The 64388-nt window shown below is 35.4% G+C and overlaps 2 protein-coding genes across 3 annotated transcripts; one reads left to right on the top strand and one right to left on the bottom strand.

The window, feature by feature from the left end:
* Positions 1 to 26785: 26785 nt before the first annotated feature.
* On the top strand, positions 26786 to 33800 carry LOC141667750 (triacylglycerol lipase 1-like). 2 transcript variants are annotated; one of them, XM_074474358.1, is made up of 9 exons: positions 26788 to 27052; positions 27532 to 27642; positions 28552 to 28692; positions 29711 to 29821; positions 29900 to 30043; positions 30123 to 30163; positions 30246 to 30322; positions 31899 to 31994; positions 33216 to 33800. In XM_074474358.1, exons 1-9 carry the CDS (start codon positions 26876 to 26878, stop codon positions 33542 to 33544), a joined length of 1227 nt encoding a protein of 408 aa, XP_074330459.1. In that variant the 5' UTR covers positions 26788 to 26875; the 3' UTR covers positions 33545 to 33800. The 2 variants fall into 2 exon arrangements, with proteins under 2 accessions (XP_074330460.1, XP_074330459.1); XM_074474359.1 differs by lacking the exon at positions 28552 to 28692 and having other exon boundaries at positions 26786 to 27052.
* Positions 33801 to 37999: 4199 nt separating this feature from the next.
* On the bottom strand, positions 38000 to 52491 carry LOC141666036 (uncharacterized). Its single transcript, XM_074472022.1, has 5 exons — positions 52275 to 52491; positions 51514 to 52029; positions 50678 to 51153; positions 38173 to 38253; positions 38000 to 38062 (listed from the first exon to the last, which is right to left on the bottom strand). Exons 1-5 carry the CDS (start codon positions 52489 to 52491, stop codon positions 38000 to 38002), a joined length of 1353 nt encoding a protein of 450 aa, XP_074328123.1.
* Positions 52492 to 64388: the final 11897 nt, after the last annotated feature.

The following is a 64388-nucleotide window of genomic DNA, read 5'->3' as shown; positions in this document are numbered from 1 at the left end:
CAGTGAAGCATATTAACTCCTCAGAATTGTGTATTTTATGATTAGAAAGCAACCGCTTGGTTTGTGGTTGCTGAATCATACCTCATTTTGAGACTCTGGAATTGGAGGATTCAGTGAAGTGTACTTGTAATTACCCTCATTATGAATTTCCTTTATGTTTCAAGTCCATTAATATGTGAACTACATGGAAGGAGTTATAGTTGCCCTCATGTTTACAATCATATTTTAGGTTGCCATCTTCTTGAGAGTAATAATTTGATAGTTTAGTTTGAACTGTCCGTTCCCCAAATCAATAACATCATAAATAGAAGAGGAGTTTTTCCGCGTCTCAAATATTCTTCACATCTGGATAATATCCGTATCTACTATTATGACTGACAATAAGTCTGAAAATGTATAACAAAGTTCAGGTTGCAAAACGGCTCCCTGAGCAAAGCTACTTAACAAAGATAAGCTACTTAACAAATAATGGATCAACCTTGTCAATCCCATAATCTTGAAAAGGATTGGTATATTTTGGAATCACGATGGAAACTAGATGATTGTGATATCAAAAGGTTCGACCCTGGAATGAGGTTTAGAAGATGACCAAATAACCAAAAAAAAATATATGTGTGCAACCATTAATGCATTTAAAGAAATCACATAAAAAAATATGAATATATCAAATTACAGGTGGAAGTTTTTTTCTTTGCAACCACAAATCCATTGGTGCAGATAAACAGAATCATAACTCAATAGTAAGAGAAATTTAAATGGAGTTAAAAATGTGAATAAGAATAACCATGTGACCTTATCATTTTGGCCGGAGCAAATCCAAGAGTGTCATGCAGTAAATCTTTCATGTATTTCCGTTTTACAAGCAGCTGAAGCTCTGAGTTGTTATAGATTTCCGTAAGGTAAGCAAGCTTCGCCAGAGCTAGTCATCCATAGAGCAGTAATTTTTTTATCAAAGAGAGTCCAAGTCTCAACTATTGTCCTCAGTATCCATTCTTTGATTAGCTGCAGAACACAAATGCAATAGCAGTACTATTAAGACAAAACAAAACTATTGGAAACCAGTGACCTTAGGGGTTGGTTCGCCATATGCTGGAATCGGTATCGGTATGAGTTTTAGCCATTTCAACCACATATCGACGTTTGGTCCAGTAAAATAGAATTTCATACTCATTAATTCTTTAAACCCCAACTGTATGAGTTTTTCATATAATGAGGTGAGTATGAATTAATGGTATGAGTATCAACTTTTATTTCACTATTTTAATTTTTATTTAAGCAATTAAATATAAATTTTTAGTACTAAAAGAAATCTATGAATCTGAAATATATTAAAATAATAATAAAATAATATATTTAATTAAATTAAAATTATTGACTTAACATATTTTAAATTAAAAATATTTATTAGAGCACTCATGACTCAACCAAACACATGATATCAGACATGATACCTGATCCACGTACTACTCTAACTCGATTCCTCATTACAACTTTATACTACATCTTGAACCAAACAATGCCTTAATGCTTTTTTGACACCTGAAACCTGATCTAAATTATTTATTAACTCTTTACGTAAAATTTTAGATGGAAGGAAGATTTAAAAAAGAAGACCATCTCCAAAATAATAAAACATACTTTTCGATCATTCCCCTGCTTTGCAGGTCCAACATAACAAAATAGGGTGTGTTTTTTTTGCTAGTGCGTATAGTATTTATTTATTAAAGACTGATAAATATTAAAAACTGAACTCTGGATAACTCAGTTTGCAAAATAAAAAACTGATTATATTATTCAACAACCTTGGCATAAATATCCAATACAATCAACTGAAATACCGAAGAAATAGCCCACGTTAAACAAACATGTCAACGTGTACAAGGAAAAACTGACTCTAAACTGAACTTTAAACTGGTCCTAAATAATAGGACTTATTAAACGAAACCAAACGTAACTGAAATACCAAGTATGACTTGGTCAAACTCCTAAACCTGAGGGAAAACATATTTCATACCCTCCCTTAAACTAAGCTTACTATTGTAAGTTAGTTTATCCATTGCAGAACATATGCCCATCATTGCTCGGAGCTTCTGAAATGAATCCTTCTTCAAGGGTTTGGTGAGTATATCAGCCAATTGATCTCGTGTACCACAGTGCTCCAGCCTCACAACTCCATCATTGACTAAATTGCGCAAGAAGTGATACCGTACATCCACATGTTTGTTTTTTTATAGAAAATTTGATTCACTGACAACTTAATAGCAGAAGTGTTGTCACACATAATAGTAGTTACATTGTCTTCCAATACATATTCTAGCTCCTGTAGAATTCTTTTCATCCAAATTACTTGATATGCACACATGGCAGCAACTATATATTCTGCCTCTGTTGTCGACAAGGAAACCACTGATTGCTTCTTTGATGACCACGCTACTGCTTCTCCACCCATCATAAATGTATAACCTAAGGCGCTCTTCCTTCCATCGACGTCCCCTGTATAATCACTATCCGTGAACACTTTCAATCCAACTATGCCTTCTCGTTTGTACCAAATACCATAATCTAGAGTCCCCTTCAAGTATCTCAACACTCTTTTGGCTGCCAAAAAATGTAGCTTTGTAGGCCTGGACATATAACGACTTAAAAAACTTACAATAAATTTCAAGTCTGGTCGTGTGTTGGTGAGATATGTAAGACTTCCAATAAACTGCTTATAAAGAGTTTCATCTCACTTTTCTCCATCTTCATCCAAATCTATCTTGCTACTTGGAACAACATGATTGCTTACTTCATTGCAGTCTTCCATACCAAAATGCCTCAGCAATTTGACTGCATACTTGTGTTGTGATATATGGATTCCTTCAGATGTTTGCATCACCTCTATTCCAAGAAAGAACCTTATTTTTCCAAGATCAGTCATATCAAATTCTCTTTGCATAGAACTCTTGAACTCTTGCATCATTAAATTGTCATTGCTAGTATATATTAAATCATCGAAATAAATGCCAACAATGAGAATCTTACCTTCTTCATTCTTCTTCAAGAAAAGAGTTTCCTCAGTTTGACTCTTTTGAAAGCCTTCTTTAAGGAAATATTTCTCGATACGGCTGAACCATGTCCTTGATGCTTGTCTTAGGCCGTACAATGCTTTGCGAAGCTTGTAAACTTTATGTTCACTTCCCTTAATCACATATCCCTTTGGTTGTTGCACATATACATCCTCTTGCAACGTACCATGTAGAAATGCAGATTGAACATCAAGTTGGTGAATTTCCCGACCATTCTGAGCAGCCATGGCAACTATCATCCTTATTGTAACCATTCGTGCAACTGGTGTATATACCTCTGTGTAGTCCACCCCATATTTCTGAGAATACCCTTTTTCTACTAAACGCGCCTTGAGCTTGTCTACTTCCCCGTGTTCATTGAATTTGGTCTTGTAGACCCATTTCACACCAATGCACTTAGCCCCTTTAGGTAGACTGGTCAACTCCCGTGTATGATTCTTGTTCATTACATCTATCTCTGCATCCATAGCTTCTCTCCATAGTTTACTTGTCACTGCTTCCTCGAACGTTGATGGATCAGTTGTTTCAAGACTTTCAATTTTTGCCATGTTTACCTCAATTTCTTCTTCGGAGAGATCATCACCATTGACATAATCATTGAGATAAGCCGAAACTTTTCTGATCCTTCCTTCCCTTGAACCTGCACCTCCAATAACATTTTCGCCTTCTTTATTTCCATCATCTTCAATTCTGTTCTCACTTGTGTTACCATTCGTCTTACCGCCATCATTACTCAAAGCATTTTCATCATTCTCATCATCACTCCATACTAGATCAGTCCCTATTTGTTCTTTGTAACTCTTCTCCCATTCCCATTCTCTATTTTCCTCAAACTCAACATCTTTACTAACAGAAACTCTATTTTTTTCGGATCAAATAATCTATACCCCTTTGACTCTTCACTCCACCCCAATATAATACAAACATAGCTTCTTTTATCGAGTTTACCTCTTTTGGCTTCTGGTATGTGTACATGAGCAAGGCATCCCCAAGTTCGGAAGTGTTCAACTGAAAGCTTTTCTCCGCTCCATACTTCTTGAGGTGTAAAATCTTTTATCGCCAATGTAGGGCTTCTGTTAAGTACATAAAATGTCCAAATCACTGCTTCTGCCCAAAAAACTTTAGGCACCTTCTTTGCTATAAGTATAGACCGGACCATATTCATGACTGTCCTATTTTTGCGCTCAGCTACACCGTTCTGCTGCGGTGTATAGGCTGTTGTAAGTTGCCTCTGAATTCCATGCCCTTTACAAAAATTATTGAAGTCGTCGGAGGTGAACTCACCACCTCTATAAGTTTTTAAGCATTTAATCTGCCCACTTGATTTCTTTTCAACAAAAATCTTGAAAGTCTTGAAATAACTTAGTGCCTCAGATTTCTCAGCAAGTAAATATGGCCATGCTTTACGACTAAAATCATCAATAAAATAAAAAATATATCTCTTACCGCTGCTTGAGGCTGGGCTGATTGGTCCACATATGTCTGAATGAATTAGCTCAAGAACCTCCTTTGCTCTCCACATACTCTATTTTGGAATTGCCTTTCTTTGTTGCTTACCTTCAAAACAATCGACGCATGTCTTGGTTGTGTCTTCAATACGTGGCAGACCTATCACCATTCTGTTATCATGAAGTATTTTCAAACCTCTGCAGCTTAAGTGTCCATATCGTTCATGCCATAACTGAGACTGGTTCACAGAACTTAAGTGCAAGCAATTCTCAGTGTGTGTAATTGGAGAGGATCTTGCTGAAAGTATAAACATTCTATTCATACTCATTTCACTTTCAACTAATAGTCCTTTCTCTGGATGATATATTTTGCACGTACCTCCTTATATAAGTATAGCCAAACCCTTTTCTTGTAGTTGTCCCAAACTCAAAAGATTGTTTTAAGCTCAGGAACGTAGTAAACCTCAGTAATTGTGGACATCATGTCGTTTAAAGGAAGCTTAATGCTCCCTTTTCCTGCTACTTCCATCCGTGTTAGGTCCCAATTTGTTTGTAGAAGGGGGGGTTGAATGCAAACAATACCGTTTCGTCTAATAAAATGCGGAATAAAATTGTGAAACAAAATTCAAGTTAAATAAAACTTTTATTAAACTTGAAAGGTGTTACAACTACGGTATCGATTACAAGGGATTAATCTCAAATCAATTATTACAAATTTAGAATAAATTCGACATGAACTTTTTCTATTTTTGTAATTAAAAGATCAAATGCTAAAAGCGATTTGAGATTAAGTTCTAGGGATTTTAATCCGCTAGATTGATATACAGGAACAAGATAAGTAATTCTAGTGGGTTGGATTTAACATTAACAAACTAGAATATTTGATCTTGAATAAGCAGATGGATGATGAAATATTTTTCTTTTGTTCTCTGCTTTTATCTTGTTCTGTATGTTGCTGCTCTGTCTTTTTGGATGATATCATCTTCTGCTTCTTTTTCTCTTTTGAAGTAAACAGCCGAATGCAAATGAACTGCAATGACAATCCTTTGAACCAGCATGACTTTCGGTATGACAATTGATTGTCATACCGATTGTCACATAAGTACAATTCAGATTGTCTTGCAAAGATTAATAACAGATTTTTAAACTAATAAAAATTCTAACAAGACAATCAAATGAATTAGCATGACTTTCGGTATGACTATTGATTGTCATACCGATTGTCATACTAATACAATCAGTTTGCCTTGTTCCAATTTAAATAGATTTTAAACCAATTAAAATTCTGTAATTCCTTAATATTAATTCTAAATTAATTAATCAATTTAATTCAATTAATTAATAAATTAATCCTTGCAGATATAATTTATTTTCTTAATTAAATTATATGACTTAATTAATTAATGGAGAATTAATACTAACCCTGAGCAGCAACCATTCTTCTGACAATCTTCTGAAAGTCACTGAGACTTATGAATCAATTCCGTCACTTCAATGCTGACACTCGATGTACTGTCTGGTTCATGAGTGACTAACTTTTGTGACGTTTCTTCATGTCTTGACTTTGTTGTTCTGATTGAATCCTTGTAATAAATGATACCTTGACGAGATCTCTGTCACTTGATTAAATCCACGATCTTGATTTATATCACTGAGGCATGATCAAATTCTTGAACTTCTTCCAGTGAATCTTCAAGTCTGCAGATGAACAATGTTTCTTTATTCTTTGACAGATGTTACTTTGTGAGATCTCTCTGATGCTTGATCCACTATTTACTTATTACATTCTTATTTGAGTTGAGTTAAATACTCGAATAAACGAGTAGGCTATGACATATGCCTTTCAATCTCCCCCTATTTGCTTGTTAGACAATAACAACAAATACCTAGAGGATAACTCAACTAACAAATAAGAAAAAGATATGAACAGTAATGTAAAGTAAATAGCAGAAAAGTTCTGGATTATATTTAACATTTTCCAGATTCCAAATGAAATTTACAAGTGAATACAAGATAGATGTTCCTCTAGCCTGAACATATAACTACATTAGACTATCTTGATTCATAACGCTCTAATCATATTACATTGAGTTTTGAGCTAATTGAGTTTAGTTGTCTTCTCTTCTGACTTCACCTTCTTCCAAATCTTGAAGCAATTCCTTGTCAAAAACACGATCCTTTTCTGAAGTGAAGCTTGCAGGTCTGACTGGTTGAACTCCAACTGTCTTCAACTTATTCTTGAGTTGATTGTACCTTTTAACATTCTTCTCACAATAAGCTTGAATCAAGTCAGCAGCTTGAGTCTTCAACATGGATGAATATCCAGCTGTTCTCAAATGATGTTCCATCCAGACCAGATGCTTAGCTGAGTAGTCTTTAAGAGATTGTACATCTAGCTGACAGATTTGAAGACAATCAGACTTAAAGAATCTCACTTGATGAGGATTGTTGACCACTTGAGGACTAGCCCTGCTGGCAAACTCTTTAAGTCTTTCCCGAAGAACTTCATTCAACTCTGAGCTTCTTTTCACTTTGTTTAAAAGAACCCAAATCTCTGACAACGAACGATTCTCGAATAGATGAAGTGACACCTTGAATGATCCTTCACTCTGACTATATACAAAAATGCTCATCTCATTTAGGGATCTATCAAAAGCAGCTGTGATCCTTGAGACTTCAGTCTTGATAGCATTCATGTACATGTCATTGTTAGGATTTGATATTTCCAGCTTGTCAAGAAGATGTAAGAACTGCCTATCATTGTTAGTGCATAGCTGAGGCATATCGAGTACTCTCCTAGCTTCATCCCACTTTACACCCATCTTCAGTCTGACATCTCTTCTCCTTTCTTGAGCTTTAATGTCATGAAGACGTTGCTTCTGAAGAGTTTCTGTCCTTTGTATGTCTTTTCTCCTATCAATGATCTGTGAGACCTTCTTGAGTTCAGCTTCTTTTCTTTGCATTTCTGACTGTTCTTTCTGAAATTCTTTCTCAAACCTAGGATCCACTGTATCTTCTTCTTCCCAATCTTCAAAATCACTTTCTTCTTCAGCTTCAAATAACCCATCTTTATCTTCCTGAACTGGTTCAGTGGGGATGTCAAAAATATCGAAGTCATCCTGTTCTCCACTGTAGTAGGCATCATCAGCCTTTCCTTTATCTCCAGCAGAAGTATCTTTTTCTTTCCCTTTGGAACTACTCCCTCCTTTCTTCTCCCCCTTAGTTGAGGGATCCTCTACAGACTTTCCTTTGAAACCTCCACCACTTCCAGAGCCTGATCCTCCACCAGACGGTCCTTCAAAATAAGCTCTTTGTTCTTCATTAGGGCAATGAGAATTCTTGATCATGTAATATAAGTGCTTCATGCCTTCATTTAGATGTTCCATGCCCGTCTCTATCTTTACAAATCTTGAGTTGTCCAGTGAATGATTCATCTCAACGAGGTCTTCAAGAGAAGTCATTCTTGTATGTAGGGAGCAGAAGTTGGATATGTCATCAGTTGATAAGTTTGGAGTGTCCTGAATAGAATTGAGCTTTGGTATTACAGCAATCTTTAAATCTGAGATGTCATTCCTTATGATCGCAAGCTGATTGTCGACAGAGGTGGAAGAAGAAGACCGTTCAACCACTTGTGCTTTAAATGCTTGAGCTTCAGCTTGACTTTTAACAAGTTCTTCTTTCAGTGCAGCAATCTGAGCTAACAGGTTGACAGTATCAGTGTCTGTGTGTGCTCTCACCTGAAGTTCACTCGTGTTTGGTTCACTCATCTCACGTGCATGTGTTTCTCTCAATATGATTGCTCGTGAGGAGTCTTCCAATTGCTGTTCTTGTGTACCTGCATTAAAAATCACCCTAGCCTCTTCAAGAGAGGTCAGTGGTGGTGCAATGGGAATTCGCGAGTCCCGATCCTCAGTCAATGCTATCAAATCTTTTGGAATAGATGTCTGAATTGCTTCAGGGATAGATTGACCGAGTTGCCCTCCACTTTCTCCAGATAAATCTGCGAGTGGAGAATCCCATAAGGGAGCCAGAGTTGTTGGATCTGGGAGGGGAGAAAATGACTCTATTAAAGATGGCGGAGAGTCAGATTTTCCCTCTGAAGCATGTGAATGCTCTTCTGCCGTAACTATGGCAGGCACTGTAACCGACTCGACGTGCACTCCTCGCTGGGTGTCCTGAGTTTTATCTGGGGAAGTGTATGGTTCCATTGTGAGTAATGGAATTGTGCTTGACTCAGTACAAGATGCCATGGCCCGATGGCGAATTTCAATAGATGCATCCTGTTGAGAGAATGCCTCTAGTAACTGTTCATTGGCCATTTCAAAGTCCATGTCCTGTTGGGAGGACAAGGATGGGCTTTCAGATGCCTCAGAATAGGTTTTTCTTTTCTTAGGAGGAGGCAGAGCTGAGGGTTCACTCATATTTAACATTGTACTACTTCCTAGTAATCTTCTGGGTAACATTTTAGACAGTGGGGGAGAGGGTGAGATAGAATGAGACTCTGTGTTTGGCTCTATGACCTGGGATTGAAGCTGTGGTTCTACAACTTCATGGTCAGCCCTATCAACCACTGAGGGTCTGTTAACAGAAGTAGGAAGAGAGTGAGAGTGAGAGTGAGGAGTTACTACCTGTAATGGAAGAGCCTGGGTGGCTTGAACCACTGGAGGTTGAGGTTGCTGTTCATGGCCGGGAAGATTAAAAATAGGCAAGGGAATATAATTGGCCATGAAAGCAGATACAAGTACTGGTACTTGCATAAATTTGAAGGTTGTGTCTTGGCGAGTGTAAATCTTTTTGCTAACTGGTGGGGGTTCAGTTACAGCAGAGTTAGCAAAAAGTGATTTGTGTTCAGGGGTGAGTAGATGATCTGCTATGAGCATAAGAAAACGAGCATAGTAACATGATACCCTACGATTTGTAGAATGATCACGTAAAGCAGAAGTTAGACGTCTCAGGAGAATGGGAAAAAGTAGTTTGCCAAAATTGATCCTTTGATTGAAAACAACCGCAAGACCAATATACTGCAGGGTGGAAGTAATGTTATGAAAATTAGATTTTGTGCAGTTGGCAAACACTTTGGAAAGTGTATCGAAGAATATATCCCATTCAGACACCAAATTCGATTTAGAAAGTTTGGTTAAATTGATCACCCCCTGATAGTGAATGGCATTGAAAAAATTTGTGATATCATTTTCAGAGGGTAAATTACAGAAATTGTCTAGTGGAAAATTTAAAGCACGATTGACGACTGTTTCATCAACTACATACTGTGTGTTTGCGATGGTGAATGAAAAAGATTTTGAATCAACAGCCACAGTAGAAGTTGTGCAAATTAGTCTAAGTAGATCGACGTTTAAAATCACATTTGATTTAATAGCAGAGCTAACAATCGAATGATCATTTAAAAATCTAATCCAAGGCTTAAATTTTTCAACATCACATCTTTCCGGATTGAAATAACCAACTTGATTATGCGCGACAATTTGGAAATTGAGAGCCATTTTTTTTTTTAAAAGAATAATAATAAGACACAAGCTTATCAGAATTTTAAGAATAATATTAAGAAAATTCGAATTAATTAAATTAATTTAATAATTCGAATTAAATTAATTATAATCAAAAAAATTTAGACCGAAATGTATCTCGTTAAAATTCTTAACTCACAAGCACAATTTTGATAAACCAAAAGACACAAATCTGAAATTAAAATTAAAAAGGAATTTGAAGGGGCAAACTTATTTATAATAATTTTTATTTTTAAGAAAATTTCAGCAGCACTTCTTTATGTATATACTTGTATGTATATATCACAAAGTGATGATTAAGTGTGCTGAGTAAAAACTCGAGCAAAGAAATGAATCAGATTTTTGGTTTGGTTTTGATCTTGTTCGAGGAGAGAGAAGAGAGTAAAAGACTGTTAGAATTTTTCGAAAATGAACTGCTGTATTGAAAATGGTTGAAAACAAAGCAGTACAAGCCTTATATAACAGCTGGTATGACAATCCGGGATTGTCATACCGATTGTCATACCAGGCAAAAAGAAGGAAAATAAAACAAATAAAAAGAGTATTAAAAATATAACTGGTATGACAATCTGATAGTCATACCGATTGTCATACCAGTACAAAATAATTCTGATATTAATTTTATTACTGGCATGACAATCAATAGTCCTACCGATTGTCTTGCCAGTTATAAAATTAATCTGATATTTTAAAATAAGCAATCATTATACACTAAAATGATTTTCAGCAAGACAATTTCAATTGTCTTGCCGATAGTCTTTCTAGTATTAATATAAAATAACTATTAACATATTTATATTTACAAGAATACTGAAATGATTTTCAGCAAGACAATTTTAATTGTCTTGCCGATAGTCTTTGCAGTATTAAAACAGAATGAATATGTACAGACAACTATTAATGTACTGAAACTTTATTTCAAAATAGTAAAACTAAAATAAAAACTTATAATTTTTACAGAAACAAAGATAATATATCAGAATTAATTATTTTTATTCCAAAAATAGATTTATGTAGAATTTTAGCAAATAAAATTCATAGAAAAATATCTTTAGAGGAAATAAAATATTCTGAGATATTTTAAATTAACAAGTAGAGTAAATAACATAGATAAGATAATATATATTACATAGAAATAAGCAAGAAATATGATAAAATGATAAAATAAATTTGCAAATGAATTTTTCATTTATGAAAAATTCATTTGTAAATTCATTCAAGAACAGATTCCAGATATTAATTAAATTAATCACTAAAACTATTTAACATGCCCAATTTACCAACTAATCTGGTAAATGTGGATTCGTCAAGTGGTTTAGTGAAAATATCTGCTATTTGTTCTTCTGTTGGAACAAAAAATAGTTCAACAGTACCATTCATGACGTGCTCTCTAATAAAATGATACCTGATGTCAATGTGCTTTGTCCTCGAGTGCTGCACAGGGTTGTTGGTGATGGCTATTGCACTTGTATTGTCACATAAAATAGGAATCTTGTTCAATACAGAGCCATAGTCTCGTAGTTGGTTCCTAATCCACAAGATCTGAGCACAGCAGCTTCCAGCAGCAATATATTCAGCCTCGGCCGTTGAGTTGGAAACTGTTTGCTGTTTCTTGCTGTACCATGAGACTAGCCTGCTTCCTAAGAATTGACAACTTCCTGAGGTGCTTTTCCTATCAACAACACTTCCTGCATAATCTGAATCTGTATATCCGACAAGGTTAAAACCAGATTCTTTAGGGTACCAAATACCTAGATTTGGTGTTCCCTTAAGATATCTTAAGATTCGTTTAACAGCAACGAGATGAATATCTCTAGGATCAGCTTGGAACCTTGCACATAAACATGTAGCATACATAATATCTGGTCTACTTGCAGTAAGATAGAGTAACGAGCCAATCATACCTCTGTAGCTTGTGACATCTACCTTAATGGAGTTTTCACATGGTCCAAGCTTGACAGCTGTAGTTGATGGAGTCCTTGCTGATGCAGAATCCTCTAGATTGTACTTTTTGAGGAGTTCCTTGAGATACTTGGATTGACAAATAAATGTTCCATCTAACCTTTGATTTACTTGTAATCCAAGAAAGAACTTCAGCTCTCCCATCATGCTCATTTCAAACTTGCTGTGCATTAACTTAGCAAATCTCTTACAGAGATTATCATTAGTAGACCCAAATATTATATCATCCACATAGACTTGGACTAATATAGTATCATTCTTATGTTTTTTAGAAAAGAGAGTTTTGTCTATGACACCTCTAATAAAGCTATTTTCAATAAGAAATTCAGAGAGAGTGTCATACCATTTTCTTGGTGACTGTTTTAGCCCATAGATAGCCTTGAAAAGAAAGAAGACAAAATCCATATGATCTGGATCTTCAAAACCAGGAGGTTGCTCTACATATACCTCTTCATCCAACTTTCCATTCAGAAAGGCGCTCTTGACATCCATTTGATAAACTTTAAAGTTTGAAAATGCTGCGAATGCCAGAAATATCCTGATGGCCTCAAGTCTAGCCACTGGAGCATAGGTTTCATCATAATTAATACCTTCAGCTTGAGAATACCCTTTAGCTACCAGTCTTGCCTTGTTCCTTGTAACCACACCATCTTCATCCAGTTTATTCCTGAATACCCACCTTGTACCAACAGCTTTCTTGTGTACAGGCCTAGGTACCAGTTTCCAGACTTGTTGACTTTCAAACTGATTGAGTTCATCTTGCATAGCAATCACCCAATCTGGATCAGTTAGTGCTTCTTCAATTTTCTTAGGTTCCATCTCAGAAAGAAATCCTGAGAACAGACACTCATTTTGAGTAGCACGTCTAGTTCTGACTCCAACATCTGGATCACCAATAATCAACTCAAAAGGGTGAGCTTTATTCCAGACTGTCTGTCTTGGAAGATTTGATCTTGATGATTCGCCTTGAAATTCATTGTGATGTTGTGTCCTACTAGATGATCCTTCAGCATCTCCCCCTGAGTTGTTGCCATGTTGACTTGAAGATTCTCCGTCAGTAGCAGTGGTATCTCCATTGTTTCCAGAGTTTCCATCACTATTACCTTGAGTATTATCAGGATTAACAGGTTCTTCAACAGCAACAACCTCAGGTTCTTGACCATGTTCTGACTCTGAATCTGACATATCATCAAACTTCAGTTTCTCAGAAGGATCTTCAGTTTGGATACTAGGGAGTTTAGTGTCATCAAAAGTAACATTGACACTTTCAGTTACTTTGTGTTGATCAATGATATACACTCTATATGATCTTCTTCCATATCCAACAAAAATACCCTCATATGCCTTTGCCTCGAACTTACCACGACGATCATCTCCATCCTTGAGCACGAAGCATCTGGCACCAAATACATGAAAGTATTTGATAGAAGGTTTCTGTTCATTCAAAATCTCATAAGGAGTTTTCATGAAGTCTTTGTTGATTAGAGTTCGATTCTGAGTATAACATGCAGTATTGACAGCTTCAGCCCAAAAGTACATTGGAAGACCTGATTCATTTAACATCGTTCTTGCAGCTTCAATCAATGTACGATTCTTCCTTTCTACCACTCCATTTTGCTGAGGGGTTCTAGGAGCTGAAAATTGTCTGGTAATCCCTTTGTCTGTACAGAATCCATTTAGAAGTGCATTCTTAAATTCTGTTCCATTATCTGACCTTATTGCTCTAACAGGGACGTTAGAATCTAACTCAATCATCTTGATATGATCAATCACAACTTGTGGTGTTTCATCCTTAGAGTGAAGAAATAAAACCCACGTATACTTGGAATAGTCATCAACTATCACAAGACAGTAACACTTCTTTGACATAGAAAGGATATTAACTGGACCAAATAAATCCATGTGCAATAATTGCAGAACACCAGTTATGGAAGATGTGTCAGTGCCTTTGTGACTTGCTTTCTTTGACTTTCCTTTCTGGCAAGCCTCACATAGTCCTTCTGGAGAGAATTCCAGCTGAGGCAGACCTCTTACCAGTTCTCTTTTGATAAGAGAATTCATTGTCTTGAAATTGAGATGGGAAAGTCTCTTGTGCCATAGCCAACTCTCATTTGACGATGCTTTTGCATAGAAACAATTGACTTCAAGATTGCTTCCAGAGTTCATGTCAGCTACGAACAGATTTCCTTTCCGTATTCCCATTAAAGAGGGTTTTTCACTTTTCTTGTGCAGAATCTGACACTTCAGCTTGTCGAATAAAACATTGTAGCCGTTGTCACAGAACTGACTAATGCTAAGCAGATTGTGTTCAAGTCCTTGCACAAGATATACATTTTCAATGATAACATTTCCAGCTTGCAAACAGCCATATCCCTCCGTTAAACCTTTGCTGTTATCTCCAAAGGTAACCACTGGGCCAGCTTTGTCAACCACATTTGATAGCAGGGCTCTATCTCCGGTCATATGTCTTGACGATCCACTGTCAAGAATCCACACTACCGGTTGTACCTGTTTAATGCCCTCTTTTCTTGACGATGAGGTGCTTGCATCACTAGCCATGAGAGCAAGATTCCCAACTTCTTCATCTTCACTGTCAGTATCATCCCAACTTCTTCCCTTTGCCAGGTACGCCCTTTCAGATTTACTCTTCTGATTAGAATCATAAGAGTTCTTCCTTGCCTGTTTTGGCTTTCTGCATTCTGTGGCAAAGTGTCCCAACTCATTACAGTTGAAGCATCGGATGGTGCTTCGATCAACCATCCCTGTTTTATACCCACCACTGCTGGTGTTAGAGGATGAAGATCCACCTTTCTGGAATCTGTTGTAGTTGGACTTGTACTTGAACTTGGGATTCCTTTTGAATCTGACATTTGAGAATCTCTTGACAATCAGGGCCATTGACTCATCCTCCAATTGCTCCAGTTCTTCCAAGGAATAATAATCATCTCCTGATTGATTGGTAGTAGGAGAATCAAATTCTGCTACTATAACATTGTCTTCAACCTTGGAAGACTGTACCATTCTGTCTGACTGTTGAGATTGTTGTTGATATAGTGGTTGTTGTTGTTGTTCATCAGCTACCAGAGCAGTAGACGTGCTGACCACCCTTCCTTTCCCGTAAACCTCCTTCTGCTGAATCTGCTCCAACTCATAAGTCTTTAACACACCATAGAGCCTTTCCAAAGAAATCTCACTCAGATCTCTTGCTTCTCTTATGGCAGTGATTCTATGTTCGAGATGAGTTGGCAGTGTCAAAAGGAACTTTTTGTTGACCTCCCTGATGGAATAGTATTTACCATTAATATTCAGGTTATTGATCAATGCATTGTACCTCTCAAACACTTCAGTGATTCCTTCTCCTGGATTGGATTTAAAGTATTCATACTCAGAGGTTAGGATTTCTAGTTTGTTCTCCCTAACTTCCTCTGTGCCTTCATTAATAATCTCGATAGTTTCCCAGATATGTTTGGAATCTTTACAATTCATCACATGTCTATTCATTAGGGGATTAAGGGAATCTACTAAGATTAATTGAAGGCTAGCATCCAGGGAAGCTTCTTCTATTTCAGCAGGAGAGAAGTCCTCAGGATCCTTCACATAAGTTCTCGCTTGGGTGATCACCACATCATTCTCTATTACCTCTGGTTCAATAACCATAGGAATTTTTGGACCCTTCTTCAACACTTGCAAATATTTGGGATTAGCAACCTGTAAAAACAGTAGCATCTTCTTCTTCCACATCACATAATTTTCTTTATCGAAAAGTGGAATTTTAACGGTTCCAACTTTTTGTGTAGTCATAATGAATTTTTGAGTGAATAAAAATTCAAGAAGTGAAAGAAACACAAAAGTCTAGGATCTTGATTTGTACGTTAATCAGAAGGCTCTGATACCAATTGTTAGGTCCCAATTTGTTTGTAGAAGGGGGGGTTGAATGCAAACAATACCGTTTCGTCTAATAAAATGCGGAATAAAATTGTGAAACAAAATTCAAGTTAAATAAAACTTTTATTAAACTTGAAAGGTGTTACAACTACGGTATCGATTACAAGGGATTAATCTCAAATCAATTATTACAAATTTAGAATAAATTCGACATGAACTTTTTCTATTTTTGTAATTAAAAGATCAAATGCTAAAAGCGATTTGAGATTAAGTTCTAGGGATTTTAATCCGCTAGATTGATATACAGGAACAAGATAAGTAATTCTAGTGGGTTGGATTTAACATTAACAAACTAGAATATTTGATCTTGAATAAGCAGATGGATGATGAAATATTTTTCTTTTGTTCTCTGCTTTTATCTTGTTCTGTATGTTGCTGCTCTGTCTTTTTGGATGATATCATCTTCTGCTTCTTTTTCTCTTTTGAAGTAAACAGCCGAATGCAAATGAACTGCAATGACAATCCTTTGAACCAGCATGACTTTCGGTATGACAATTGATTGTCATACCGATTGTCACATAAGTACAATTCAGATTGTCTTGCAAAGATTAATAACAGATTTTTAAACTAATAAAAATTCTAACAAGACAATCAAATGAATTAGCATGACTTTCGGTATGACTATTGATTGTCATACCGATTGTCATACTAATACAATCAGTTTGCCTTGTTCCAATTTAAATAGATTTTAAACCAATTAAAATTCTGTAATTCCTTAATATTAATTCTAAATTAATTAATCAATTTAATTCAATTAATTAATAAATTAATCCTTGCAGATATAATTTATTTTCTTAATTAAATTATATGACTTAATTAATTAATGGAGAATTAATACTAACCCTGAGCAGCAACCATTCTTCTGACAATCTTCTGAAAGTCACTGAGACTTATGAATCAATTCCGTCACTTCAATGCTGACACTCGATGTACTGTCTGGTTCATGAGTGACTAACTTTTGTGACGTTTCTTCATGTCTTGACTTTGTTGTTCTGATTGAATCCTTGTAATAAATGATACCTTGACGAGATCTCTGTCACTTGATTAAATCCACGATCTTGATTTATATCACTGAGGCATGATCAAATTCTTGAACTTCTTCCAGTGAATCTTCAAGTCTGCAGATGAACAATGTTTCTTTATTCTTTGACAGATGTTACTTTGTGAGATCTCTCTGATGCTTGATCCACTATTTACTTATTACATTCTTATTTGAGTTGAGTTAAATACTCGAATAAACGAGTAGGCTATGACATATGCCTTTCAATCCGTGTATTGTTTCCAAGCTTTACTGAATGTCTAAAATTTTCTTTTAGGCTTGAGAACAGTTCTTTGTCTCCGCTCATGTGATTTGAACAACCAGAGTCCAAAAACCAAACATCATATTTCCTTTCCCGCACGTCCTCGACCTGAGCCATCAATAAAAGTTCCTCTTCTTCCTTACTTTCCACATAATTGGCTTGCTTATTCCACTTTGGACATTCATACTGATAGTGTCCAATATTATGATACTTAAAACACTCAACAGTTGCTTTGTTGAATGCTTGTCTGCTTCTACCACCTCCGCGGCCTCTTGCTGCAAATCCCTTGCCTCTGACTGTTCTTTCCTCGTAGCTGACCTTTAAAACTTATTCTTCACCACCAACTTTCTTAAATTTCTGTCATGAACCAAAAGTGAGCTTTGTAAAGCATCAACCGAAAGTGAATCAATGTCCTTTGATTCTTCAATTGAACACACGACATAATTAAACTTTTCGGTTAGAGTACGTAAAATCTTCTCGACAATCTTCACATCCGGCATATCTTCACCATAATTTCTCATATCATTGGCCACCACCATCACTCTGCCGAAATAATCAGAAACTGTTTCACTTGGCTTCATTGCTAATAACTCGAAATCTCTGCGAAAGGTTTGCAATTGAGCATGCCTTACTCGAGCATTTCCTTGATATTTCACCAATCCCACAACTGGTTAGCTGTATCCTTCTGGGTAATCGTTCTCAGGATGGACCTGTCAATAGAATTAAAAAGGTAATTCTTAGACTTTAAATCCTTCAACTTCATATCCTCAACAGACTTCCGCTTCGCTGCTGTTAACTCTTCTTTCTCCTTTTCCGTGGGCTTCGTGTAACCATCCTGAACAACACTCCAATACTCCTTTGACCTAGGGAGATTTTCCATGAGCATACTCCAGTGATCATAATCTCCATCAAACTTCGGAATACATGGTTGTGACGAACGTTTCCCCCAGCCATATTCACTCACACTCTCGACTATTTCACTCACTCACAGAACCACCGATTAGCAAGATGGCTCTGATACCATTTGATAAATATTAAGAACTGAACTCTGGATAATTTAGTTTGCAAAATAAAAGCTGATTATATTATTCAACAGTCTTGGCATAAATATCCAATACAATTAATTGAAATACCGAAAAATTAGCCCACATTAAACAAACATGTTGTTATAGCCAAAATTTGGTATTGGAACATCTCGGGTCAAATACGGGTCAATTGAAATTAAATTGGGGAAAAAAGATGAAGAATTAGGTTTTATGCTGCAACGCACGAGGGGAGGACGCACCCAAGTCTATAGGATGCGTTCACTTTGGTGGAAGTGTTTACCAAAGTGGTCCTTTGACAAGGAAGATAGAAAGTGCGCCCCTGAACGTAGGACGCGCCCACATTTTGTGGAATGTATATGATAATTTTGTGATAAGGAGGTTTGAAAGCGCTTATCTGATGTAGGACGCGTCCGGGAACAGAAGACGCGTCCACCATGATGGGGGTATCTAGCAATTGTGGTCTTTTAGCAATGAAGGTTGGAGTACGCGTCCAGAGGCTTAGGACGCCTCATGTCTCTATGGAATGTTGTGAGAAGTAGTTATTGGAAAAAATAATGCAGGTTTCATGAAGGTCAGGACGCGTCCAATGTCTTAGGACGCGTCCTCTGTGTGGTAAATGCATTCTCAAGGATGAGCTCAGGACAAAGCATGCATGGAAAGAAGCAATGTAGAGTTATTTTTACTAACGTATTTGTTGCAGGTACTCTTTGAAGAATTCCCTCCTTGAGACGGTCAAGGAGGGGGATGTCCGTGAAAAGCTAGAAGGCCTCCAGGGGTATGCCTGATGATTGAAGGCATCCTCCTGTATTCAACGGGTGTCCTCGTTGGGGATGCGGGGTTAATTTCGGTGTGTGCTTTGGGAACTCTGTTCTTGTATTCAACGGGTGTCCTTGTTGGAGAACTTTGGAGTCATCCTGCACTTTGCAACCAAGAGCTTGAGATCACATGTCCTGCTATCTAGTGGGTTATCCTCATTCGGGGGACAGGGACGCGTCTGACATTTGGGGTGAACCGTGGCTATACCTGCGTTCGTAATTCGAGGGAGATAGATGTAGCGGAATGTTATCCTTGCGCAGGGAGATGGATTATCCGTGAATTCCTGCGATTACAAACGAGCCTTGGGCCTTCGCGGTTGGGCCTCATAGTTGGACATTCCTAAAGCTAGCGGAAGACGGATTCTGGACCGGGCCTGGGAATAAGAAGTCTAAACCCATTAGATTTCTTGTTCCCCAAGAACTACGTGGGCTTGATTCCCTATAAATAGGGATACGTAGGCAAATTGTAAGGGGTCGGAAGCGAGAGGATTAAGGAGCCACCACCAACCCTAAGCAATCTCAGCCCCCAATTCATCACAACCACCATACTCCGCTCACTTTTCAGGCAAAGAACCACCATCGTAGATCTTGATTCCGGCGACGAACCTCAAACTTTGTTGATACCAAATTCCTCCGTCAACACATGTCAACGTGTACAAGGAAAAACCGACTCTAAATTGAACTCTAAACTGGTCCTAAATAATAGGACTTATTAAACGAAACCAAACATAACTGAAATACCAAGTATGACTGAGTCAAACTCGTAAATCTGAGGGAAAACATATTTAAAAGACTAGCTAAATGAAATTTTAAATAAAAAGAATTTAAGGAATGTAACACAATATACCACCCCTACATTTTTCATATTCATGACAAAAAAAAGGTTTCCTTATATTAATTGTTATAGAGTTAATAATGTTTAAATTTCTAGAACAATAAAGATTTACAAGAAATGATTTCGGTTTAATTAACCACGCTATTATTAATTATTATACGGTAGCTGTTAAGGAAAGTTAATCGATAATTTGTCTCTTTGCTAAGAAGTTAATTTAATTTTTGTACACATCTCCCAGTAGCTGACGTGAATATAAATAGAATTTGTTGACTTTCCCACGAGCATAAACTTGCAAATCAGATAAGACACACCAACTGCCTCGCCGGTCTTTTTTCCCGTTGATCGGCCGGCAGAAATGTCTCCGGTGACTTTTCTGGCGGTGGTTCTCTGTACCGTTATTCTCTTTCCAAAACTTACATACGCCGGCGAATTGGCCGGAATTTCAAAAACTTGCCAGAGCCGATCGACGGGGACCACTAGTTTATGTTCTCATCTCATCGAACCTTCCGGTTACCCTTGCTCCGAACATTCCGTAATTACTATCCCTCATTTTATTATGCTCTATAAATTATCGATTAATTGTTCTCACGTTAAAATTATCTCGCACGTGTAATTAGTATGCGTGTACATGTTTGCTACTAGTAAAAATAAAAGGTAGCATATGACAAGTATTGTGTAAAACAATTGTTCTCACTAGCGTGTTTTGGCGAGCCTTTATGTAAATAGTAAGTGTACACGATTGCGATTAGTAAGAATAAAAGGTAGCACAATTGACTTCAAGATTGCTTCCAGAGTTCATGTCAGCTACGAACAGATTTCCTTTCCGTATTCCCATTAAAGAGGGTTTTTCACTTTTCTTGTGCAGAATCTGACACTTCAGCTTGTCGAATAAAACATTGTAGCCGTTGTCACAGAACTGACTAATGCTAAGCAGATTGTGTTCAAGTCCTTGCACAAGATATACATTTTCAATGATAACATTTCCAGCTTGCAAACAGCCATATCCCTCCGTTAAACCTTTGCTGTTATCTCCAAAGGTAACCACTGGGCCAGCTTTGTCAACCACATTTGATAGCAGGGCTCTATCTCCGGTCATATGTCTTGACGATCCACTGTCAAGAATCCACACTACCGGTTGTACCTGTTTAATGCCCTCTTTTCTTGACGATGAGGTGCTTGCATCACTAGCCATGAGAGCAAGATTCCCAACTTCTTCATCTTCACTGTCAGTATCATCCCAACTTCTTCCCTTTGCCAGGTACGCCCTTTCAGATTTACTCTTCTGATTAGAATCATAAGAGTTCTTCCTTGCCTGTTTTGGCTTTCTGCATTCTGTGGCAAAGTGTCCCAACTCATTACAGTTGAAGCATCGGATGGTGCTTCGATCAACCATCCCTGTTTTATACCCACCACTGCTGGTGTTAGAGGATGAAGATCCACCTTTCTGGAATCTGTTGTAGTTGGACTTGTACTTGAACTTGGGATTCCTTTTGAATCTGACATTTGAGAATCTCTTGACAATCAGGGCCATTGACTCATCCTCCAATTGCTCCAGTTCTTCCAAGGAATAATAATCATCTCCTGATTGATTGGTAGTAGGAGAATCAAATTCTGCTACTATAACATTGTCTTCAACCTTGGAAGACTGTACCATTCTGTCTGACTGTTGAGATTGTTGTTGATATAGTGGTTGTTGTTGTTGTTCATCAGCTACCAGAGCAGTAGACGTGCTGACCACCCTTCCTTTCCCGTAAACCTCCTTCTGCTGAATCTGCTCCAACTCATAAGTCTTTAACACACCATAGAGCCTTTCCAAAGAAATCTCACTCAGATCTCTTGCTTCTCTTATGGCAGTGATTCTATGTTCGAGATGAGTTGGCAGTGTCAAAAGGAACTTTTTGTTGACCTCCCTGATGGAATAGTATTTACCATTAATATTCAGGTTATTGATCAATGCATTGTACCTCTCAAACACTTCAGTGATTCCTTCTCCTGGATTGGATTTAAAGTATTCATACTCAGAGGTTAGGATTTCTAGTTTGTTCTCCCTAACTTCCTCTGTGCCTTCATTAATAATCTCGATAGTTTCCCAGATATGTTTGGAATCTTTACAATTCATCACATGTCTATTCATTAGGGGATTAAGGGAATCTACTAAGATTAATTGAAGGCTAGCATCCAGGGAAGCTTCTTCTATTTCAGCAGGAGAGAAGTCCTCAGGATCCTTCACATAAGTTCTCGCTTGGGTGATCACCACATCATTCTCTATTACCTCTGGTTCAATAACCATAGGAATTTTTGGACCCTTCTTCAACACTTGCAAATATTTGGGATTAGCAACCTGTAAAAACAGTAGCATCTTCTTCTTCCACATCACATAATTTTCTTTATCGAAAAGTGGAATTTTAACGGTTCCAACTTTTTGTGTAGTCATAATGAATTTTTGAGTGAATAAAAATTCAAGAAGTGAAAGAAACACAAAAGTCTAGGATCTTGATTTGTACGTTAATCAGAAGGCTCTGATACCAATTGTTAGGTCCCAATTTGTTTGTAGAAGGGGGGGTTGAATGCAAACAATACCGTTTCGTCTAATAAAATGCGGAATAAAATTGTGAAACAAAATTCAAGTTAAATAAAACTTTTATTAAACTTGAAAGGTGTTACAACTACGGTATCGATTACAAGGGATTAATCTCAAATCAATTATTACAAATTTAGAATAAATTCGACATGAACTTTTTCTATTTTTGTAATTAAAAGATCAAATGCTAAAAGCGATTTGAGATTAAGTTCTAGGGATTTTAATCCGCTAGATTGATATACAGGAACAAGATAAGTAATTCTAGTGGGTTGGATTTAACATTAACAAACTAGAATATTTGATCTTGAATAAGCAGATGGATGATGAAATATTTTTCTTTTGTTCTCTGCTTTTATCTTGTTCTGTATGTTGCTGCTCTGTCTTTTTGGATGATATCATCTTCTGCTTCTTTTTCTCTTTTGAAGTAAACAGCCGAATGCAAATGAACTGCAATGACAATCCTTTGAACCAGCATGACTTTCGGTATGACAATTGATTGTCATACCGATTGTCACATAAGTACAATTCAGATTGTCTTGCAAAGATTAATAACAGATTTTTAAACTAATAAAAATTCTAACAAGACAATCAAATGAATTAGCATGACTTTCGGTATGACTATTGATTGTCATACCGATTGTCATACTAATACAATCAGTTTGCCTTGTTCCAATTTAAATAGATTTTAAACCAATTAAAATTCTGTAATTCCTTAATATTAATTCTAAATTAATTAATCAATTTAATTCAATTAATTAATAAATTAATCCTTGCAGATATAATTTATTTTCTTAATTAAATTATATGACTTAATTAATTAATGGAGAATTAATACTAACCCTGAGCAGCAACCATTCTTCTGACAATCTTCTGAAAGTCACTGAGACTTATGAATCAATTCCGTCACTTCAATGCTGACACTCGATGTACTGTCTGGTTCATGAGTGACTAACTTTTGTGACGTTTCTTCATGTCTTGACTTTGTTGTTCTGATTGAATCCTTGTAATAAATGATACCTTGACGAGATCTCTGTCACTTGATTAAATCCACGATCTTGATTTATATCACTGAGGCATGATCAAATTCTTGAACTTCTTCCAGTGAATCTTCAAGTCTGCAGATGAACAATGTTTCTTTATTCTTTGACAGATGTTACTTTGTGAGATCTCTCTGATGCTTGATCCACTATTTACTTATTACATTCTTATTTGAGTTGAGTTAAATACTCGAATAAACGAGTAGGCTATGACATATGCCTTTCAATCCGTGTATTGTTTCCAAGCTTTACTGAATGTCTAAAATTTTCTTTTAGGCTTGAGAACAGTTCTTTGTCTCCGCTCATGTGATTTGAACAACCAGAGTCCAAAAACCAAACATCATATTTCCTTTCCCGCACGTCCTCGACCTGAGCCATCAATAAAAGTTCCTCTTCTTCCTTACTTTCCACATAATTGGCTTGCTTATTCCACTTTGGACATTCATACTGATAGTGTCCAATATTATGATACTTAAAACACTCAACAGTTGCTTTGTTGAATGCTTGTCTGCTTCTACCACCTCCGCGGCCTCTTGCTGCAAATCCCTTGCCTCTGACTGTTCTTTCCTCGTAGCTGACCTTTAAAACTTATTCTTCACCACCAACTTTCTTAAATTTCTGTCATGAACCAAAAGTGAGCTTTGTAAAGCATCAACCGAAAGTGAATCAATGTCCTTTGATTCTTCAATTGAACACACGACATAATTAAACTTTTCGGTTAGAGTACGTAAAATCTTCTCGACAATCTTCACATCCGGCATATCTTCACCATAATTTCTCATATCATTGGCCACCACCATCACTCTGCCGAAATAATCAGAAACTGTTTCACTTGGCTTCATTGCTAATAACTCGAAATCTCTGCGAAAGGTTTGCAATTGAGCATGCCTTACTCGAGCATTTCCTTGATATTTCACCAATCCCACAACTGGTTAGCTGTATCCTTCTGGGTAATCGTTCTCAGGATGGACCTGTCAATAGAATTAAAAAGGTAATTCTTAGACTTTAAATCCTTCAACTTCATATCCTCAACAGACTTCCGCTTCGCTGCTGTTAACTCTTCTTTCTCCTTTTCCGTGGGCTTCGTGTAACCATCCTGAACAACACTCCAATACTCCTTTGACCTAGGGAGATTTTCCATGAGCATACTCCAGTGATCATAATCTCCATCAAACTTCGGAATACATGGTTGTGACGAACGTTTCCCCCAGCCATATTCACTCACACTCTCGACTATTTCACTCACTCACAGAACCACCGATTAGCAAGATGGCTCTGATACCATTTGATAAATATTAAGAACTGAACTCTGGATAATTTAGTTTGCAAAATAAAAGCTGATTATATTATTCAACAGTCTTGGCATAAATATCCAATACAATTAATTGAAATACCGAAAAATTAGCCCACATTAAACAAACATGTTGTTATAGCCAAAATTTGGTATTGGAACATCTCGGGTCAAATACGGGTCAATTGAAATTAAATTGGGGAAAAAAGATGAAGAATTAGGTTTTATGCTGCAACGCACGAGGGGAGGACGCACCCAAGTCTATAGGATGCGTTCACTTTGGTGGAAGTGTTTACCAAAGTGGTCCTTTGACAAGGAAGATAGAAAGTGCGCCCCTGAACGTAGGACGCGCCCACATTTTGTGGAATGTATATGATAATTTTGTGATAAGGAGGTTTGAAAGCGCTTATCTGATGTAGGACGCGTCCGGGAACAGAAGACGCGTCCACCATGATGGGGGTATCTAGCAATTGTGGTCTTTTAGCAATGAAGGTTGGAGTACGCGTCCAGAGGCTTAGGACGCCTCATGTCTCTATGGAATGTTGTGAGAAGTAGTTATTGGAAAAAATAATGCAGGTTTCATGAAGGTCAGGACGCGTCCAATGTCTTAGGACGCGTCCTCTGTGTGGTAAATGCATTCTCAAGGATGAGCTCAGGACAAAGCATGCATGGAAAGAAGCAATGTAGAGTTATTTTTACTAACGTATTTGTTGCAGGTACTCTTTGAAGAATTCCCTCCTTGAGACGGTCAAGGAGGGGGATGTCCGTGAAAAGCTAGAAGGCCTCCAGGGGTATGCCTGATGATTGAAGGCATCCTCCTGTATTCAACGGGTGTCCTCGTTGGGGATGCGGGGTTAATTTCGGTGTGTGCTTTGGGAACTCTGTTCTTGTATTCAACGGGTGTCCTTGTTGGAGAACTTTGGAGTCATCCTGCACTTTGCAACCAAGAGCTTGAGATCACATGTCCTGCTATCTAGTGGGTTATCCTCATTCGGGGGACAGGGACGCGTCTGACATTTGGGGTGAACCGTGGCTATACCTGCGTTCGTAATTCGAGGGAGATAGATGTAGCGGAATGTTATCCTTGCGCAGGGAGATGGATTATCCGTGAATTCCTGCGATTACAAACGAGCCTTGGGCCTTCGCGGTTGGGCCTCATAGTTGGACATTCCTAAAGCTAGCGGAAGACGGATTCTGGACCGGGCCTGGGAATAAGAAGTCTAAACCCATTAGATTTCTTGTTCCCCAAGAACTACGTGGGCTTGATTCCCTATAAATAGGGATACGTAGGCAAATTGTAAGGGGTCGGAAGCGAGAGGATTAAGGAGCCACCACCAACCCTAAGCAATCTCAGCCCCCAATTCATCACAACCACCATACTCCGCTCACTTTTCAGGCAAAGAACCACCATCGTAGATCTTGATTCCGGCGACGAACCTCAAACTTTGTTGATACCAAATTCCTCCGTCAACACATGTCAACGTGTACAAGGAAAAACCGACTCTAAATTGAACTCTAAACTGGTCCTAAATAATAGGACTTATTAAACGAAACCAAACATAACTGAAATACCAAGTATGACTGAGTCAAACTCGTAAATCTGAGGGAAAACATATTTAAAAGACTAGCTAAATGAAATTTTAAATAAAAAGAATTTAAGGAATGTAACACAATATACCACCCCTACATTTTTCATATTCATGACAAAAAAAAGGTTTCCTTATATTAATTGTTATAGAGTTAATAATGTTTAAATTTCTAGAACAATAAAGATTTACAAGAAATGATTTCGGTTTAATTAACCACGCTATTATTAATTATTATACGGTAGCTGTTAAGGAAAGTTAATCGATAATTTGTCTCTTTGCTAAGAAGTTAATTTAATTTTTGTACACATCTCCCAGTAGCTGACGTGAATATAAATAGAATTTGTTGACTTTCCCACGAGCATAAACTTGCAAATCAGATAAGACACACCAACTGCCTCGCCGGTCTTTTTTCCCGTTGATCGGCCGGCAGAAATGTCTCCGGTGACTTTTCTGGCGGTGGTTCTCTGTACCGTTATTCTCTTTCCAAAACTTACATACGCCGGCGAATTGGCCGGAATTTCAAAAACTTGCCAGAGCCGATCGACGGGGACCACTAGTTTATGTTCTCATCTCATCGAACCTTCCGGTTACCCTTGCTCCGAACATTCCGTAATTACTATCCCTCATTTTATTATGCTCTATAAATTATCGATTAATTGTTCTCACGTTAAAATTATCTCGCACGTGTAATTAGTATGCGTGTACATGTTTGCTACTAGTAAAAATAAAAGGTAGCATATGACAAGTATTGTGTAAAACAATTGTTCTCACTAGCGTGTTTTGGCGAGCCTTTATGTAAATAGTAAGTGTACACGATTGCGATTAGTAAGAATAAAAGGTAGCATAGGAAAACAGGGAATTAATCTTGTTGTTGAATTAGTTTGTTGCAAAAGCACATGATTGCGATTATTAAAAAAAATTAGCATAGGAAAGGTGGGAGGGGAGGGGATTATTCTTGTTGAAATTGTATTTTTCGAAAAGATTTGAGCAATTAGAATAGTGTATATGTAGGTTCATACACAGTCGAATTTTTGGAGCCGGTTAGGCTTTTTTTTTTCTTTTGGTTTATGTATAGGTTACTTTTGCAGACTAAAACAAAGGATGGATATTTGTTGGGTCTTCAGAGAGTGTCATCTAGTATTGGAAAATTAAGAGGGGCTAAAGGTCCTCCGGTTCTGCTTCTACACGGGCTCTTTATGGTAATGTTTCCTTACTATTGTTTTTGCATAGTTGAAAATTTAGATTTTATTTTAGATGTAATAGTTATATGTCTACTTAATTACGTCTGTAGTCATATAAATCGAAAAATCGGTACTAATGTTATAATATGCCTGTTTTAGCTTATTGTATTCCCTGATTGGATCCCAGTAGGAAGTAGGTAACCTCAATATAAAGATATGTGTAATTTGAAGCAACTTTTATGATTTAGCCACCAATATCTGGTGAAATGGAAACGTGAAATGTTGCTGATTATAAACTTAATGACTTTTCGTAATGATTAATTATAAAGAAAAAAAAGAAGCAGTTTCTGTCTTTGTAACATTCGTTGAGGGGAAACTGAAAAGTATAGAGCTGCTTAGTGCTGGATTCGGTAGAAGATTGCATAACTAAACAGCATCTGAAAGAATCATACTTATGCCTGAAACCAGATGAAAAATATTGTGAAAGAAGACATGTCGAATACTAGAAAACCTAACCTCACATGGAAATTAGGAGTCTCTGCCACATTTTAAAAATTCCTGCTTCAGAAAATTCAATCTTTGCTCTACAACTCAGCATCAAGGAGACCCTCAAGCTCCTTTCAACTGCTGTTTCTCTACATGCCAACTTTACATAAGTAAAAGTACTAAAATAATCTGTACTTTGACTGACATAATCCATAAGCCACATAATACCTATTCTGATGTAATTTTTAGTTTGCAGAATGTTAATTGTGTATGTAGAGTAAATCAATCTGATATGAAGGGGAAGCTAAAATTCTGCATTAAAAAATATTGCAGTAATGTGCGTGTATGTGTTTGATTGTGTGTGCGTATTTATAATACGGAGTTGCAGATTTTGGCTTAAAAAACTCGCATGAATTAGTTCAATGTTTTGAACTGAAGTAGGGTGGTGATTCTTGGTTCCTGAATTCCCCGGATGAATCATTAGGCTTCGTTCTTGCTGATCAAGGTTTTGATGTTTGGGTTGGAAACGTTCGAGGGACTCACTGGAGTCATGGTCATGTAACTTTATCAGTGGAAGATAAGGTACAATAATAGAAATAGCTTATACTTATTTCTAATATTCTTTTAATTAAAATCCTTCTACATGATCCATGGCAGAGTTATTAAATTCTTGCGTTGATGTAGTGAATATCATACAGGCACATGCATAGTGAGCGATCCGAGCGAATTACTATACCATAGCTGAACAGCATACGTCATTTAGCAAATTGTGATCATTAATTTTCTGTAACCATCTATATATTACTAGATTTAGGTCAGGGTGCATAATTGGTAGTGGAGCTTACAAATTAGTATAGCAAATATATTTTACTTTTCAATTGTAGTGACAACAATATAATCTTTTTAACACAAAATTGCATAGCGTACATCATTTCAGATTATGATTTACTAATTTGTGTAATAAGAACTAAGTATATTTATACAAATTTATAGTATATATAATAAGCTCTAATCAGCTAATTTAAGAATGATTTTGATGTTTATCGGATAACATGTTCTGGCATTCCACAACCCAAAATATGTGCCAACTATCCACGTCACAAATTGCATACCGGTACCTAGATGTACTGTGTATATACTCATATAGTCATATGGCACGCCTAGGCGTTTCACTAATCTGGTGTGACTGATTCATAGAAAGATATTGTCTTTTGATATTCCACTTTGAATACGAGCAGTGTTACATATAAATGCACTTATTCTGCTATACTTTTTAAATAAATGCATGAGCTCTTAACAATATCCTATTTCTATCCTTACAGTGATCAGTACCAACCATATCTTTTAGTCAACTTTTTCTTTTTGTGTTTTATAAGCATGTAGTAGTGGGTACTGAGTGAGTAGTGACAGAGTGGCACAATTGAATCAGTGGAGTAAGAGAAATCATAGGCTACTAGTGTCTGCCTTTTGATGTGCGTAGGATGCAATTAATATATCATGCTATTAAATTTTGCATGCACTTCTCTCTTCATGGCCACTTTCATATTTTCAAAGGAAGTTTGGGATAGTATTTTATTCTTGTGCTCTGTTTGGATGTTAGGATTTCTGGGACTGGAGTTGGCAGGAATTGGCACTTTTCGATCTTGCTGAGATGATTCGTTATGTGAATGCTATAACAAATTCCAAAGTATTTGTCGTTGGACATTCGCAGGTCCAAATAATTCCGAAGTCACTTTATAAGTTCTTTATTTGATGTTGTACGATTCTAACACTTGTTTAATACTTACAGGGAACAATTATGTCTTTAGCTGCCTTTACTCAGCCGGAGATAGTAAAAATGGTTGCAGCTGCTGCCCTTCTATGTCCTATATCATATCTAGATCATATCACTACTCCTTTTGTTCGTGATATGGTCTTTATGCATCTTGATGGGGTAGGTAGATTTCTTCTATCTGTTTGGAAATGGTTTTTACCTTTTTGGAAATGCGGATGTATTGATTTTCTATTTTCAGATTATGGTTGATCTAGGATTTCATCAACTTAATTTTAAAAGGTCAGATATTCCTATATGTTTGAATATTTTTGTTAGGCTAAATCAGTCCTTGAGTAAACTTGTTGTTTCTTAATCTATTCAGTGATTTTGGCACTAGAATGATGGATATGATGTGCGACTCAAATGTCGACTGCGGTGACTTGCTGGCTTCCATCACTGGTTAGTTCTGTTTGTTACTGTTAGTCTTATTAAACGTGGAATATAAAAAAAATTGTAATTGAGTAAAAGATCCTTTAGGCAGGCTTCATCAGAGTTTAAAATAGTTGAGCAAATTTTCTTTCAAAATTGATGAGGAACAGAAATAAAGAATGAAAATATATGTTAATAATTAGTTTATATTTGTTTAGTGTAGGGATACATAATGTATTTATTTAATTGTTTTATGTGGGCTGGGAGTTTATTCAATAAGTAGTTTACTATATAATAAGCCCAATTGTTATCGGGCTGTAGTCCAGTAGGTTATTTATTAGGAATTCTATTCTCTACATATAATGATGTAATCCCCGCATTATTTAGCTTTGATTATACACTTTTTCTTGGGAATAATTTTGATCTATTTTTGGGATATCTTATAATTCATTGCTTATTATTGGCTCTAATCTTTTGTCCTACATCAAAAATTAACAATTACCTAACTTACAATTATAGTTAAAGCAGCTTTCGGAAGGCCAGATTATGTTATTATATACATTCAGTACAGTTCTCATTCTTCTTTCTGAGGTTATGGAGATCACTGTTACTGCCTTTACCAGTTTAAATATATGCTTGCAAACGTAGATTATAGACATCAGATGAGTGAACACTTATAGTGCAGATGTAGGCAGACATGTTCTTGTGGGTTATTGTGTACTCAGTTTACATTGCAGAAAATTTGCAATCTTAAAGGCCAGTTCCGGTTATTCTATATTGCCAACAAATAGTGAATGTTGGTTGCCTAAAATCTCCATAAATGACAGAATCCATCTCCTTTCTAGGTTTCCACCATATTTGTTTACACATAATATACTTAATCGGGCATATTATTAAAGAGATTAAACATTTAAGTAATTAGTACTTCCACATGTCTCCGGTAAGATTTTACAACCGAGTTCTAGTGCCAAAATTAAAATCTTAACAAGCCAAACCACTGTTTTTATAGGAAACTCCTGCTTTTGCCAAATATGAATATAAGAGCCTCTGTTCGTCGTATAGTAGTGTTTATACTATATTATGCTACTAGAGATATTTATTTTATTTCAATGATCTTCGTTTTTATTATAACTTCAATAATCTTTGTATTTATTATAATTTCAATGATCCTCATATATATTTTCTTAACTGGCTTTCCCTTATTACACAATTTTCTTGACTCACTACGACGTATGATCATATCTTGATTTTAATGCATAATTCTCCATTATTTGCACAAATCGTGAAAATCTTCTTAATATCTGCACAACCAAGTATAAAAAGGGAAAATGAAAAAGTCGTACTAACAATGAGAAATAATACACCAAGAATTTACAAATAAAATAAGTTATTAGTTACACACATGCTTGTGTAATTTAAACTGTTAACTAAAAGCATCAAGTTTTCTACCTTAACTTCAACAAAGATTGTCATGTTATCTTGTTGATATTGTTTTTAAAATAACTCGTTACTCATGATCAAATGTGTTACATGAATGTTTTATCTCAAGCTAATGCGTTTTGGTAAAAATTCTAACATTTACTTTGGCAACTCAATTATTTATCAGGGAAGAACTGCTGCTTTAACAGTTCTCGGGTGGAATACTATCTTGATAATGAACCTCACCCGTCATCAGCAAAGAATTTGCAGCATCTTTTTCAGAGTATGTTTCTATGACTTTCTGCATATGTTTTGCTCATAGCGGCACTCCTTTATCTACCACTGAATTAGATACAAGAATTGTTCTTTCCTCTGCCATGATTTAAGTAGCTCCTTCATTATGCTACACTTATTCGATAATTGACATCCTTTTGTGCTTTTCTAAATATATAAGTGTATACTGGTTGCTGACTGAATGGCATAAGGAAATAAATATGACTAAATGGCATTGTTTTCTGGTTACCAAAATGACATTTTTTTGTCAGCTTTTTTATGCTTTTGTTGATACCATTTGACTGAGTTCTCTGTATCGCTGGATTAGATGGGTGAGGTTAGTAGGGTTTGAGAGTCATTCTGATCAAGTTGGGGGATTGAGGGATTCAGAAGAGGTTGGGGGCTGTTTGAGTGTGTTATGTGGTCGTTAGCTAGTATTTTTTCAAACATTTAAATTGTATTTTTTATGGTGTTCTGCTTCTTTTTATGTTTTTATGCTATGTCTTTTGTTTGAAAAGATTTTCATCTTTCCATTCACACTGCCATTTTGGACCTTCTCAAAACTTTTTAAAAATCTTTAAAAAGTAAAAATGCATTTAAATAATTAATTAATTTTGTGCAATATCTTTCCAAATTTTTTTTTAGAGTTTTCTGAAAAAGCTGCAGGTCTTTAAGTAAACAACATTTTTACTAATCATAGATGAATGGTAGTTCACACACATCTACCACTCCCTGAACCCTACTTTCAAATGGGACATAAGGGTATGCTTGGTTTTGTTTGTATATATGATAGTTCCGAGATATAGGATTTCAGCTTGGACTAGCCGAGTGTTCTCATGCTGGAAGCAATTTTTTTTGTAATTTAAGTAACGGGTATGTTTGGTTTTTTTGTCATGGAACTGATATTGTAGTTGTTTCTGTGAATGTTGAATTTGTCAGTGCAGATGTTTCTTTGTTGCTGTAATTATTATATTTGTTGAGGCTTATGATACATGGCCTGGTCGTATGGAAGTTGTTTTTAAGATTTTAAATTTAGTGTACTCTGCGTGGTTAAATCTTTGTTTAGACACAATACATTTCTTTGGACAAGTAGCTGTTTCCTGGAAACCGGCAGATCTTCTATCAGCCCCTTAAACTTTTTATAGAGGAGAGGATAACTTTAATTATTTTAAATTGATGGTTCTCCACCTTTTTTGTTATACTTAGTTGGTTTTGTCTTTCTTCTTAACAGTGATACGTAAAGGTACTTTTGCGAAATATGACTATGGATTGATTAAGAACTTGAAGATTTACGGTCAACTAAAAGCCCCGAATTTTGATTTAAGTCATATTCCTGCTTCACTTCCAATTTGGATGGGCTACGGAGGAAACGATGCTTTAGCTGACATGAAGGATGTGCAGCGCACTATCAAGGAATTGCAGTCGAACCCAGATATGCTTTACTTGGAAAATTATGGTCACATTGACTTTCTCTTAAGTATATATGCAAAGAGAGATGTTTATGACAACATGATCTCATTTTTCAGGTCATATGGAAACCATGGTAGTGCAAGTTCTTAATTTTCAGCTATCTGCCACATATTTATACATAACTGCTCTGTAGATAAATGTCCATATATTCAGTATAGTACATATTGTGTGCAGATGTAAAATTCGCTTACTTTCCTTCTGTCATTGTACATAAGAATGAAATGAACAGAACAGATTAGCGCATGGTGGTGAACAGATTGTACACGGTGTTGGAAGCCTGTCAATTTATATGTATTTGTCTTGCTCAAAGGCTCATACCTGCATATAATCTAGAGTTTATAAATTATCTGATGGGCCATTTACCCAGAACTGTTTAAAATTTTCCATTAGTATATATTAATTTTTGCTTTGCTTAATAGGATGTGTTTACTCTCTTGAAACTTTAATTTCTCTCTCAAAATTAAGTGTTTAAATTTTAATACATTCTGAACTCCAAAAAAAGAAGTTGATGTAACTTTTGGCTCCTTGAACTTTTATTTTAGTGGGTTTGGCCCCTTCCCAACCCTTTTGGTTTGTGAGCAACCAACATATTTGTCTACATCTGTGGTTCATTTTCAGGTTCACCTCACTTCGACCTTCACAAACACATGCATGCATATTTTGTCCTGCCTGGCTACTTTAAAACCATCACTTTCTTTATATATTTGAAGTTAAAGACCCTCAGAATCATCTCCGATGGCTTCTAGCTCTATCTTCAGATATAAAGTAATCTAGTGTTCTGCTTCAAATATATAGCAACTCTATTCATTTGAATAACTGTGCAGCTGCCACATGTGTAAACAAGTATTTATATAATTCATATAAAAAAGACCGTGTATTCTCGTTGTAACTGTCGTCTAGTTAATTAGGTATGGAGTTAGACCCGCCAAGTGTCTAGTTAACTTGGTCTATGCTGATCAAACTAATGTCATAGACTAAGTTAAAAGAATGAAAATATTTATTTGAAGTAACGGATGACATGAAACTTAACTCTGGGAACCAAAACTTAATTACTGTTGTAAAATATGTATGAATTTGAATCTGTGTTTCTGCGTACACATTCAGGCAGGGGCGGTATACAAATTAACACCCCAAACTAGGTGGTGTTTTCATGTTCCAAGTTAACTAGACTATCTACATTCAAGGAATTTGGCGGCTCCCAAAATGTGGCGGCCTATATTTAACGTCAGACTAAAATTCCCACACTCAATTGATTTAGAATAGTTAAATTTAGGCCCCCTAGTCAACTCTCTTCATAGATTCTGTGTATATAAATAGCCAACCCTAATACGCATTATAAATCATTCCAATTTAAGCTTAACTATAATTCAAGTCTCTTATCATCAGGCTTATCACGTACAAAAGTGTTCCGTAATTAGCTAGGCTCTGGCTAGCTTAACTAAAACTTTGTCATTTATTCGACATGGCTTCAAACAGGTTTAAATTTTTCATCAGCTGTTTTATTATCGTTTCGCTTCTTTTGTTCCCTGCATCTTCAAGCCGGCCTCTGGAAAGATCGTTGTCGGTGAAGGCATTTTCCCCGTCGACCGTATCGGTTGTGGGTGCGATCGAGCAATCGGGACCAAGCCCCCGAGGTGTAGGGCACAAAAAGTACAAAGTTTATGCAAGAGTTAGAAGTATGGATCATTCGGGTCCAAGTCCTGGTGTCGGCCATTAGTACGTCAAGTAGAAAAGATCGAATATCACCACCGATCCCAAGCCCAGCTTAGTTTTATGTATTTGGAGAAATGTAAAGAGGCTGGTGTTCACGGGTGTGGCCTCTGCAAACGTATGTTTGTTTTGGTTTTTGTTTGTTGTACATATTATTTCATTCATTGTGTATGGGTTACAAGATTATACCTTATAAGAAGAATCCAACAAGTTTATAAATATGTTTCTTTTTCACTTTGCAAATTATGTAAAATATATATTTTTGTCAAACCTATATATTTACGAAAATGCAAGAGAACTCGGAACTTGTTTCAAAATTTTTATCGAATGCTATGATTGTTGATAATACAGTGTGTCTTCGTTCACAAATCAAAACTTTACACTAGTCGTATTCGGGCTTGTCAACGGGTCAAATTTGGATTGGATTTGACTAAATTCAATCCATATTCATTTAAATATGTTGGATCGGATTCGGATCGGATCGCTTTCGGATTTTTAATAACATAATTTATATCCAAATCCATTAGATTCTCGGATTATCTGATCGACTTTGAATCCATTTAGGGAGTGTTTGGAAACTTGCATTTCATTTCAAATGAGGGATTTCAAATGATAGGATTTGAGTTGTTATTTCAAATTCTCATGTTTATACTAATATTTTAATATCCTGGATTTGAAATGAAATCCAAATTCAAATTTTCAAACAGTTTATTTGATCAAATCCAGAATTTCAAATGAATTTCAGTTTACCAAACGGGCCATTAAGTTTTTTTAGATGAATAATATTAATTCAACACGGTTTAATAATTAAAAAAACTTAAGCACAAAAAGATATTTTATAGTTAGAGATATTGTGAAAAAAAATGAAAATATGTGAAAAGAGTTCAGTTCAAATTAATAATGAAATAAATAAATAAAGATAAAATAATGTAATTGGATAAATATATGAAAATAATTATATATGTCAATTTCAAAAATTAAAATAAAAAAAATTATAAATAAAATATTATGTATGGAAATAATTTATGACACACATGATATTCATTAGAATATGATGACACCCAGTGAGTACAAGAAATTTTAATATGATGAGATAAGAGTTAAATTAATTATAAAATTAATATAATTTATATTGATTCATATAAAATTAGTTATATTGATTTATTATAGTTAATATATATGTACAAATTTAATATAATTAATACTGATACATATAAAATTAATTAAATTTATTTATTATAGTATATATATTAATATAGTATATATATATATATTAATTATATTTATTTATTATAGCATATATATATTATACATATATATTTTATAATTATATAAGTTTAGTATTTCGGATTGAGTCTTTATCGGATCGGATGAGTGAAAATCCATATCCGCTTCTTAGTGGATCGGATCTTTATCGGATCGAATTATTATCGGATCGGTTATAATTATTTTTATACAATTCATATCCATCTATTAAGGTTCGGGTCGGACCGAATCGTATCGGACCTCCGCTCCATTGACAAGTCTAGTCGTATGACTTCATTGAAAAATTAAAATTCACGAATTTCTAGGATATGGAGCAGTACTCGGTACTCAGCCAACTAGTGTGATTTAAAAACATGGGGCATTTTTAAGATCAACGAAAATAAAAATTGATACAAAATTGTTTTATCATCTATGTACAAAGTTTTGTTGCCCCGTTAAATTAAAATAGCAATTAAATATACGTTTTGAAACTTCACAAATAATATATTTAGAAGAAAAAGAAATTGAAATATAGTAAATTTAGAGTAAATACATGCATTTCCTAAATAAATAAATAAAAAAAACATGCGGTTGAGCGTGTTCCCAAGCGAGCATGCATGCTTGACTTATTGAAACAGGGTGATTTTAGATTTATGTATACTTTCTTTTAACACGCAATATAGAAGGATAAATTCTATATTTGGTTTATTCCATTAATGCTGATGACTAGCTTTGTAAACTTCTGTATGTGGAATGTGGTTCGGTAAAAACAATGTCCGAAATATTGGAAACAGTAGCACACAAAGAAACGTGGCCAAATGGATTTATAAGTAAGCCAGTAACAAAAGAAAGATCAATTTGCTTGTCAAATAAATATTTCAAGAGAGTTGTGATGAGTTAATTACTTGTAGGAGTGTGAGACGCAAGTTAGAACCTACCTCAAGCTCAAAGCAAACAGTAAAGTTAGGTAGTCATTAGTCAATGAACGCAAACTTATAGAAATTCTATTAAAACGTCAACAAAGAATCGTCAACGAAGAATCGGTGCAGTGCACTTGTTCACTTTGCAGGAGGGTGAGAAATCGATTTCTAATATATACATGTTTAATTAATTAGCAAAAAAAATTTATTAAAAATTGTAGGCCTTTTTGATATATAGAGAAATGAAGAGTTCTTATCTATCCAGAGAATGCAAAATATATATATCAATTTGTTACATCTCGGACTCGGAGAATAAGCCACTATATATATATTATATATTCTGACCAGATCTATAATACTAATATCATAACTAACACTTGCTGAACTGGAGGAAATATGAGCTGTTGTTGAGCTGTCTTATCTCTACTGAGATCCAGAAGTAGTAGCTAGAGTAACACCCCCTGCAAGTGATGTGTACACAAGGAATCAGAAACACCTAACTTGGAAAGAAGATAAAGAAGCTGAGAGGAAGCCAAAGATTTAGTGAAGACATCAGCTGGTTGATCAACTGAAGCAATATGCTGAGTTGCTATCAAATCTTGCTATATTTTCTGACGGACCAAGTGGCAGTCAATATCAATGTGTTTAGTCTGTTCATGAAACACGGGTTTTAAGCTATGGACAAAGCAGACTTATTGTCACAAAATAGCTGAATGGGAGTAAGATTAGTGAACTGCATTTCAGACAATAGAGAAACAATCCAGTTAAGTTCACAGCATGTATCAACAAGTGATCTGTACTCGACCTCAGCAGAGGAATACGACACAATACTCTGTTTCTTACATTTTCAGGAAATAAGAGAATCCCCCAGTAAAACACAATAACTAGTGAGAGACAGACGAGTAGCAGGGCAACTAGCCCAATCTGCATCACAATAAGCAGTAATAAACAGTTGTGGAGCTGAAGAGAATAGCATCCCCTGGAAACAAGTACCCTTGATGTACTTAACAACCTTTAATGCAGCAAGCTAGTGAGACTCACGAGGGGAGTTCATGAACTGAGCTAACACATGCACAGTGTAACGTCTGTGAAATTTACGTCTGTACTATATCATATTTATAATAAATTATATGTGTTAATGTGTCATTTATATGAAATTATCTGTCAAACCCTAATTGCTATGTGTGACGTGCATTCTGTGTCGTCCCGATATTTTTAAGATATTTTTCAGGTATTTTATTTTTCATTTATAAACTTTAATTTCAAACGTTTTACGACCCGAATCATGATTTTAAAGCAGGTATTATAAATAATATAATGGAACTTATTTTTCATTAAACGTCTTTTACCATTGCATTATTCTGAACATCTAGGTATTTTATAAATTTTCATGACTTTTCCAGGCCTCATTGGGTGTTAAAAACCCTACAAAAATCATATTTTTATTTTTATAAAATTATAGGACTTTTAATTATACCTTTTCTTTGTATTTTTGCATTATTCACAATTTTTGGGAAATTTTGGCATATATATTGCATATATAAAATATTTATAAATTAAATTTAATACTCAAGAATTATAAAAATTAGGGGCCTATTAATTTTAAAAGATGTAGAATTAGGACCTTAATTTTATTTAGGAGTATTAATTTTACTAATATAAATAGCCTAATTTTTATTTAATTAACTATAATTATTAATTAAAAATCAGAAATTAATCAAAATTCTCTGTAAATCGGATCGGGTAGAACCAAGTCGGGTCGAAGAATCAATCAAGGATTTCCAGCTGATTTCTTCATCAAATCATGTGATTCAAGTACTGAAATTGAAGGTCTTGATCTGTTCTTTCCATTTCTAGTATCAATTTCATGTTTTGATTCGTAGTTTTTGATTTTTGATTTCTAGGGTATATACTCGAATTAGGACTTTTTGATTTTAGGGTTATTATGATGTTTTGATGATTGATATAGTTTTGTTAGATGATTTACAGTTGATTCATGGTATTTAATTGAATGAACGATGTCTGGATAGTGATTCACGATTATTAGGGTTTATGTTTGATTTTCAAATCACAACTCTGTAATTTCTGTGAATATTTGGTTATTAAGATGTTAGGGCTTCGATTGTATGTGTTCTTGGCTTCAGTTTACACTATAGAACGTTTGATTTTATGTACGATTCTGTGATTTCATATTTTGGCCGGAGTTCATGACGGTTGTGGCCGGAGATGGTGATTCCGTGATGTTTATGGTTGTTTTGGCCTGAATCAGATTGGGGAAGTTATTTTGAGTTGAAACCCTGTAAAAATCAGTACAAACGGTACTGATTTTGGCCTGAATCGAGGTTGCCGGAGTCCGGGAAACCCACCGGAATCTAGGAATTTTCCGGTGTGTTCATCCCGACCCGGATTGTTCTTGGCAACCCGGTTTCCGACCCAATTTCAACCCCCTTTGATCCGTTATTGTCAGCATTCATTTTCTGACAAGTGTTTATGGAATTAATTTTTATTTTTATTTTTATTAATTATAAAAATCAGTTTTATTTATTTTGTAAATTAGTTAAATAATTATTTAATTAATTGATTTAAATTATAAATAATTCTGAAATATTTTCTAAAAATCAGATTTAATTATTTTCTTAATTATTTATTAATTTTTTTTATTAATTATTTAAAAATGATTAATTATTTTGATAATTAATCAAATAATTTTCAATAAATCATAATAAATTCATTTTAATTCCAAAAATTATAGAAAAATCATTTTTAATTCTGTTTTTTCTTAAATAATGATTTAAAAATTATTTTAGGGTTTAAAATTAGTAATAATTATTTATGTTGAATTATCCGTATTTAATTGATAATAATTAAACCGTTAGTCCGATTCGAGCGAAACGAAAGCCTTTTGACTCGGAAAAATGAATTCTTTTCATTAAAAATAATATTAAAGCCTAATTTCTACTAGAAATTAGTTGACTTTGTTATTTGTTTGATTATCAATCGAGTCGCGTGCCGAGACGAATCCGAAAAATCCTGAAAAATAGGAAACGAGTCAGATAATGATCAGTTGAGCGATCACCGAGTCAATTTTGATTTTAAAAATTATTTTTAACTATTAAAATGATTATGTGCTTATGTGTATTATGTGGTTAATCGAGTCTTACTTGCTAATATGTAATATACGAGTCAGTCATGCACATGGGTAGACAATAGAAACGATGTGAAGTCGATTCAGGACACAATTGAAGTACAAAATGACTAAAACAGTCTCTTTCTCTAACAGAAGCTAAGCCAACAAGGCAGGTTGAGTCGGTGATAGACGAAGGTGACATATTTGCAGTGAGTCGAGCAGAAGACAAGTTTTTCCCCTATTCTCTTATTCATATTTTATTTCGATTCTTGATTTCTCTTTAAGATGGGCCGTAGTGCCTGGGTGCCTGACGAGATCTATATAATGAGATATAGATCTGCACTGTATCCTGGCTGATCAGCAGGGTATAGATGCGAACTTGTGTCTAGTTTAGTTCATTTGTACTCGCCAGTAATGGCCTTCTTTCTATTCTCGCGGGGCTATATCTTTGGAGATATACCCAGGTTACCGTTTCACTTAAACTGCTTAAACACTGTTTATATTTTGTAGACTTCTTGAGCAATTTTTGGCTCACCCCTTTTTGTTGTTATTCACCTTATTGTTTTCAGTTAAGAAGGAATATGAAACCCATCAGGACTCGAGTGGTAAAGAAGCGGGTCAAGCCTCGGGATCCTCTCATACCCAAGGTGTTGATCCCAATCCAGGAAGAAAGCTTTGAGTTGCCCGAACATGTGGAGTGTAGATAGTCAGTGTATGTGTTTGAATAAAAGATGAACTTAGTTTAAAACTGGTTAGACAATAGTTTGTAATAAAGAGAGTTCATAAGTTTTTGAATTTAGTTTGTAGTAAAGTAGTTAGTGGTTCTTGTTTTCATACTTCAACCTAAAAAAATCCTGGTTAGTATTAAAGGGGTTTAGATTCATTTTTTTATTATTTGTTAATCATATTGTACAGGTTGGGTGATTAGCTAGTAACCCCCAGATTTATACCCCGGGTCTGGAGGGCGTTACATGTTTGGCATCAGAGCTGTAGGTTTGGTCCCTGAAAATAAGAACATTAGGGTTAAGATAAGATAGGGAGATCACATAGGATATGAATAGTCAAATAGGAAGAATAGTGTTAGGACTTAGATAAGATTAGGATAGGAAGGTATTAGTTCTAGGAATGATTTAGTGACTTTTCTTCTTTCTTTGGTATATTATCAGATGGCGTCGTCAGGTTATTCGGCTTCTTCTGAGAGGATAGTCACCGGGCCAGTCGCACCAGTTGTGCCACCAGTATCTGAGTTCATGTTTCCTCATCTTCCACCTCCATCACCATTTCCATAGGAGCCAGTACCACCAGTACAGGGGATAGTACATGACCCTATAGAGATGTTTGATCAATTGGAGTTCTTTGAGCCGATGATCCCACTACTGGTAGAGCATCAGTTTATACCGGGGATTGAGCCGGAGCTTCCACCACCACCAGTGTTGCCTCCTATACCAGTACATGCCCCAGATCCAGACATATTTCAGATGATCCCAGTTGAGGGGATGGGCGAGCATTATATGGATTTACAGTTGGGGTTACCACAGCAGGGTGCAGGGATACCGAGGGTTCCGTCACAAGACTCAGTGGGTCAGGTTGCACAGTCACATATGGTACCATAAAATGAGTACAGGGTTATGAAAGATGATGTGGAGTATAGGAGAGCTCAGTGCAGGGAGATTATGTATTTATTTGATCAGAGAGACCGATGACTGTTAGCTGCCTTACAGCCAGATTACATGATGAGGCAGAGGTTACAGTCTGCTTTGATGAGTACTACCTGGGAGTTGGATGATTTGACACACGAGGGGCTGCCTTCTTTTGCGGAGTTTTACAGGATATTCCGTTTGGCGCAGACTTTGGTTCAGATATTTAGGGATGAGCTGAGGCGTATTCCGCCGGGGTTCTGAGATATTGACTTCAGAGGACAGATGTATATAGATGCAACCTAGTATGACATAGTGAGTAGTGCGTATGTGTGTAGTAGTAGCTTGACTTGTGGTATTAGTTTGACTGGTAGTAGTTAGTTTGACTTGTAGCCACAGTGATAACTAGCAGAGCGAGACTTTTTATACCAAACACTTACACCTGAGACTGGTGTCATATATATAAAATGAACTTTTTCAAATTTCTTTTATTTAAAATTTTAGTCTTTACAGTTTTACAGCATTTACCTTTACTTTATTATTTTACAACTTTTCGTACTTTAAATTCTGTTGGAAAAAAGAGAAGAACAAACATTTCATTTAACTGTTTACATTTCATATTTTTATATTAAGCAAACTGTTTTCTTTCGTCGAACCATTATCTAAATTTTGTTAATATAGGATAAATTGTTTTCTTATCTACTGTCAATTATTTATTAAACTGTTAAAGAAACATCACTTGTTTTATTATCAGCAAAGGACACCAAAGAGAAAGACTAGGACTGAGACTTCCAACAGCAATTCTGAAGAACAGACCAATGATACCATGAACCAAATGTTCCATCTGATGCAACAATAGATGATAATGATGCAGCAACAGCAGCAGCAGATTCAACAGCAAATGTTACAACAACCACCTCGTCCTGAGCCCCAGCTACCACCAGCTATACATATTGTTACTTTCAAACAGTTTCAGTCGGTTAAACCTCCAGAATATGATGGGTCAGCCGATCCTATTAAGGCTACCACTTGGTTGAAAAAAATAGAGAAAGTATTTGCGTTAATGAAGGTATGTGAAGACCAGAAGACTAGCTTTGCTAGTTATCTGTTGAAAGGAGAAGCGAATTATTGGTGGGAATCTAAAAATGCTTTAGAAGGTGAAGATGTTATTACATGGGATAGGTTTAAAGAGTTGTTCTTAGAGAAACATTTTCCTCGCTATGTGAGAAATCAAATGCAGATTAAGTTTTTGGAACTGAAGCGGGGAAGTATGTCCATGATAGAGTATGAAGCCAAATTTACTGAATTGGCTAGGTTCGTTCCAGAACAAGTTAATACTGAAGAAAAACGAGTCCAAAGGTTTCAAGAAGGGTTACGACCGTAGATCCGTGGACAAGTTGCAGTTTTTGAGTTAACGACGTATACCGCCGTGGTCCAGAAAGTCTTGATTATTGAAGGGGAAAGTGAAAGATCTCAAAAGGATAGAGGACAGGAAAGTTTCCAAGACCGATCCACCAGGAAGCCGAGATTTCAAGCCCGGACAAATTTGAATTTCAAAAGGATAGGATAAGGTATCCAAAAAATAGATAATCGTTTCCAAGCCCCTAGTCAGCAGGGCATTGTCAGAGTCCCAGTGCCGTACTGCAGAACTTGTGGACGAAAACACACCGGCGTATGTATCAAAGCGGAAGTGACGTGTTTCAAATGCAAGCAGAAATGACACTATTCTAACGAATGTCCAACAGGAAAAACAGCAAAAATTACTTGCTTTCAGTGGGGAAAGAAAGGGCATATCGCTAGGAATTGTAAATGACCAGCAATGACAGCTAGTATTCCGAAAGTGTTGGCATTACCTCCTCCACCGCCGCCTAATCAACCCAGAGCAAAAACTTTCAACATGACAATAAAAGAAGCAGTGCAGAGTCCTAGTGTAATTGCAGGTACGCTTTTGGTGAATTACGTAAATTCAAAAGTATTAATTGATTCCGAAGCTACCTGTTCGTTTAATTCTGAAGAATTCCCTGATAAGTTACATTGCGAAATCGAATGGTTGAGCGAGACATTAATTATAAAATTAGTGAATGACGACCAAGTTCCAGTAGATCGAGTATGTACTGCGTGCAATATAGAAATAGTCGGACATAATTTCTCCGTAGACTTGATTCCTTTTAAGTTAGGAGAGTTTGACGTCATTTTGGGAATGGATTGGTTAGCTTGTCATAATGCTGAGATCGATTGCGCGAACAAGAAAGTCAAATTGCGAACTGCGGAAAATGCAACGGTAATGTTCAAAGGGGAAAAACAGCAAAAGAAATTTCTGACTGCGATGCAGACCAAACGATTACTTCGACAGGGATGTAAGATGTACATAGCTTACGTGTTAGATACTGAGAAATGAAGTCCCAAAATAGAAGACATTCCAGTTGTATGCAAATTTTCGGACGTCTTTCCAGACGAGTTTCCAGGGTTACCGCTAGATCGAGAAATTGAATTTATGATTGATTTAGTGCCATGTACAGAACCAGTTTCAAAAGCTCCATATCGAATGGCTTCAGTCGAAATGAAGGAATTGTCAACGCAACTGCAAGATCTTCTAGACCGAGACATCATAAGACCTAGTGTATCTCCGTGGGGTGCACCGGTATTATTCGTGAAAAAGAAAGATGGTAGCATGCGACTATGCATTGACTATCGGAAATTGAATAAGCTCACTATCAAGAATAAGTATCATCTACCAAGAATAGATGATTTATTCGATCAGCTAAAAGGAGCCGCATGATTTTCGAAAATAGATTTGCGATCGGGCTATCATCAATTGAAAATTAAAGCTGAAGATATTCCCAAGACTACATTCCGTACCAGATATAAACATTACGAGTTTCATGTAATGGCATTCGGTTTGACCAACGCGCCAGCAACATTCATGGATCTGATGAATAGGGAATTCAAGAAATACTTGGATAAATTTGTGATTGTATTTATTGATGACATCTTGATTTACTCAAAGACGGAAGAAGAGCATGCTGAGCACTTGAGGATTGCTTTGGAAATTCTAAGGAAAGAGCAACTGTACGCAAAATTCTTAAAATGTGAATTCTGGTTAAAGGAAGTACAATTTCTAAGGCACATCATTAGTAGAGAAGGCATTCAAGTCGATCCAGCGAAGATTGAAGCTGTGTTGAGTTGGGAAAGGCCAAAGACACCGACAGATGTTCGAAGTTTCTTGGGATTGGCAGGATACTATAGAAGATTTGTCAAAGATTTTGCGGAAATAGCAACGCCATTGACCAAGTTAACTCGAAAAAGTGAAAAGTTCATATGAGATGACAAATCTGAAGAAGAAAGTTTCCAAGAGCTGAAAAATCGGTTAGTAACCGCACCGGTACTCGTATTGCCAGACGAGCATGGAAATTTTGTCATTTACAGCGATGCTACATACCGCGGATTAGGATGTGTACTGATGCAACATGGTAATGTCATTGCATATGCTTCGAGACAGCTAAAACCTCATGAGCAGAAAAATCCTACGCGTGACCTGGAATTAGCAGTGATCGTATTTATATTGAAACTTTGGAGACACTATCTCTACGGTGAAAAATGCGAAATCTACATGGATCATAAAAGTCTGAAGTACATCTTTACGCAGAAGGAATTGAACATGAGACAATGCCGATGGCTGGAATTAATTGAAGATTACGATGTTACGATCAGTTATCATCCAGAGAAAATAAATGTTATGGCAGATGCGCTAAGCCGGAAAAGAAAGATTGAATTTGTTAACTTCATGTGAAGAATTAGCCAAGGAATTTGACAAATTGGAAATCGAAATTTGTGTTCCCAATGAATCTACAGAAGCTATCTACGCTATGACTTTTCAACCGAAATTATTAGAGAAGATTCACAGCTGTCAAGAAGAAGTGATGAGTCAAGATGACGACTTAACTGGAGAAGAAATCACAACTCAGAAGGATAACGAAGGAATCCTACGCTTTGCATCAAGAATCTGGATCCCTAACGTGGCAGAACTGAAAGAAGAAATATTGCGAGAAGCACACAGTTCGAAGTATTCCATTCATCCAGGAAGTACAAAAATGTACCATGATCTGAAGAAAAACTTTTGGTGGCCGAATATGAAGAAGGAAATAGCAGGATGGGTAAATAAATGCTATTAATGCCAGCGAGTTAAAGCGGAACATCAATGTCCGAGCGGATTACTGCAACCATTGGATATTCTAGAATGGAAATGGGAACATCTAGCGATGGATTTTGTGGTAGGACTTCCAAGAACTAAAGCAAATCATGATGCGATATGGGTAATCATTGACAGACTAACAAAGTCGGCACATTTTCTACCGATCAATGAAAGATTTTCACTCGACAAGCTAGTGCACTTGTATCTCAAGGAAATTGTGATGCGACATGGAGTTCCAATATCTATCGTGTCTGATCGAGACCCCCGATTCAATTCAAGATTTTGGAGACAATTTCAAGAATGCCTTGGAACTAAATTAAACATGAGTACCGCTTATCATCCGCAAACCGATGGGCAAAGTGAAAGAACTATCCAAACAATTAAAGACACGCTACGAGTTTGAGCGATTGATTTCGAAGGCAGTTGGGATGAGCATCTACCTTTGGTTGAATTTTCTTACAACAACAGCTATCACGCAAGCATTGGAATGCCACCATACGAAGCGTTATATGGAAGAAAATGCAGATCACCAGTATATTGGGATGAAGTTGGAGAACGCAAGGTTTTGGGTCCAGAATTAATCCAACAGACTAAAGAAAAGATAGAACTTATTCGAAAATGATTGGATGCAGCACAAAACAGACAACGCAAATATGCAGATCAAGCAAGGAAGGATATGGACTACCAGGAAGGAGAGCACGTGTTACTCAAAATATCGCCATGTAAAGGATTAACCAGATTTGGCAACAAGGGGGAATTGAAGCCACGATACGTCAGATTGTTTGAAATTTTGAAGAAAGTAGGAAAAGTTGCGTACGAATTAGCTTTAACGCCTCATATGCAACATATTCACAATTTGTTTCACGTGTCGATGCTTAAGCGATATAATCCTGATTCTAGGCATGTAATAGAATATGAACCGATAGAGTCTTTTGTAGAACAGCCGATAAGAATTTTAGATCAGCGAGAGAAACTGTTGAGAAACCCTATGGTTGAAGAATCAACCTGGGAACTTGAGAGTGAAATGTTAGAGAAATATCCTCATTTGTGTTCGTAGCGAGATTCTGAGGACGTAATCCTATTAAGGGGGAATGGTGTAACGTATGTGAAATTTACGTCTGTACTATATCATATCTATAATAAATTATATGTGTTGATGTGTCATTTATATGAAATTATCTGTCAAACCCTAATTGCTATATATTGCGTACATTCTGTGTCGTCCCGGTATTTTAAAGATATTTTTCAGGTATTTTATTTTTCATTTATAGCTTTCATTTCAAACGTTTTACGACTCGAATCATGATTGTAAAGCAGGTATTTCAAATAAAATAATGGGCCTTATTTTTCATCAAACGACTTTTACCATCGCATTATTCTGAACATCTAGGTATTTTATAAATTTTCTTGTTTTGTGAAAAATGACTTTTCTGGGCCCCATTGGTTGTTAAAAACCCCACAAAAATCACATTTTTATTTTAATAAAATTATAGGACTTTTAATTATACCATTTCTTTGTATTTTTGAATTATTCACAATTTTTGGGAAATTTTGGCATATATATTGCATATATAAAATATTTATAAATTAAATTTTAATACTCAAAAATTATAAAATTAGGGGCCTATTAATTTTAAAAGATGTAGAATTAGGGCCTTAATTTTATTTAGAAGTATTAATTTTACTACTATAAATAGCCTAATTTTTATTTAATTAACTATAATTATTAATTAAAAATCAGAAATTAATCAAAATTCTCTGCAAACCGGGTGGGGTAGAACCAAGTCGGGTCGAAGAATCAATCAAGGATTTCCAGCTGATTTCTTCATCAAATCGTGCGATTCAAGTACTGAAATTGAAGGTCTTGACATGTTCTTTCCATTTCTAGTATCAATTTCATGTTTTGATTCGTAGTTTTTTATTTTCGATTTCTAGGGTTTATACTCGAATTAGGACTTTTTGATTCTAGGGTTATTATGATGTTTTGATGATTGATATAGCTTTGTTGAATAATTTATAGTCGATTCATGGAATTTAATTGAATGAACGATGTCTGGATAGTGATTCACGATTATTAGGGTTTATGTTCGATTTTCAAATCACAACTCTGTAATTTATGTGAATATTTGGTTATTAAGATGTTAGGGCTTTAATTGTATGTGTTCTTGGCTTCAGTTTGCACTATAGAACGTTTGGTTTTATTTACAATTGTGTGATTTCGTATTTTGGTCGGAGTTCATGACGGTTGTGGCCGGAGATGGTGATTCCGTGATGTTTGTGGTTTGTTTTGACCTGAATCAGATTGGGGAAGTTGTTTTGAGTTGAAACCCTGTAAAAATCAGTACAAACGGTACTGATTTTGGCCTGAATCGAGGTTGCCGGAGTCCGGGGAACCCACCGGAATCTGGAAATTTTCCGGTGTGTTCATCCTGCCCGAATTGTTCTTGGCAACCCGATTTCTGACCCAATTTCAACCCGCCTTTGATCCGTTATTGTCAGAATTCATTTTCTAACAAGTGTTTCTGAATTTATTTTTATTTTTATTTTTATTAAATATAAAAATCAGTTTTATTTATTTTGTAAATTAGTTAAATAATTATTTAATTAATTAATTTATATTATAAATAATTCTGAAATATTTTCTTAAAATCAGATTTAATTATTTTCTCAATTATTTATTTATTATTTATTATTTATTTATTATTTATTTAAAAATGATTAATTATTTTGATAATTAATCAAATAATTTTCAATAAATCATAATAAATTCATTTTAATTCCAAAAATTATAGAAAAATCATTTTTAATTCTGATTTTTCTTAAATAATGATTTACAAATTATTTTAGGGTTTAAAAATTAGTAATAATTATTTATGTTGAATATTAAATTGAATTATCCATATTTAATTGATATTAGTTAAATCGTTAGTCCGATTCGAGCTAAACGAAAGCCTTTTGACTCAGAAAAATAAATTCTTTTCATTAAAAATAATATTAAAGCCTAATTTCTTCTAGAAATTAGTTGACTTTCTTATTTGTTTGATTATCAGTCGAGTCGCGTGTCGAGACGAATCTGAAAAATTCCGAAAAATAGGAAACGAGTCAGATAATGATCAGTTGAGCGATCAGCGAGTCGATTTTTATTTTAAAAATTATTTTTAACTATAAAAATGATTATGTACTTATGTGTATTATGTGGTTAATCGAGTCTTACTTGCTAATATGTAATATACGAGTCAGTCATAAGCGCATGGGTAGACAATAGGAACGATGTGAAGTCGGTTCAAGACACAATTGAAGTACGAAATGACTGAACCAGACTATTTCTCTAACAGAAGCTAAGCGAGCAAGGCAGGTTGAGTCGGTGATAAATGAAGGTGACATATTTGCAGTGAGTCGCGCAGAAGGCAAGTTTTTCCCCTATTATACTTTCAGAATAGTGATATTTCTTCATATTCTTATCACGCTTGCACTCTTTTGATTCTCTTATTCATATTTCATTTCGATTCTTGATTTCTCTTTTTCATTTGAATTCATTGTTTATATTCCAATTGTTACTCACAAATACTGATATATTCTCGTGATTAGAATATTTCAAAATATATCGATTGTTCCGGTTGCTACTCCATGGACTGGATAGTGATAGTTTTGGGGATTAAGTTTACTTAATCCTAAGGACCAGGATATAACCGGGTCCTTAAGATGGGCCATATCGCTTGGGTGCCCGACGGGATCTATATAGTGGGATATAGATATGCACTGTATCCAGGCTGATCAGCAGGGTATAGATGCGAACTTGTGTCCAGTTTAGTTCGTTTGTACTGGCCAGTAATAGCCTTCTTTCTATTCTCGCGGGGCTATATCTTTGGAGATATACCCAGGTTACCATTTCACTTAAACTACTTAAACACTGTTTCTATTTTGTAGACTTGTTGAACAATTTTTGGCTCACCCCTTTTTGTTGTTATTCACCTTATTGTTTTCAGTTAAGAAGGATTATGAAACCCATCAGGACTCGAGTGGTAAAGAAGTAGGTCAAGCCTCGGGATCCTCTCATACCCAAAGTGTTGATCCGAATCCAGGAAGAAAGCTTTGAGTTGTCCTAACAGGTGGAGTGTAGATAGTTAGTGTATGTGTTTGAATAAAAGATAAACTTAGTTTAAAACTGGTTAGACAATAGTTTGTAATAAAGAGAGTTCATAAAATTTTGAATTTGGTTTGTAATAAAGTAGTTAGTGGTTCTTGTTTTCATACTTCAACCTAAAAAGATCCTGGTTAGTATTAAAGGGGTTTAGATTCATTTCTTTATTCTTTGTTAATCAGATTGTACATGTTGGGTGATTAGCTAGTAACCCCCAGACTTATACCCCGGGTCTGGAGGGCGTTACACACAGGATAAGATAGATCTGGACGTGTAATAGTCATGTAGATAAGGCGCCCAACCAAACGCCTATAAGCAGTAACATCATTGAATAATGGAGTAGTAACATCATCTAACAAAGTATGATATTGATCCATGGGAATGCATGGGACTCTAGCATCTAAAAGCCCACAACCTTTAACAATATCCATTATGTATTTATGTTGATTAACAAAGATACCTCGAATAGACCTGTGTAACTCAAGACCAAGGAAATAATGAATAAAACCTAAATCTTTGATTTTGAATTGAGTAGTCAGAAATTGAATCACTTCATCAAGTAACTTGACATTATTTCCAATAAGTAACATATCATCCACATAAATCATCATATAGGAAACAGAATTATCCTGTTGAACACGAAACAAACTAGCATCACTGACCATTTGGACAAAGACAAAAGCTTTAAGAGCCTGAGACAGAGCTAGAAACCACGGTGAGTGGCTTTCTTAAGTCCATAAATAACTTAAGTAATCGACAAACTAGACTTTGATCTAGAAATTGAGAAAGGAGATTAGCTGGCAGATGATAACCAGGTGGAAATGCCATATACACCTCCTCATCTAATAGGCCATGAAGAAAAGCATTCGTGATATCAAGCTACTTGATATACCAGTTACGTTTAGCAGCTAAAGTTAACAATAAACGAAGATTAGACATCTTTGAAACTGGAGCAAACGTCTCAAAATAATCTAACCCAACTGTTTGAGTAAACCCCTTTGCAACAAGGCGAGCCTTGTAACGATCCACATCCCCATTAGCAAGATACTTGACCTTATATACCAATTACAACCCACTATCTTCTTACCATGTGGTAACGGTTCAATTGACCAAGTGTGATTGGCTTCTAGAGCGACCAACTCAACACTCATAGCTTCACACCAAACAGACTGTTTTACAGCCTGTTTATATGTAGAGGGTTCAGAAACTTTGTGAGAAGAAGACATTAACACCACTGTAGATGCATCAAAAGGCAGATCAACCATATATGTAGGTAAGGTAACATGAGCATTGAGGTGAATATGGTTGCATAAATGGGTTGGAAGACCAGTATAGTCATAGAATTTTGATGGCAATTGTCTGACACGAGTAGATCTAGGAAGGGAAGCTGTATCACTGGTAGATGTAGGTGGTAAGACTAATGATGGAGAAATAACAAGAATAGCATAAGTATCAAGTTTAACTGAAAGAGTTGGATGATCAGCTGAAGTAAATGTAGGGGTAGTAGAGGAAGAATTGGAAGGATCAGAAAAAAGAAATAGTGGATCACGGTCCACAAATGAATCAATATGAGGAAAAAGGTGAGACAAAGTTGGAGTAACAACTGCTTTAAATGGAAAAATGGTCTCATAAAAGTCACATCCCGAGAGATAAACGTGGCCTTAGTTTGTAAATCAAGAATTTTAAAATCTTTAGTATCAAACGGGTAGCCAATAAAAACCCCCTTTATTGCTCGAGGAGCAAATTTATCAGTTAGATGTGGCATCACATGAGCATAACAGAGATAACCAAATACTCATAAATCATGAAAATCTGGTGGATAATGAAACTATACCTCATAAGGAGTACCACCATTCAGTAGCAAGGAGGGAGTCCTGTTAATAATATGAGATGTAGTCAATAAACAATCTTCCCAGAAACTAATGGGAAGAGATGAGTGAAACCTCAAAGCACGAGCTATATTAAGAAATGTTCTGTGTTTACGCTCAACCAAACCATTTTGTTGAGGCGTATAAACACATGTGGTCTGGTGAACAATACCTCTAGCTGCGAAACATGTAGCCATAACTTTATTGAGAAATTCTGTACCGTTGTCAGAGCGAACGATCTTGACCTTGGTAGAGAATTGAGTGTCAACATAAAAAAAAATCTGTAATCAGTTTCACAACCTGAGACTTGTCATACAACAAAGAAACCCAAGTAGCCTTTGACTTATCATAAACTATAGTAAAAAACATAGTACATGTGCCATAAGTTTTGTGCTTGTATGTGTAATATCCGGGACATAGCGTGTAATTATTTTTATCAATAAATAAATATTATGTTATTTTTTTGTGAATTATATGATGATTAGTGTTGATATATGGATGCTTATATGTGGTAAAGTTTAGGTATGTTAATTTTATTATGTCCAGAATAAAATATAGATAATTGTGATATTTTTCTGGTAATTTTTGGACTATTATATGATTTTATAATGATTTATGAATTTATTAATTATTTTCTAAATAATTACAAAACTATTTTATACTACACCATATATGGCCTATCGCAACGCCCCCCTTCAAGAATGTTAGTTAATATGTTACCTTTGATATGGTACTTGCGATCTAATTCAACACTATGTTTTCTATGTTAGCTTAGCCAAAAACGTGATGTTGCATTAGGTAAAAAGTGTTGCACGTTGCAACATTTTTGTCAAAGTGTTAACTTAGAGTATTAAAACTTATAAATAATATCTTTTAAGATTAATCAGTAATTTAATTATTATATAAGAATTTAAGGTGATTTATAAATTGAATATATGTAATATGAATGATGAAATACAAACTTTTTACTTAATGAAATTTTTAAAAATTTAAAATAGGAATTTATAAAGTAGTAAAATTCAAAAATATAAAGGTGAAAAGTAACAAAAATAAAAATTGTAAAAATCTCCCTCATTTAAAATGAGCACTTTTATATTAGTTTTATAAATAAAGGATATTAAAAAAAATGTAAACATACGAATTTATAAAATAATAAAATACGTGATGTTATACAAATTTTATATTATATTTTATACATAATAAAATTAAAATAAATAAATAAATAGAATTTTTAAAAGTAGAAAAAACAAATTCCCACCATTTTCATATACGCACTTATACATATATGTATATTAAAATATAAAATATTAAAAAATATAAATATAGAAATTCATATACACAATAAAATGAATAAGGTAAATATATATTCTTCTAAGCTAATTAATGTGAATATTAAATTTGGGACGCGCTAAATTTTGTAAAGCGGGTAAATGAAAATTTTCCAACCTTGCTTCAAATTTTTTGGCCAAAAACGCGCGCAATTTTGAGCCCACACAACAACCAGTCTCTTTCTCTCCTATTTTGTCACTCTCTGGCCGCCTCTCTGTGCTCTCTCTCACTACCATCTCTCATTTTCTCCCTCGTTCTCTCTACTATTTTCTCCCACTACTTTCTTTCTCGCTACTATTTCTCAGCACAGTCAATCTACCTAACACTGGCTTTAACTTTTAATCTCAATTATGGCTCAATTGATTTGAATATAAATTTAGGGTCCAATTAATTTGAATGTCAAATTAGGGCTCGTTCTTCATTTTGAGTTCAATTAGTTTCCTATTTTTAATTAATCTTCTTCTAATCTCACTTATTAACACTATGAAATTTTGATGTGCTTTTCTTCTTCACTGTCTACAGGTGTGGGTTCAAAAATCAAGTTCTGAATCTTAGAGTTGTTTGCCACGGTAATCACTGTCTAGTAAGTGTTATTATTATTATTTTTCTTAATATACATGAATGTTAACATAGAAACCAAATTGTAAGAAACCAGGACTCTCTAGTAAGTTCTGTTATTTATTGGCTGGAGTAGGGGGGTGTTTTATTGGTATTCTTTTGGGTGGGTCTAATATTTGTTATGGGTTTGGGGTTTTGCTGTGATGAGTTTTTTTGTGCTGTTAATCCAGTATTGTACTTGTCTGAATTGGGTATTAGGAGTTGGGTTTAGAGTGAGGGGTTGCATCTCTGTGTTTTTGAAGGGGAGGGGGGGTACAATTCTATATTTTTTGTTTTTGGGATCATTTGTTTCATGCAGGGGTGGGTGGTATTTTGTCTGTGTGCATTTCTTTCTCTGTGCAGATTTTATTTCCGTCTAAATATCCTGGTCTTTGTTGATAATTGGCGTGTATATTGTGGTAGTTTGGGAGGGTTCTTCTGCTTGCTGTGGGTATGGCTTGCCCGAGGGGGGTTCTTGCTAAGAGGGGGTTCTATGCTATGATTTTGAAGTGGTGAAGACAAGGAGAGATTTGCTCCTGGTTTCTTACGAGTTGGAGAAGTTATGGGTGCATATGCGTGCAAGAGTGTTAGAGAGTCCTGGTTTCTTATTATTAGTGCAAGAGTGCACTATTTAGTAAACACTGTCATGATTCTCTATTGTGGGACTCGCTGGTGATGGAAGTTTTTCTTTATTTCTTTTGTTTAATGCGTCGATGCTTTCTTATATTAATTATGATTCCTCTTTCTTGGTATATGTTAACAAGTTGCTGGTTTTCTTTAACCAGCTCATATCTAATGTTCCTCTTTCACACAAATTGAGTAATTTAAATTATGGAAGTTGTTAGTAAATTATTAAGTTTCCTGTAAGTAGCTTTACCACAGTGTTACATTTACATATTGAATTTGGTTGAATGCTTTTTCTAACTTCATGATGACCCCCTTGTTGCGTTACTTTTATAGCTGCCTCTGTCAGACTACTATCATGAATGCTAAATTTATATGCTGAGAGATGCTTTTTTACTATTTGTCTCATGTACAAACTATCATATTATAGGTATAAAGATGTTATTATTAATGAAGTCATTTGTTTGTATTTTGGGGTTTTGTTCCTATATAATTTTTCTACATATAGTTCTGCATCTTTGTGGCTTCCAATTAATATAGGTATTCACAACTCATCACTGGATGGTCCGAATATACAAATTAAAATCTCCAAGGAACAGGATTCAGTCAAAGACAAAGAAATCCAAATCGGTACAATTTGCATGAGTCAAGATAATGTTTTCGTTACTGCAGGCCGTAGGGTATATTTTACTTTATAAAATTCAGTCCTCTAATATATCACTTATTTTTTTCCTCTGTTTGACTAGCAGAAATCTAGTTCATCAACATATATCAGTATATACTACGATTATCTATACACATATTTGTATCTATCGATTATGTTTCGCTTCGTATCGGAACTGCATAACGATTTGACTCGGTATGTGCTTCTTTCATGTTCAATTTCAAGTCTAAACATTATATATACTTACATACATAGCCTTGTGTAGTTATCTGTTATGTCTGACTTTAAGTTGATATTGACTGTGAGTGTTATTGTGTTGGTGTGTTCTAGCTAGAGCTCAATTTTCGAGTTTAATGTTATGTTCGATTTTGCCTTTCGGTATTTATGTGCTGGAATTTATATGCTTAATCTCGAGTTTACGTGTTGAGGATATTTCTAGAATTATTATATGCTCTAGTTTCTACTTTAAATTTGAAATGGACTAGGTCGTACTTATTTTGTTGTTAGATATATTTGATAATGTCATGTCTAATGTGATTTGTGTTTAGTTTTCAGATCTTACCTAAACAGGACAAATCAGTACTTAACTGGAAATCAGTACTTATACTGAAGTCAGAACTTAAGTGGTCAGAACTTAAGTGGTCAGAACTTAAGTTATCAGAAGATATTTATCAGGAGATAATATCAGGACTTAAAGGAGACTTTCAGATAAGGAAGGTGACTGATTGAAAGGAAAGAAGATCAAGACAAACGCAAGAAGAGATATGCATGAAGAAGGAATTCTATGAAGAATAGAATACTTGGAAGAAAAGATATCTGATTGATATATTTTAGGAAGCAGAATTATATTTCATATCAATTAGCGATTATCTTGTAACTGTGTAGTATATAAACACAGACATAGGGTTTACACTATAAGTGTTATCATTATCGAGAATAATATTCATTGTAACCCTAGCAGCTCTCGTGATATTTGTTCATCACTGAGAGAGGACAGTTCCATATTGTAACAGAGTTTATTATATTGAATAAAGTCTCTTTTCTGTTACTTGAGTTCTTTAATTCAATTTGATTGTGATAAACACTGTATTCAACCCCCTTCTACAGTGTGTGTGACCTAACAAGTGGTATCAGAGCTTATCTGTTAACACACAAATAGTTTAAGATCCAAAAATAATCATGTCTGAAGAAGAAACTCCAACCAAGCCCACCAAAACTGAAGAACCTCCAAAGACTCAAATCCATAGTCGATATGAGACTATTAGAGTTCCCATTTTGAAACCATCTGAATATTCCATATGGAAGGTGAGGATGTCTATGTTTCTGGAAGCTACTGATCCAGAATATCTTGACAGAATCAATGAAGGACCACACAAGCCAACCAAACTCGCTGTTGTAGTTGCAGGTCAACCAGCAAAGTCTGTACTAAAGGAGAAGAGTGATTACACTGCTGAAGATATCTCTTCAATTGCTAAGGATGCTAAGGTACGACACTTGCTGCATAGTGCTATTGATAATGTAATGTCAAACAGGGTAATCAACTGCAAGACTGCAAAGGAGATATGAGATGCTTTGGAGACAAGATGCCAGGGAACCGAATCAGTTAAGAAGAACAGGAAGACAATACTCACTCAAGAGTATGAACACTTTGACTCAAAGTCTGATGAGTCATTAACTGGTTTATATGACAGATTTGTCAAACTCTTGAATGATTTGTCACTAGTTGACAAGGAATATGATCTTGAGGATTCAAATCTTAAATTCCTGTTAGCACTTCCTGAAAGATGGGATTTGAAGGCCACCACTATAAGAGACAACTATAATCTTGAAGAAACAACTCTTGATGAAATTTATGGGATGCTCAAGACTCATGAACTTGAGATGGAACAAAGAAGTAAGAGGAAAGGAGGAAAGTCAAGGATAGTTGCTCTTAAGGCTGAGGAGGAATCTCCCAAAGCAGCTACCTCAAGGAAAGGCAAGGGAAAAGCTCTCATCACAAAGTCTGATACTGAGTCATCAAGTTCTGATAGTGATGATGACTCTGAAACTGAAAGCTTACCTGAGATGGATGCTGATGAAGAGATGATGAAGCTGTGTGCTCTTATGGTGAAAGGAATCACAAGGATTGCATACAGAAAATTCAGGAAGGGAAAGAAGTTTTCCAAGAAAGGTGCAAGTTCTGATAAGAAAAAATTTCAAAAAATCTGAAGGCAAAGGAGGGAAGTCTGACAGAGGAGATTACACAAATGTCAAATGCTACAACTGTGGTGAGAAATGCCACATATCTCCTGATTGCAAGAAAGTGAAGAGTGACAAAGGCAAGGCTCTTGTCACAAAGAAGAAAAGCTGGACAGACACTTCAGATTCTAAAAGTGAGGAAAACTATGCCTTGATGGCAAATGCTGATAGCAGTTCTGATGCTGCTGAGTTAAAGGTACCTCAAACTACTTATGTCTTTCATACTGATGATATTAATGAGTTGAGAAGATATCTTAAAACCATGTTCATTAGTTATAGAGATCAAACTTTAACATGTGAAAGATTAACTTCTGAAAATCTTGCTTGTAAAAAGAGGAATGATTATTTAGAAAAAGAGTTAGTCATGTTCCATCAAACTCAGAAAGATAGAGATGATGCTTTTTATGTTAGGGATGAAGTACTTAAAATGAATGAATCTCTAAAAACTGAGTTAGAAAAGGAAAGAGAGATTATCAGAACTTGGACTAACTCTGGCAGAACAACTCAGAATTTGTTAAGTAGTGGAAACTGGAAAGAGGGCTTAGGTTATGGAGATGATAAGAATGATAAAGGAACTGTAGAAATTGAGCCTATAGTTGTTAAACAAAAGTCAAAGTTGAAACCTGTTAAGTTTGTAGATGTAAAGTCTGATACTGATAAATCAGAAGTTAAAAAGGAATTAACTTCTGACAAACTAAAACAAGAAAAGCCAAATGAAGTTAACGTAGGCTTAATGACAAAGAAGCAGCTTAAGCATAAGCTGAAAGATGTTAAGAATGCAAACAAGGTAGAGTCACCTAGGAAAAATAGGAATGGAAAGGAAGGTGTGAATAAAAGTAATGATTACAAGCCTGTTCCTAATGCTCCTAGAAAAACATGTTATAACTGTGGAAATTCTAACCATCTAGCTTCTTTTTGCAGGAAAATTAAGAACATAAACTCCTTACCTTCAAAGTCAGGAGTTAAGAGTCAGTCTGTTAGATATAGGCCATAAAATCCTTGTTTTCATTGTGGTAGTTTATGTCATTCAATTTATACTTGTAAGGAATATCATAGTTTGTACTATGATTATTATCAAATAAAACCTTCTTTAAAGAAAGTTAGCATTGTTCCTTCTAGTGTAAGTTCTGATATAAAGTTTGATAGTGTAAATGCTGATAAGAAAAATGTTAACATAAACTCTGATGCTAAATCCGCTGCAAATGTTAACAAACTTAATAAGGCCAAAGGATCCAAGCAAGTCTGGGTCCTTAAAACTAATCATTAATGGTCTTTATGATTGCAGGGCAACAGGAAAAATATCCTAGTTCTGGACAGTTGATGTTCAGGACATATGACTGGAAATAAAGCCATGCTATCAGACTTTGTGGAGAAAGCTGGCCCAAGTATTTCTTATGGAGATGGCAACATTGGAAAAACCTTGGGATATGGCAATATCAATCTGGGGAATGTCATTATTAAAAAAGTAGCTCTGGTCTCAGGACTTAAACACAATCTGCTGAGTGTTAGTCAAATCTGTGACAGAGGTTATCATGTGGATTTCTTTGAAGAACACTGTGAAGTTGTAAGCAAATCTACAGGAAAAGTTGTTCTGAAAGGATACAGGCATGGTAACATTTATGAAGCCAAGCTTTCAACAAGGACTGATGGTTCTGCAATCTATCTGTTAAGTAGAGCATCAATTGAAGAAAGCTGGAATTGGCACAAGAAACTCTCTCATTTAAATTTCAACAATATAAATGAACTAGTCAAGAAAGATCTTGTGAGAGGACTGCCAAAATCAGTATTTGCTCCTGATGGCCTTTGTGATTCATGTTATAAGGCTAAACAAAGAAAATCTTCATTCAAGAGCAAGACTGAATCATCAATTCTTGAGTCTTATCATGTACTACATGTTGATCTATTTGGTCCAGTGAATGTCATGTCTATTGCAAAGAAGAAATATGCTATGGTCATAGTGGATGAGTTCACCAGATACACATGGGTGTATTTCTTGCACACAAAAAGTGAAAATGCATCTATCTTGATTGATCATGTCAAGCAACTGGATAAATTGGTCAAAGATTCTGTGAAGATCATAAGAAGTGATAATGACACTGAGTTCAAGAATTTGATCATGGAAGAGTTCTGCAAAGACCATAGAATCAAGCAGGAATTTTCTGCTCCTGGAACTCCACAACAAAATGGAGTTGTTGAAAGAAAGAATAGAACTCTTGTTGAAGCTGCACGAACTATGCTTGATGAAGCAAAGCTACCAACCTATTTTTGGGATGAAGTTGTGCAGACTGCTTGTTTTACTCAGAATGCAACACTCATTAACAAGCATGAAAAGACACCATATGAGTTGGTGAAGAAAAAGAAGCCAAATCTGAAGTATTTTCATGTATTTGGATGCAAGTGTTTTGTTCTTAAGACTCATCCTGAACAGCTATCCAAATTTGATCTAAAAGCTGATGAATAAATTTTTGTTGGATATTCACTTTCCATAAAAGCCTTCAGAGTCTACAATTTAAGAACAAGGGTTGTCATGGAATCTATCAATGTCTCTTTTGATGATAAGAAGATTACTGGACTTGAAGATTTTAATGATCATGATTAGCTGAGATTTGAAAATGAAGATTAAATTTCTGATACTGTAAATCCTGACAGTCTAAATCCTGACAGTCTAAATCCTGATACTGCAAAGGAAGATGCACCTGTGCAGGGGGAGTATACTGAAGATACAACCACATCTCAAGAAGCATCAGAACCTACAACTGGCTCTTCAAGTTCTGATGAGCCAAGTTCTGATAAGTCTGGAAACTCAATTTCTGAAGGATCCAACTCAGAGAGCATAATTTCAGGGGGAGCATCAGAAAATGTTGATGAAGACAGCATGGATCATGGGGGAGCATCCAGTTCTAGAAAAAACCTTCCATCTGCAAGGAAGTGGACTAAATCACATACACCTGACTTAATTATTGGAAATCCTGATGCAGGTGTCAGAACTAGAACAGCTACATCAAATAAATGTCTATATAATTCTTTTCTTTCTCAGACTGAACAAAAGAAAGTGGAAGAAGCTCTTCAAGATGCTGATTGGGTGCAAGCAATGTAGGAAGAGTTAAATGAATTTGAAAGAAATAAAGTCTGGACCCTTGTGCCAAGACCAAAAAACAGATCTGTTGTTGGTACAAAGTGGGTGTTCAGAAACAAAACTAATAGTGATGACATAATAACAAGGAATAAAGCAAGGCTGGTTGTAAAAGGATATTCTCAATATGAGGGAATTGATTATGATGAAACATTTACACCAGTTGCTAGATTGGAAGCCATAAGGATATTTTTGGCTTATGCTGCTCACAAAAAGTTTACTGTCTTTCAAATGGATGTGAAAAGTGCTTTTCTCAATGGAGAATTGGAAGAGGAACTATATGTTGAACAACCTCCAGGCTTTGTAGATTCAAAACTTCCAAATTATGTCTACAGGCTTGATAAAGCACTTTATGGCCTTAAGCAAACTCCAAGAGCATGGTATGAGACTTTAGCTCAGTTTCTTCTGGAAAGTGAATTTAACAGAGGATCTATTGACAAAACACTATTCTACCTCAACCATGGAAAGGACTTACTTTTGGTGCATATATATGTTGATGATATCATTTTTGGTTCTAAAAATGACAGACTTTGTAAGAAGTTTGCCAAACTGATGCAGTCAAGATATCAAATGAGTATGATGGGGGAACTTAGCTATTTTCTGGGCCTTCAAGTCAAGCATAATGAAGAAGGCACTTTTATTTGTCAATCCAAGTACACCAGAAATTTGCTGAAGAAATTTGGAATGCAAGATTGTTCAAGTGCATCCACTCCAATGGCCACTGCAACAAAATTGGATAAGGATACTGGTACATCAGTAGATATTATTGATTACAGAGGTATGATTGGCTCACTACTCTATCTAACTGCTAGTAGACCTGATATTATGTATGTTACCTGTCTTTGTGCAAGATTTCAATAAGATCCAAGAGAACTTCACTTAACAGCTGTGAAAAGAATTTTCAAGTACCTTAAGGGTACAGCTAATCTGGGATTGTGGTATCCCAGAGAATCATACTTTAAGCTAATAGGTTACTCAGATGCAGATTTTGCAGGATGCAAAATTGACAGGAAAAGCACAAGTGGAAGCTGCCAATTTCTTGGAGGCGGATTAGTTTCTTGGTTTAGCAAGAAACAAAAGTCAATTTCCAGATCAACTGCAGAAGCAGAGTACATTGCTGCAAGAAGCTGTTGTGCACAGATTCTTTGGATGAAGAATCAGTTACTGGATTATGGTTTAACATACTTTAAAATCCCTATTTACTGTGATAATCAAAGTGCTATTGCTATGACAGGTAATCCAGTTCAACACTCAATGACAAAGCATATCAGCATTAGGTACCACTTCATAAGGGAACATGTGGATGAAGGTACAGTGGAATTGCACTTTGTTCCAATAGATCAACAACTAGCAGATATCTTCACAAAACCACTGTGTGAAGCTACTTTTACAAGATTGGTAAATGAACTTGGAATGGTTTCAGGTTCTTTCTCTAAATCTGCTTAGTTTATGTTCTGATACATCAGATTTTATGATCAGTATTTACAGATATTACTATCTTTGTGTATTCTGTGCTTAAATTGGAAATTGTTTAAGTGATGATTGTTGTCTGATGTAAAATTCTAAACTCCGATAGTGATATGAATGTTTTTGTGACTATCCAACCCAATGAGGATAACTGTGCTAGATGCTGACCTAGTAGTCTTTAAAATACTAAAGGACCCATGTATGAAGTAATTATTTATGTGGAAATCTTTTAACACAAGCAAATTCTGATATTGAGCTTAGTTAAGTTTACTTTGTGTATCTTATTACTAAGTCAAAAACTAGAATAGTGCTTCTTATCTGTTAAGTTCTGATGTTAGTAAATCTGATGGATGTACTAAGTGCTGATAAACCTCACTTATCAAAAGAAAAAGGAAAAGAAAAAGGGAATAAAAAATCAGGTACTCCTTTGAGATCTAGAGTAAAAATGTGGAAGGGAAGACCCAAGTGCATTGCTGGTATTAAGTAATATGCATCAGAAAAGCAAAATAAATATTTTCTTGGTGACTTTTCACACTCTTTGATTACTAGAAATACTCTGATAATAGCATAAATTCTGATAAGCAGTCGTGACTCACTTACACTGAGAATCCACTGTAAAATGGAATTTCAAAAGATGCATAAAATGAGCACAAAACAGTTGAGGTGGACTCATGCATGAACTCATTCTAAAGTAGACTTCAGAATCATGACAGATTTTGAGCAAAGTTCTTAGTTATGCCTCATTTCTAAGATGTACTGAAGTGAATCAGACTTTAATCTTTATCTGATATTTAACTTACTGCACTCACATACACTCCATATGAATGATGAAAAATACTGTGATGATCAATTTTTTTTTAGATGAACAGTTTAAGTGTCAGTTGCATAAATTCTGAGGACAAATTATGATGAAAGTTCTGATGATTAAATTCTGAAGAAACGAAATCAGAATTTGTGTGAAGTTACAGAAATAGGCATTCACCTTTCGAGTTAAGGAATCATGTTCTGATGACTGTTAAGTTCTGATATTAAATCCTGATTCTTTACTTGACTTATTTGTGATTAAAATCTGAAACAGTCATATTTAAAATCAGAATATGTTTGGGTGAGATATTAACAGTCAACATAATTTGGGTTAGTGGTACTCGTAAATGGATAGTAATTTATACTGGTTCAGTGTGCTCATTAACTCATGTTTTAAGCTTCCAATGGCTGTCATTATTACTCATCAGTCTAGGGAGATGAGGTATCATTACTCTTACCTGTAACTATTTATTATTCCTTGCATCTCTTGGTATTCTATTGGTTATTTAAACCAATGATTCATTTCCTTCACCTTCTCACAAACTCACTCTCTTTTTATTCATATCACCAAAAATCGTTCGTTTCAACATATTCTTGAATTATGAAACTTTCACTATTGAGTTGAGTTGTGCTTACTGGCACCAGGAGTGGCATGTCACTTCCATTCCTGATGAACTCTGGGATTCGGTTCCACAAGAGGTTCACACCAAACTCTTGTTTTTATCAATGGAGTATCATCTCCATCTTGATAGATTGGAAGAAGAAAGGAGAGAAGCTCTCCGTCAGCAAAAACGGATTATCCGTCTTGCAGTGTTCTTCGTTAGCAGCAAAAGGAGTTAGTCGTTAGGCTTCTTAGCTTAGGACTAAAGCTGTTGATGTTAGACATTTTAGACTAGGACAATCTTGTTATTTTATGCATGTAATTTAAGTTTCATGAAATGTATTTGCTTAATATATTAATGAAATTTTATCTTTTTGCAAGATTTAGTCTCTGAGTCGTTTCATATTCTGATGACATTTCAAATCCTGATACTAACCATATTCTGATGACCTTTTCAGCTCTGATACAAATCAAGTTCTGATTCTGACGTGGAAGTATTTATTTACTTGGTTTATTTATAGTCATTCTCTCATTGGTCATATTTTTATAGAATATTGGTAAAGCAGTAATACTAATTTATTTAGTGGGAACAATTTTAAAATTTAAAATAAAACTGAACGTCCTTGATTAATGGGAT

Source organism: Apium graveolens, chromosome 6 (assembly GCF_009905375.1).
Source record: "Apium graveolens cultivar Ventura chromosome 6, ASM990537v1, whole genome shotgun sequence".
In the NCBI taxonomy this organism is placed as follows: Eukaryota; Viridiplantae; Streptophyta; class Magnoliopsida; order Apiales; family Apiaceae; genus Apium; species Apium graveolens.
This window is presented reverse-complemented; position numbering and strand designations above follow the sequence as displayed.

Coding starts and splice junctions, on each gene's coding strand:
- LOC141667750 (XM_074474358.1), top strand. CDS start 26,876: ATGTCTCCGGTGACTTTTCTGGCGGTGGTTCTCTGTACCGTTATTCTC. Junction 27,053..27,531: donor ACCCTTGCTCCGAACATTCC/GTAATTACTATC, acceptor TTACTTTTGCAG/ACTAAAACAAAGGATGGATA. Junction 31,995..33,215: donor TTTGCAGCATCTTTTTCAGA/GTATGTTTCTAT, acceptor TCTTCTTAACAG/TGATACGTAAAGGTACTTTT.
- LOC141666036 (XM_074472022.1), bottom strand. CDS start 52,491: ATGGCTACATGTTTCGCAGCTAGAGGTATTGTTCACCAGACCACATGT. Junction 38,254..50,677: donor GTCCAGATCTATCTTATCCT/GTGTGTAACGCC, acceptor ATTGTGATGCAG/ATTGGGCTAGTTGCCCTGCT. Junction 38,063..38,172: donor TTCTCTTATTTCCTGAAAAT/GTAAGAAACAGA, acceptor TCTGAAATGCAG/TTCACTAATCTTACTCCCAT.